A 61,649-nucleotide genomic window follows, 5' to 3' on the forward strand; every position below is an offset into this window, starting at 1 on the left:
TTAAATAAATAAATTTCATTAAAGATAATGGAAATATTTGGTTGATCTTCGGTTGACATTTGATTGATTTACGGTTGATATTAAGTTGATTTGCGGTTGACATTTAGTTGGTTTACGGTTGACATTTAGTTGATTTTAGTTGACATTTAGTTGATCTTTAAAATTTGATAAAATTATAAAATAATGGCTTCAACAAATTTACGCGAACTCTTGAAAACATTATAAATCGTCACTTATCAATATTAAAAATAGTAATAATAGTTTTGAATTGTGTCACAGAAGAAGTTTTGAATTCCAATTCCACCAAAGGAAAATGATATTTTATTTAACTTTTTAAATGTTTTACCACAAATGTCGGGCGACTCCACGGTTGACTTTATACATGTAAAGATAAATTTAGTTTGATTTCAATTTATATGTAATTGATAACATATTTAAATATATAATATCTAAATAAATAAATTTCGTCGAAGATAATATAAATATTTAGTTGACATTCGGTTGATTTATGGTTGATATTTAGTTGATTTTAAGTTGAAATTTAGTTGATTTTAAGTTGACATTTGATTGATCTGTTGTTGACATTTATTTGACATTTAAATTTGATTTATTTTTTTAAAATAAGTGATTCAACTGATTAAAGTAAACCCGCCAAAACATTAGAAGCATAATCTGCATTTGTATATTTAACGCTTAAAAAAAAGATGAAAATTTGTAAATCTTTTAAAATATATATTATAATATAATCTGCATTTGTATATTTAGCGCTTAAAAAAAAGATGAAAATTTGTAAATCTTTTAAAATATATATTATAATATAATCTGCATTTGTATATTTAGCGCTTAAAAAAATAATTTATAATAAGTATTACGGAAAAAAAGTTATTTTAAAATTATATATAATTTTTTTCAGGTTGACAACAAATTTACAATTGGTTTAGATTTAGTTTACATGCACTTTCATAAATTATTGTGGAGTATTTGTATATATAATAAAGAGTAAACAGATGCAACAAATAAAGTTTGCCTTAGTGGTTAGGCTCTTAGGTAAAGGGAGGAAGGTCATGGGTTCAAACCCCACTAAGAGCAAAATGCCATTTTATTTAATTGTTTTAATATTTGACCACAACAGTTGATCGATTGACCATTGTTGACCGCCGACCATTGACCACTGTTGACCGCCGATCGCCGCCGTTGACCGCCGACCACCTCCGACTACCGCCGCCGGTCCGACCACCGTTGACCGCCGGTCTGACCACCATCCCCTGACCGATCAGACCGTCCCCCAACTGGTCAGACCATTTTTGGTCCAACCGCCACCTATTCCCTTATTCATTAACTCTTGATGAGGGGTAAAATTGGCTTATAAATGTTTTTGAGGTATAAATGAAAAGATATAAATGAAATGAGAGATTTCTGCATATAATTTTTTTTGAGTCGCTAACGTATACTTTTATAAATATTGAGACATAGGGTGTAATTTCCTCGTAGCAAAATTCACTTAGGCCCACAACTTAATATTTAATGAATATTGGATAATGATATTAATTTAGTTTGACATATTAAATTGGCCTAATTATTTTAAAAAAACCCACCCTAATTTTTTTTCCGTTTATATCTTAACCTTGTAAAAAAATCAATATTTGTACCCAATTTTGAGTTTTTAGGTTTCATCTCTACCAAAAAAAAATTGATTGTTTGAGTCGGTTCAGTTTTGGTGGTAAAAAATCTCATTTTAATTTTGGTACAAACTGAACTGAAAAACCAATAGAGCCGATTGGATAGGTTTGCACCGAATGCACACCCCTAAATATACTAATTAGATAGCCTCACAGTTTCTCAGCGTGAATTCATGATTGACTGATTATGATTTGCAGGTCGATCCTTTTCTCAGTGTTAGTGTTGCCCATGAAATTGGTGAAAAGGTTCGTAAGGAAATTCACAAGTCCCATCATGAAATTGCTGAAGCTTTTTTTTTGGTCAATTACCAAAGCAACAAATTTTATTGCCAATGATACGAGATACACCAAAAAACAAAGCTGATCCCAAAGGCCAGGCCTACAACAGCACAAACAGACTCCAAAAACCAGACCAGGCAAAGAAGTCTCACAGCAACTACACACTCTAACAACTGCAGCTATGCTTCATCCAAAACTCCTACCACTAGCTTACATCCACCAACTTTTTGATCCTATCATAACCCTGATTAACAGAAATATTTCTGTTATTGAAAATATTATCATTCCTGGCTGCCCAGATATTATATACTGTGGCACAGAAGCTAATTTTCCTCAACTTAGCATTCTTAGACTTTCCTTTAGTTCTTCTAGAGAAGTAGCAAACTTCTCTTCTCCAAGTATATCCACTCCTACTAATTCTCAGCATTTCCAAAACTTTCTTCCAAATTCCTGCAGAAAACTCACACTTAAAGAACAAATGCTCAATAGTTTCTGGGGCCTTCTTGCACTGGCAGCAATTATCCGAGTCAATTACTCCCCACTTATGGAGCTTATCTCTAGTCTGGATCTTCTTATGCATCACCAACCAGGTTATGAATAAAGGATTTGATATTGTGAGAAGATAATATTATTCATTGATATGAATGAGTTTATATACATGTATCAAAGTGACTAATAAGGGAACTAAATCTGTACATAATTATAATACATAATTAAGGTTGACTCAATCAAATCTCTTGATTGATGGCTGTATCAAAGGGATTCTTCATTATCAGTGCTATCATGCCCCCGCAAGATAGAGCGTCCTTCTAGGATGCCTATCTTGGTCCGATGATTATGGAATTTCCGACGAGGTAGAGCCTTTGTTAATGAGTCTGCCAGTTGATCATTGGTATGAATATGAGAGATGCGTAACTGATTTCTTGCCACCTGGTCACGAACAAAGAAGAAATCTATAGCAACATGTTTCATTCGGCTATGAAAGATAGGATTGGCACAGACATATGTGGCACCTATGTTGTCGCAATAAATGACAGGAGTGCTGGGTAGTTTAATATGAAGTTCCGATAAAAGATGGCTGAGCCAGTTGAGTTCGGCAGCAGAGGAGGCAATCGCTCGATATTCTACTTCGGTGGAAGAGCGAGCAACAGTGTTTTGCTTCTTTGAACTCCAACTTATAGGAGTGGCACCCATGAAGACAATATAGGCTGTTGTGGATCGACGATCATCAGAGTCACCTGCCCAATCAGCATCTGAAAACGCATGAAGGTTGAGAGTAGAATTTCGTCGGATAAGCAGGCTATGATCAAGAGTGCCTTTGAGATAACGAAGGACACGTTTAACAGAGTTCCAATGAAGACTGGTTGGACGATGCATGAACTGAGAAAGTTTGTTGACTGCAAATGAGACATCCGGGCGAGTCAATGAGAGGTACTGAAGTGATCCAACTACTTGGCGGTATTGAGTGGCATCTGTAGGAGCACTGCCATCATTGAGTGTCAAGGTTTCAGTTGAGGAGAGTGGCGTGGACACAGCTTTGGCATCTTGCATATGGGTCTTGTGGAGGAGATCAGTGATATACTTTTTCTGCGATAAGAACAGCCCTTGAGTTGTGGTATACGCCTCAACACCAAGAAAGTAGGTCAATGTACCAAGATCTTTGATGGAGAAGCGGCAAGCTAGTGTGTGTATGAAGTCTTGTATTCTTGAAGTGGATGAGCCAGTGATGATGATATCATCGACATATACCAGTAAGTACATGGTGTGATCTGAACAATGTCGAACAAATAGAGATGCATCGCAAGTGGAATTGGTGAACCCAGACTGAAGTAAAAAAGTGCGAAGCTCATGGTACCATGCGCGAGGAGCCTGCCGGAGACCATAAATGGCTTTCTTCAGTTTGCAAACATGTCTCGGAAATTGGGAGTGAATAAATCTCGGTGGTTGTTCCATGTAAACATCCTCTGTAAGAGTCCCCTGCAAGAAGGCATTATTAACATCTAGCTGGCGGATAGACCAGCCGTTAGTTGCAGCAATAGTTAGAATTAAACGAATAGTGACAGATTTAACAACAGGACTGAAGGTCTCGACAAAATCAATTCCTGGCCTTTGGTGAAATCCTTTTGCAACAAGACGGGCTTTATAACGAGCCACAGAGCCATCGGGATTTCGTTTAATTCTGAATATCCACTTGCAGCCTACAATGTTTTGAGAAGGATGTGAAGGAACTAAGGACCAGGTGGAGTTTTGGACAAGAGCATCATATTCGGCACTCATGGCATGACGCCATTCTGCATACTTGCGCGCTTGGGCAATTGTCGTCGGCTCGTTTTGAGGAGGAGATTGGGTGGTGGTGTGGAGGTCAAAAATGGGTTTCGGTTTGAATATATTGTTTTTAGAGCGGGTTTGGATGGTTTGTGGAGGTGAAGAGATATGGGTTTGTGTATTTACCTGTGACGATGATTGCACGGAATCGAGGTCTGGTCCGCGTACAGAATCAGTGGCTCCTCCATGCATGGTAGATTGTTGGGTAGTAGCTGAATTTTCAAGAATGACATCAGGGGAGTGAGGGAGTGAATTTTCCAATGGTGATGGTAGATTTGAGGAAGGAGATGATGTGGAAGGAGCAATTGGTAAATGGGTATTTAAGATTAAGTGAGGAGAAATGGATTCAGGGGTAGGAGGTAGAAAATCGTTAGTAGGTGATGAGACAGATTGAGGTTGTAGCCAATTTAGGATGGTGGTAGAGATATCAGTGATTGAATTTGCAGTATGCTTTGTAAAAGGAAAGATACTTTCAACGAATACGACATGGCGAGATATATAGATGCGATTAGTTTGTGGGTCTAGGCAAAGATAAGCACTGTTTTCTAATGAGTACCCGACAAAGACACATGGTTTTGATCGTGGTTGTAGCTTGTGACTTGTATAGGGGCGAAGCCAAGGATAACACAAGCATCCAAAAATGCGTAATTTTTGGTAGTTGGGTTCTTTGTGAAAGATGCTGAAATAAGGGGTGTTGTTATTGAGAGTTCTAGTGGGCATTCGGTTGATCAAGTATACAGCTGTTTGAAAGGCCAGTGACCAAAATTTAAGGGGCATTGAAGCATGATGGAGAAGAGTTAAGGCTGTTTCAACTATATGGCGGTGTTTTCGTTCTGCAAGACCGACATGTTCAGGTGTATGAGGGGGTGATTTTAAATGTTGAATACCATGAGCAGCTAAAAGATGGCCAAGTGATTGAGCTTCACCACTAGAATCTGAGTAAACAGTTTTGATTTTAGAGTTGAAGAAATTTTCGACCAGTGTTTTGAATCGAGTAAAGATTTGAGTAACGTCTGATTTATTTTTAAGTAAATATAACCATGTGTACTTGGTGAAACAATCTACAAAAATGATATAGTAGCGATAGTGGTTGAAGGACGATAAATGAGCAGGACCCCAAACGTCGGTAAATATAACTTCTAATGGTTTATTGCATTGTAATGTTGAAATACCAAATGGTAATTTGTGACTTTTGTTACATAAGCAGGCATTACAATGAGAATATTTAGAGTTTAATTTGGAAGCAGGGAGATTGTGAGAGGAAAGAATTTGTTGGAGAATTGAAAATGATGGGTGGCCCAAACGATGATGCCAATCCAATGAGGTAGGAGGTGAGGACAAGGTCATGTAAGTTTGAGGAGTTGTATTGCCATATGTAGTTGACGTTGGCCATGCATAGAGGTTCCCGTCATTCCGGCCGCGGACCAAGGATGCCCCCGTAATCAGATCCTTCACAAGAAAGCAATCAGGAAAAAATTCAATTGAAGTATTATTTTGAGTGCAAAATTGAGAGACGGAAATTAAATTCTGTGAAATGTGAGGAGCACATAAAACATTGCTAAGTTTAAACTGATTAGTGGGTGTAGAGAGAGTGGTGGAACCAATATGTGAGATAGGAATTTTATTACCGTCCCCGACCATAATATCTTCAGTACCGCCATATTCAGAGTGGAGTGACAAGTTGTGCAGATCTGATGTCATATGATGAGATGCCCCCGTGTCAAGTATCCAATTGTTGCGAGGTGTAGATTGCTCGGAAGTCATGTGATTGGCTTGAGGCCACTGTTGAGATCTTGGAGGAGGGCGAGATCTACATGCGCGAGCGGTGTGACCAGTTCTGTCACAAAGTTGGCAAACAAGCTGGGAAGTACCATGGAAGAGAGGAGGTCGCCAATGTTGATGGTTAGACAAGTGGTTGTTATTGGGTCGATGGTAGCCACGTTGATTTGATGAGGAACCACGACTACCATTATTAGTAGAGTGTGGACTGAAATTATTGTAGGAACCAGTTTGTTGAGGGTGACCTGTGTTGGTTGGACTGTTGGTAGTGTAGCCTCGCCCTTTTCGGTTGGAACTTTTCTGATTATAATGTGCTGTGATTGGTGTACCTCCCTTTTTCACTTCGTCACGCCGAAGAACTGACTCTTGATCGAGAAGTTTATCATAAAGTTCTTCAAAAGAAATTGGAGTGTCTCGAGCACGGATTGCAGACGCAAGAGACATGTAAGAGGAGCCAAGACCATTGAGGATGTGTATGATAACAGCACCTTCATCCACTGGGTGACCAATGAGTTCAAGATCGTCAAGTATAGTTTTTATTTCCTGCATATATTCGGCAACTGATTTTCCTTCTAAACTGACATTTGTGAGCGAGTCTAGAAGACTAAGCTTACGAGTACTAGATCGGTTTGCGTAGGCAGCTTTGAGCTTCGTCCACGCTTGAGCAGATGTTTTAGAGCGAGAAATAATAGATTGTGCTGTACCCATGCATGAGACTTGAATGGCATGGAGAATTAGCCGATCTTGTCGAAGCCAAGTGAGGTGATCTGGATTTGGGATCAATTGTTTGGTTGCAGCATCTTCAATGTTTTCTGCTGGACAAGGATGAGTGCCATCCAAAAATCCCATTAGCCCATACCCAAAGAGAAGATTCTCAAACTGAGATTGCCAAGCAGCATAATTCCCACCTTTTGAAAGTTTGATGGGAACCTGTGTTGTGTTAATTGCTACAATGGACGTGGTTTGGTTAGGTATAGGTGTCCCTGATAGAGTAACTTGAGTGGAGATGGGGGTAGAGGAGGAAGAGTTTGTGTCAGAGATATTCGAATTCATGGTCGTTGGTTGAGTTTTGAAAGAGAAGGAAGAAAAAGAAGAAAATGGAAAGCCTGCAAGCTTTTCTTTTACAGCTTTGGCTCTGATACCATAAAGGATTTGATATTGTGAGAAGATAATATTATTCATTGATATGAATGAGTTTATATACATGTATCAAAGTGACTAATAAGGGAACTAAATCTGTACATAATTATAATACATAATTAAGGTTGACTCAATCAAATCTCTTGATTGATGGCTGTATCAAAGGGATTCTTCATTATCAGTGCTATCAATGAACGAGTGTCTGGGAATATTGCCTGCAAACCAAACCAGATGGTGCCAAGGCACTTTCCTGCAACCAATCATTAAATTCCTCCACACACTCCCTGTAGAAAATTTCCCATTGCTATTTAAACTCCAAGTAATACTATCATCAATCTCTGGCTTCACTTGATAGTTAGCTTTCAAATGATCTCAAGCCTCCTTTGTATATTCATTCATAGGATCTGGCAATTGCCATCTGTCTCCCCTCCAACAATCTTTGGCAGTTGCAGTCTTAGGGATATCAGCATCCTTGATGTTAACCTCAGGAAAGTTATCATGCATAGACTTGCCATTCATCCAAGGATCATACCAGAAAGAGAAGCTTTCATACATATAGGTATGACATATCATTTTTATCATTTGATATTGATCTAAGATTAAGCTCAGATGGAGTCCGTTAAGAGCTGCCTGACTGAAAATACAATTTGAGTCACTGACCTGAGAAAAAGCTTGTCAAGAAAAGTTTATATGAAAGAACATGGGAAATAGTAACAAATTGTATAGATTTAACGACGTATTTATCTTGAATATTCTATTGTACACAGATTGAAACCTATATCTTTTAGAGTATTGTGCTTGTCCTAGGGTCAGAGATTGTAGCTTATAATTTCTTGGTGCGAGTTTGCTGATTTGATAAGCAGTATCTTTTGCACAAGTAGTTAGAGATTTTCAAGGAACTTGGTGTTGGCCATTACAAAAAGTTAGCTACATTTGAATTTATCTAAAGTGTTTAGCCTGCAATAAGGATTTTCAAACATATATACCCAAGTTCAGACATTATATAATTCTTGAACCTGAGCCTGAAACCTCTTGGTTCACTCTGATTTAATTTTTCAGATATGAGAAGATAGATGTATTTCTGTTTCTTCCATTTATCCTTCATATGAACTCTAATCTTTCCCTATAATTTCCCAACATGGCTGCAGATCCTGCATATTTAAAATTCCAACAGAGTATGCAGGATAATTTAGAATGTTTCTCATATCAAAATAGAAATATCTCCTTGGAAGACAAAGACATTGCAGCAATTGTTCCCAAATTTTTCTTGTCGAAGTTCTAGGTAAACATTTTGATCGCAAAGTTAGGTTCAGTCGTGAAACCAGTTATTGATAGGTGATATTGTTGAGTTCCATTTTACTGTAATTTCTAAACTTCTGGCACACAATTAGAATTAGAGTGCATTTTTTTCAACTCTCTAGTCAGCCTATGCAACATATTTATTTTTAAGTGCTGAGCTAATTTATGTTTGATTTACAGGAAAAGGAGGTTGAGCGCATTACACGGCACTGTTTGCAAGGCAAAACAATACTAGAAATCCAAGTTTCCTTGTCGCCGGACATATATATAAAGTAAGAAGTAATACCAGCTCGACTTTGCTCGTGATGTCCGTCTTCCGTCTTTATTTTAAAGAAATGATAGTCTCTTATCATTAATGAGACTCACGATAGCTATATATATAACAACTATGTGAGTTACAAATGACTAATATGTCCATAACTATAATACCAATTACAATAATAACTATACAGCTATTACCCCCCTTCAATCTGAGCGTGGTGCAATGACGCCCAGATTGTCTCGTAATTGTATAAACCTTGTTGTAGATAAACCCTTTGTAAAAATATCAGCTAGCTGATTTTCACTATTGACATGGAAAACAACTATCTCTCCCCATAAGACTCGTTCGCGAACAAAGTGTAGATCAATCTCCAAGTGTTTAGTGTGGGCATGATTAACCGGATTAGAAGCTGAATATGTTGCTGAGATATTATCACAATAAATTTCCACTGGCAATTTTATTGCAATAGAAAGCTCTGTTAATAAGGAGCGTAACCAACAAACTTCTGCCACGACTGCTGCCAACGCCCTATATTCTGACTCCGCACTGCTACGAGACATTGTATGTTGCTTTTTGGCAGACCAAGAAATTAAATTATTACCCAAGAGAACACAATAACCAGTTGTTGATCTTCTGGTGTCTGGACATCCTGCCCAGTCGGCATCGCTATAAGCCACTAAACTTGACACGGAAGTGCGATAAAGCTGTAAACCACAAGAAATTGTTCCTATAATATACCGCAAAATGCGTTTAACCTGTTGCCAATGAACTTCAAGCGGATCATGCATATGTTGACAAACATAATTCACAGCATATGAAATTTATGGCCGAGTAAAAGTGAGATATTACAGTCCACCAACTACACTTCGATACAAAGTTGGATCATGAAACTTGACATTTGTTAAAGAATACAATTGTTTACTGTGAATAGGTGTAGCAACAGGTCTAGAATCCGGCAATTGTGCCTTGACTAACAAATCAGCAGCATACTTTTGTTGGGAAAGAAACAATCCATCATTATTAGGAACAACTTGAACACCCAAAAAATAATGAAGAACACCCATATCGTTCATGGAAAATTCAGACTTTAACTTGCTAATAAAACGATTCAAAAGAGTGGCGGAAGAAGCAGTAAGTACTATATCATCAACATATAAAAGCATGATTGCCATCCCCTCTGATGATTGAAAAACAAATAAAGAATAATCAGACTTACAGCCTTTGAACCCAATTTGTTGCAGGTAATTAGTAAATCTGTGGAACCATGCTCGCGGTGCTTGACGGAGACCTTACAAAGCTTTATTCAATTTGCAAAAATAATTAGGATGGTCTGGATCAACAAAACCCGGCGTTTGAACCATATAAACTTCTTTATCAAGATGACCGTGCAGAAATGCATTTTTCACATCTAACTGATGTATTTCCCATCCTTGAGAGAGAGCCATGGTAAGAACAATTCGTATGGTTGCTGGTTTCACCACCGGACTGAAAGTCTCATCAAAATCAATACCCTCTTGCTGATTATACCCCTTTGCTACAAGTCTCGCCTTATATCGTTCGATAGTTCCATCAGCTTTTTGTTTCAATTTGTAAACCCACTTACACCCAATAATGTTGCTCGTCATCTGTGGAGAAGGAACTAAAGACCAAGTATTATTAGACAAAAGGGCATTATACTAGGCAAACATAGCATCCCACCAAACTTTATGTTTGCGTGCTTGGGTAAATGAAGTTGGTTCAAAAGAGTCGAGGAATTCAGATTTGGCTCGGGTAAGAAGAGAAAAATGTCGTTTCGGTTTTAAAATACCATCTTTCTTGCGTGTTACCATGGGGTGGATGTTGGAAAATTCTGGTGGGTCCGGTGAGTGAATAGTGGGAGATCAAGTCACAGGAATCGGTGAATTGGAAGTTGGATCATGAGATGACTTGGAGTTGTTACTTGCATGGGTCTGCATGGATGGGACAATGATGTCACGTGGGCCCAAGTTCGATGTGAGCAAATCATGTGAAGCGGTTGAATTTTGATTAGGAGAATTGGCCAGAATAGGATCACTAATGGTTTTTGAGTTTGAATTTGAAACTTCTTTATCATTTGAAGATAACGAATGATCTGGATTTGCATTTGTTAAAAAAGAAGTTGTGGTTGGAAAGGATGAGATTAGACGTGATACAGGTGAAGATAAATTCAAAATTAAATAATCAGATAATACCTTAACCGGATTGAAAAATTCTCCAAGTCGAAGTGCATCCAAACTCTTGGTGTTATTATCCTGAGCAACAAACTTGAAATTTGAAAATGGAAAAATATGCTCTACAAATGTAACATGCCGTGAGTCCCATATTTTAGATGTAGCAATCTCATAACACATGTAACCTCTCTGATTAGAAGCATAGCCCAAAAAAAAACAGATGGTCTAGCTTTTGGATCCAATTTATTAGGAACATGACTAGTAATGTGAGCGTAACAGAGACAGCCAAAAACTTTCAACTGTGATATATCTGCTTTAACACCAAAAAGTAATTCACGAGGCATAGAGAAATTCAATGAACCATGTGGCAATTTATTTACAGTGAACACAGCAGAATTCATAGCCTCAACCCAAAACTGTGGTGGCATGTGAGATTGAAATAACAAATTCCAAATGGCATTAAGAAGTATCATGTGCGTTCTTTCTGCTTGGCCATTTTGTTGAGGTGTTTGTGGACATGAAAATCTCGCCAAAATTCCATCCTTAAGAAACAAATTTTTAAATTTGTTATTTAAATATTCTCCTCCACTGTCACACTGAAATTGTTTGATCTTCTTCAGAAATTGAGTTTCAATCATCATCTTAAAAACAACAAAAATATCATAAACCTCACTTTTGGTTTTCAAAGGATACACCCATAAATAACCAGAGAAATCATCTAGAAACAAGACATAATATCTAAAGCCAGAAAATGAACAAACAGGAGAATGCCAAACATCGGAATGGATTAATTCAAAAGATTCACTTGTTACATTTATTGAATTAGAAAAAGGAAGCTTGGAATTCTTTCCTAACTGACAAGCATGACAAATAGAAGCAAATTTCTTGGAACTAAAGAGATTGGAATGTTGTTTAAAGAATTGGGACATGACTGGAACACCAGGATGAGCAAGTCGCTGATGCCATAATGAAGAAGACACCTTTGACATAACCATTGCAGTAGGAACAGAGTCAGAAACAGTGGTTGGCAGAAAAGGATATAAGGAACCTCGACTACTGCAACGTAGAACTTCCATCTGTGTTGGTGGATCCTTCATAGAAAAACCAAAAGCATCAAAATCCATTGCACATCAATTGTCATTAGTAAAACGACGAAGGGAGACTAAATTGAATTTTAACTGAGGCACAACCAAAACATCACGTAAAACAAACGTAGAGAAAGAAGTATGAAACAATTTATGGCCAATATGAGTGATCCTTAAAGATGAACCATCTCCAACCTGAACATATTCATCACCCGTATAAGAAGTATAATTATCCAAAATACCTGGATCATTTGTCATATGATGGGTGGCTCCTGTATCAGTTTGCCAAGTAGGTTCCTGTAAATGTAAAGCAACAAAAGGTTTAGATAAATCTTGAGGACAATTGCGTTGTGGACAATACTTAGATGTGTGAGAATATTCATCACAAAGTTGACAGCGAAGTGGAGGTGCACCCAAAACTGAAGCGTTTGAGCCAAATGAATTCCATGGAGTTCTGTTATGGGACTGACTGTAGGATCTGTCAGAGGAAAAATTTCTTGAGTTGGGATGAGAAGTAAAGCCACCTCGATAATTGTAATACCCCGTATTTTTTCTAACTTGTCCCGTTAAGCGTAAACGGTACCTTGGGTTCGTTTGAGTGGTTCGACCACTTAGATTCGCGTTTCGAAGGTTCCAAACCTTTTAAAATGTGTTTTAAGATGTATTAGAAGTAATCTCGGAGTTTGAAACGTTTTCGATTTCAATTTCAAAATCTCAAATTTTCATCGGAGGCAGTAGCATTTCGCGGGCGCGATTCATGTGTCGCGGGCGCGATGGAGGTGTAGCGGGCGCGAAGCATACACTGTTCAGTTCGCTGTAGCATTTCTCTGTAGCGTAGCGTAAACTCACCTAATTCGACCTAATCTGATTTTACACTTTCTCTAAAACCCTAAAACGGCTGTAGCATTTCTCTTAGTCATTTTCTATCATTCCTAAGCCTTTTTCCATCGATTGTAAGTATTTCTAATCCTCTCCTTATGGTTTAATCCATTATTTATCATTGCTATCGATTATAAATTCATTAGCAATCGTATGGATTGATTGTAGGCTGATTTTGGATCCATATTTTCTGAGTTTCTCTTGATTATTGTTCTTAATCCATCTCAAGAGGTTAGTGGCTTAAATCCCTTGTTTTGATTTGTAGAGATTGCTATTTACTCAATTATTTCGATACCTTGGTTAATTTGATTATATTTTCTGTTTTGAATTGATCTAAAATCTGTAAATAATCTTGCTATGTCATTTTTAGTTTGTATTTAGTGTTTGTTTCTTGGGTGGATGGGTGTAATCGTTATAATTGAAAGACTAATCAAATTGTGGGATTTGTAATAGAATATTCTGTTTTTATGATTAAACTAAAATCTGGAAATTTCAAAGAAATGGATCATAGGATATTAGATGATAAACAATATATTGGGTGGCTTTGAGAAATCGTTTAAATGGAATAGTGTATAGTTTCGTTAACATTTTTGAATTTAAATTCTGTTTTGAACTTGTTACTAAAAGCTGGAAATTGTTCTTTGATAATTAAAAAGGTTGTTAGATAAAAACTCCTACCTTGGGTGATTTGAGATAAATTGACCAAAGCTAAATCATAGATTAATTAAGGTTCTACAAAGGTTAAATTCGATGTTTTAAATAAGTAACTTTGCTGGAAACTATTTTTAAAATGGTTTAAAACTTGTTAAAGGAATGCCAGTTCATCTTAGGTTGTGGTTTAATGTAAATTGAGTTGTGAACACTCTCCGCCCCATGTCTCCTGACCGGTGGAGCTCCTGCTCTCGCGGTCCGCAGATGATCTGCCTCCGGGTCTGGGTCTGCCATCCCGAAGCCAGCGTTTCCACGCTTTGTCCCCGGTGGCGGATTCTCGTCTTGCACCCCCTCCCTTCGAGGAGGAGGAGGATCATTCCGACCTTCTTCTCTCGGAAAAGGGCGGTCATGCCGACCTTCGTCTCTCGGTATATTAATATCACGTCGATCTTCGCCTCTCAGCGCTTGGTGCTCTGTCTGGGCTCTGGGTCTTGGTCGTGGTGGGTCATTCCGACCTTCTTCTCTCGAAGGATGATCATCACGAAACTCAGGTCGAGGAGGTGGAGGGTCATTCCGCTCTTCTTCTCTCGGAATGCCTCTTTCACGGAACTCGTCTCTAGGTGGTGGAGGATCATCCCGACCTTCGTCTCTCAGGATGCCCCTGGCGGGAGGATCTCTGTGCCGATGAGTTTCGCCAGAAGGAAATACTGGTGGGTTTATGACAGGAGGTGCCCTGAAACCAGGTCCTTGATTCATCTAAGCCATGAACACCTGCTGGATCTCTTGAGCTTGCAACATTTGCTGATTCAAGTATTCCATGTATTCCTGCACTTGTGCCATTCCTGGGTGAACCATTCCTAACCCACTAGCCCCCGCGGTGGTCGTGACAGCCGGAGTTGCCTCAGTTGAGAAACTGAGCTGGGTAGGAGTTAGCATATTTCTCAAGAAACCTTGCTGTATCTGTGGATTCGGGGTCTGAACTCCGGGTGGTTGCATATTCCAACCTCCATGCTGGTTGGCAGGAAAATCTCTCATTCCATACAAAGGAACCATCGGTGGCTTGCTTCCGGATGCACGGGTCACCGCCTTGAGTATGCACCGGTGGGTTTAGATCTGCACCCACTGATGGCTTTCCATCAGAAACAATAGATTGTTCTTCGAACCCAGTTAACTCTGGAGTTAATCTGACCGTGTCTCCTCCGGATGTATTCAGCAGAGCTCCTCCATTAATGATTTGTTTTTCTTTGTCCACCATTTTCACGCAAGATCATAGAGAAAGAAATAGAAAAATAGCAACACCAGACTGTGGGGGTCACAGACGGCGCCAAGTGATAAATCACCAAATGAGATTCGAGCTCTATGAACCTGCACAACAGTAAACAGACAGAGGTCAGAAGGAACTCTGGTGGGGTCACCGGACGTTCGCTCCGACGCTCAAGTAAGATTTGAGGTATATGAAGAAAAAAAAAAGAGAAAAGAGTATTCAGAGTAGAGAAAAAGAAAAGTTACCTAGGGTTTGTCCTTAAACCCCTTATTTATAGTTAGCGTTTAAGGACAAACCTTGCCTTGCTGGCAGGCTGTGACTCGTGTGGTCCTGCAATACGGTTATGCCTAAGTGGAGGGCGTTTCCGTATGGTGCGCAGGTTGTTAGGTGTGTCAGGTGGAGGGAACATTCCTCACGCACCTGTCAGAGGATCTTCTGTGGTCCCAAGATCTGGTACACGTGAATGTGCTCGTGGACCGGAACTCGGAGCTCGGTCAAGGTCTGGAGCTCGGATTGTTCGGATCCCGCTTATCTATTTCTAGTTTCTGAGTTGGGTGTATCTCGAAGCTCGGATCGTCTGTACCGAGCTTTCATGTCTCTAGTCGAGAAGCTCGGACAAGCTCTTCGATCCGACCTTATCTCAGGCACGCATCTCGGATGATGCTTGCGTGTTCATCGATCCGGTGACCTCCAGGTCGCATGGTCTCTTATTTAGGAGATGGTCGGACGCCGATATCAGGTCGGTGAAATGCTTGACTTAGCAATGTTCGTTCTTGGCGAGGTTGCTTCGCCCCTACTAGATGTGCTACGTTATCATTTAACTTTTAAAAGGATTTGTAGGTATTAGTCTGAAAGAGAAAATTTAAAACGTAAAAATAAAACAAATTTGGTATTTTTCTAATGGAAAAAAAAAGACACTTTAAGAAAAAATGTAGAGTTTTTTTTATTTAAATAGAAATAAATTAAAAAGTACCTCTTAGAGTCGCTCAATTACCGGCTATACTAGGTGAATGCAGCCAAAAATATGGCTACTAATCATCCATGACTCTTGATTTTTGGGGGTTCGATCACAAAACCCTGTAATATTTAAAAACGATCACAAAACCCTTTGATTTTTGTGACGGCGCTCACAAAACCTCCTGAGGACAAAATTACCCCTAGCTCCGTTATTTTTGGTCAACTGACATTGTTAAAAAAAAATCAGACGACGCCACGTCAGGAAAATGCCTTAAAAATATCAAACACCCAAAATGCCCCTAATTTAATTTAGAAAAAGACAAAAAAAAAAAAACCAAACCAGCCCAATCTAATCTAAACCATTCGACTAACCTAAAAACCGACACAACCACATCCAACCACCGCCGGAAAATTTTCCGGTCATCTTCTCCAAATGAATGGTGACCGGAAATAACTTTATATTCAGTTTAAAAATATATAATTTAATATTAAACTAAAAAATAATTATTAAAAAGTTGTATTCATGAAATAAAATAACTTCTAATATATTTTTGTACTCAGTATATGAGAAGCGTTTAATTTTAGTAAATAATTAAGTTAAGTATTAGATAACACTTTTATGTCTCACATATAAATTAAATAAATATATTATATTTATATGCAAATATATATATTTCATTAAAAAAATCTCTCTCATAATTAATATTCATATAGAATGTATTTTAAATTTCATTAATTATTAAATAATAAAATTACTAATTATCTGATATGAAAAGAGGTTGGTTTTCTTAATTTTTTTATTAATTATTAGAATTAATAATTTATTAAATATTATCTATTAGATAATTTACTGTAGATAGTTTTATTCAATCAAATTTATTCAATTAAATTTTACTTTTTAACATTATTAAAATAATTGCAAAACCAATATATCAATTACTGTTGTGCTACTAGTTTTTGAAAGCCATATTTTTAAAACTAAACCTATCTACTTCCAAATTTTGGACCAAATTAACACTGATTTATATTAATTAAAGACCACAAAATGTTAAATACGTAAAAAGAATAAAATTTTATAAATCACATATAATATCCATATATAAATATATTTTAATATAGAAATACTTTTTCATAATTCATGAATATTATTTGATAAATTAAAATTTATACATAAAAATTATACAATCTAATATTGACTAGGAATATATTGAATAAAATTATTTAATATTGGGTCACCTAAAAAGAGTGCATGGAAGAGGAAATTAATATAGAAGAAGAAACCAATAAACTTTAGCTCAAATAGTAGAAAACTGCTAGGTCGTGGGTTCGATTCCTCCCACCAGCGCTCCCCCTCCCAAATTATAAAAAAAAATATAGAAGAGGAAAATAAATATTCGACGTTGAAGGTTAAAATTGAAACAAAATTAGATATAAAACCAATAAGGAACTCGAGAACTCGAGTACAAAAGTCCTTATTTACATAGGAGTCTAACACCTAAATATTACTATTAAAGCAGCCCTTCCTTGCACAAAAATACTATTGCTTAAATATCCTCCGGCGGACTATCAGAAGCAAGCATGGAAAGCGGGCAGAAGTTTGAAATTGATCGCTATGCCTTAGATGACGATGATGTTGCAAGGCTCGGCGGCGATTTAATTGTTCATCTTCCATACAGTATGAGCTTTAGCAGAAGATTCTGATGTAGATTTTGATTACATTTGGGTGCCGAGGTGTGTTGATCATTTACAGAATATGAATTTGTTTAAGACGAGGGTCGAAAGAAATTGCGCCGAGGAAACTCTATGTAGAGTTGCTCATGAAAATACGTTGCCGTATGGGCCAAGAATCCTGGATTTGTATTCAATAATCCTGAAGCGCAACAAACAAGTAACTGGCAATGGAGAAACTGTGTGTTTGAAAGGTAAACTAAAAGGTGTAATTGAAATCAAGGACTACCCTGAGTTCCGTTGGGACATAAATGCTGAATTGTCTGGTGAAGGAGATGAAGATAGATGCACGCTTACCCTGAATGGTCCCAATTGCCCTCTCGGCTCTTCTCGTGCGATGGCTTCTCGAGGATTGGCTTTGCTCTCACTCTGGATGATCAACCTTTATTTCAAGGTGAGTACCCTGATGATTACTTTTATGAGGATGAGAAAGTATTTGGTCCTGGTAACAAAGTTAGTAGAGGTTTTTTTGCGACTGAACCTAATTGGCTAGCTGTTCCTTATCTTAATAACCGTCTTATCGAGATCCGAGTTTACACGGGTGAGAAGTGTTATGCTCGTTCCCGCCCGATTGTTTCTCCGGTGCAAATATTTGCACGGTTTGCTGTTATGCAGCCTGGACTAGTGGCCAGCATTAAGATTAAAGTCAGGAATCACCGGCACATCACCACCATCTCTGGTTCTATCTACGCTCGACCTTGCTGTTTCACCCATCGAATCCCCCTTATCAACTCCCTCGAGAATACCGAGGTGGCTGAAGATGGGACCATTGCGCTGAAGAGGTCATTTGTGGCTGTGTCATCACATGCCTCTCTGGTCATTGTAGCCGATGGGCTGCATGATCAACTTGGCAACCGTGTTACTCTCTGTGCCAACACTTTCTTCATTCCGGCCAAGGAGGCACCGTCCGAGGCTAGGATCATGTACGAGCAACCAGGGTCCGAGTCTAACATTTTAAATGGGCGCCTCCAAGCTGAGGTCGAATGGATTCCCCATGAATTTGACCTTCTATAGGATGTTTATTATTTGGTTGCATGTTTGTTCCCAGTTTTAAAAGTAAGTGTGGTTCGGTTTCTTATTTGACTTTCCCTTGTTGTTGCACTTTTTCTGGTTGATGTGAAATAATGAACATGTTCATTTGATTGGCTTGCATACATATATTTATTCTTTAGGATCCAATACTTATGCCTTTATGGATAAAATCTATTTGGCAGAAGCAAATATTCTGGGAACATATATCCAAAATGTTTTTTTGATTGTTTTAGTAGGATTGCTAATGAGATTCTTTGTGGTACATTTTTGTTAAAATGGCTAACAAATTATGGTGGGGATGAGATATCAACTGCTGAATCACTCTCGAGTAAGTTTGAATCTCAACAAACACATGAGATTCTTTGCGGTACATTCTTGAGTTTTGTGTCAAATCCAGGGCTGATCTGTGTCAAATCAAGGGCTAAATTTTGTTCTTTTTTCAGTGTTGTAAATGCATCGTATGTGTTTGTTGAATTGCCTAGATACACTTTTAGCTTGTTTCCGAGTTACATATATATACATGGGAAATAAGTCTGGTGATAGAGGCATATATTTATTTTTGCTGTGTGGAAGTTTTTCTTGTTTAATTTCTTTATTCAACCTAAGTGCTAGTTGTTTGCTTAAATAATTTCTTGGAATGTTTGCATTTAATATTGCTGTATCAGAGTTGAAATGATGCCAATGATGATATTATCCAGCTGGTTTTAGGTCTAGTAAGGGGTGTAATCGAATTGAGTCGAGTTCAAACACTGCCAAGTCTCGAACTCGATCAACTTGATTCAATTATCTATAAAATGTTTTAACTTTTAAAACTAGATTCAAAATTTTGATATTTAAATATAGATAATATTGTAGTTGTAAAAGGTGAAATAGTAGATTAATTAAAGCTCGATTTAACTTACAAGTTTATCGAGTCATGTATTTTGATGTTCGACTCGACTCGGTAATTAATTACTAGCTCAAATTTGACCTCAACCCGATTAATGTCGAGTCAATTTTGAGTATTTTTAGAGTTAATTCTGAATCACTCTCGAGTAAGTTTGAATCGGTTACACCCGTAGGTGTAGTGAAGTTTAGATCCCTAGGTGCAGTGGCATAAGCCACATCACATGACATCGATTGATTTTATTGTTTGCTTCGGTTCACTTTTTAGCATAAACGCCATTCATTGTGTTATGTTTTCTCTATGTCGGTTGAGTTTTAACTATATTCTTGCACCTTTTTGATGGTTCTGAAAAACTCATAAAGTTTTGTGTTGTTATCAGTCTGCAACTATTGCAATGTCTTTTTCTTTGGAACCATTTTTTTTGTTTCGTTCTATCTATGGCCGTCTCTGTTTCATGTTGTGATTGATCCTTAGTTTCAGATTGCAGGCAATGGTGGACTGTGCATCATTCTCATGTAAAATGAAATTCCCTGGAAGATTATTCAGCTGCATTGTCTTTGTCAATATATTAGACATCAATTAATCCTAAAAACTAAGCATAGGTCCAATAAACGAAAACTGTAATTGCTTTAAACTTAAAGCTGTTATGTTCTCTATCAACTAATGTAAATTGGCAATGAGCAATAATAAAATTCAACAGTTTCCTCAATCTTTTATTGTTCAGTCTTGTAATTTATCAACTCTTCATTCTGAACACAAACAGTTACAGAATTATTCTGAATTCAAAAACTTACATAGACATTGGAGAAATACATAAGATTTATTCATATCGTATCAAGACAGCTTGAAAGACAAACCAGATCCGCTTAATTTTTCCTGCATCACATTCTCTAAACGCTGCTTCAACGACGGATCACTCAAATAATCCGCCCAACCCCCTACCTGACCTTTCCTGAAGAAGGCCGTGTGAGGATAAACCTCCAAGTAGCTGCCACTTTTATTCACCTCAAGTTCCTTCAAACTTGTCAAACTACACAGCTTCGCTATTTCCTGAACGACCCCTCGTCTCTCCTCTTCCTCCGAAAAAGGGCATCCAACAAACTCCGCAATTCTCTTCAACTCACCAGCAATGTCATCCTTCAAATCCTCATACTTCAAAAACAACACCTTTTTCTTCTTCTCCAAGCTTTCCTTCCAGTACCCTAGCACATGGTCCCAGAAGGGTCCAAACGGAGCAACTCCTTTAAAATACATCTCAAACGACTCCTCAATGGAATTCTGAGCCTCGCTCGACTTGATTTCAGCAAGATGATGACAAAGAGAGACCGCAGCGTCAAAAGGGTTGCGGCAGATGTAAACAACACGAGCACCAGAGTGTTTTATAGACTCCGGCAAAGCTGAGTAAGGCATGTGAGTGGAAAAAAGCCGAGGAGAAGGAAGTGTAGTGAGATCAGGAACACCATTCTTTTTAGCAAAGACCTCATATTCTAGAATGGGTACGAGATGGTGAGGGTTTGACGAAAGCAAAGGGGTGGTTGAGGAGTCATAACGAGTACGGTTAACAATGGAGAAGGTGAGAGCTTTTAACCAGGTGGTGCCGCATTTTGGAACGGAGGCGACTATAATATCTTGGTCTTGAGCTTGGAAGTGCTTTTGGAATGAAATTATATTGGGAATAAATTTGGTTGAGCACCAAAAGTTTTGATATAAGCATAATTCTGTAAGTGACAACAGCCCAGATGCTTTCGGAAGGGAAGAGATTAATTCTTCTTCTTCTTCATCAGCCATTGTTGAATTAGATGAGTAAAAGTTGAATGAAAGGCTGAGTTCTGGTTAAACTTTAACCAAGTTTTATATTGTATATTCAGTTTGTCCGATCTCAATATGCTTTAATGACTTATCTTTTTTGTCCTCTTTTGAGTAAATGACAATAGCTCCATTATTAAGCTCTCTATGGGACCACTGCCACCGCCAACAAATAATCAAATGAGTAGTACTATATAACCCTTCTTTTTAACCCACCTTTTTTAACCCACCTGACGTGACAACAAACTAGTGGATGCATTAAAAGTTGTTTTTTGAGATATACACTTTTGGAGGGTAATTGGACGAATTAAATGCTGTCACGTAAGGAGGGACAATAAAGGAGGTACAAAATGGTGGGTTAAATAGCATTTTCCTAATCAAATATTATTAATTTTGATTAATGACTTATTCTTATTCATAATAATCTTTTTAGATCCGCATATATTTAAAATTCAAACTTTAATCCTTCTTATTTAAATATCTATTTTATCCTTCCGTATGTTTTTAATATTACTCAATTAATTAGAATATTTAACTAAAAATATTAAATTTTACTTTTTTAAACAATTAAAATAAAAATACATAATTATTTTCAAATAGTAGCAGTTTATTCTTACTATAAATCAGAGTGGAAAAAATAATTATGTATTTTTATTTTAATAGAATTTTATTTATGGTAATCAAAAAAATATTACAATTTATAATTGATTATTTATAAAAAAAATTACATTATTTAAGTTAAATTCATTTAAAAGCCTATTCTAAAACAAGTATTTGAAACCAATTATATTAATAGTTTTATAATAATCAAATAGTTTATTTTCTTATTTTTATAGTTTCATAATAATCAAATAAATTATTAAATATATAAATTAATTTTAATATTTTAATATTATTAAATTGATTAAATATTAAGAAAAATATATTAAAAAATAATTAAATGTAGATATTATAGAGTGGATACAACTCTGATACATTTTTGATACATTTTAAATACATTTCTAATACATCTCAGGTATATTACATAATTATTGATTTATTATTTAAAAAAATATACAGTTAAACGATGCGTAGGTGGGTTAATTTTTCATTTCCAAAATATTGGATCGAGAAAGTAAATTAGATGTATAAAAATTGGAGTTTAATTAACCAAATTAATTAAACTTTTTAATTGCTATCTTTTATTTTTATCGATTTAATTAAATCAATCGACTAATTCGATCGGTTAGTTTTAATATTTATACATCTCTGATACATAATTTATACATAATAGATATATTTTTAATGTACTTTAAAGATATATCGCTGATACATAATTTATACAAAATATATACATTTTGTACTACATAATTTATGTATAATAGATACATTCTTGTTTTTTGAGTTGTATATATGTGTATCAAAAATGTATAGTAGAACATATCTGATACATTTTTCATATATCTCTGATCATAATTTATATATTTTTAATACATATTTGATTCATCTCTTATATATTTTTGATATACTTATTATCAGTTTGTAATTTATGCTATAAATAAATGATATATATTTTTTATATCTACATAATAAATAAATGAAAGGTTCAAACTTTTGTAAAATTTTCATAAAAAGTTTGACCTTTTTTTATTATTTGATTATTTTTTATAAATAGACAGAAAAAAAAATAAGAGTACAGAGAAACAGCAAAAGAGAGTAACATAAGAAGTGAACTGTTAATTTTTTATTTTGAATGCTTATTTAGTATAGTTACAGTAGTTTATCTTATTTTATATTCTAATTGCTTTATAACTTAATACCAATTAAATAATTATTTTAAATGTAGTTAATTAATAAACTACAGGTATTAATTAAGTATTCTAAGGGTAATTTTGTAAATGAGCAATATTAATTGATTAAAAATGTTATTCTCTTTTGTAGTGGATTTATATAGTTATACTGTATAATTGATTAAAAATGCGAAAATTCTAGTCTTTGCATGTTTGGAATTTAGTAACTGACTCTATATACATAATTACATTAATTAGGTTAAGTCTTTTAAAGTATACAATTAATATATAGAGATAGGTGTAAATAAATTTTTTAGGCCAAAAGACTTGTTGCTTACATTAATTAGTTTAAACTTTTCAGAATATGCAATTAATATATAGAGATAGGTGCAAATAAAATTTTAGTTAAACCTCCAAAAAAATATCAAATTTTTGCAATTTTTATCAATTATAACCAAATCTTTCAAAATTTGCAAATATAACCCGTTTTTGTATATTATGTTTCTTTTATAGCCATTTTGGAATTGATTTGGATTTTTATTGTGATTAAATTTTTTATTATGACACAAAACGCAAAGATTTGATATTTAATTATGATTAGATCTTTTTTAATCTTATATAAACGGCTGTCATATTGAACAAAAAATTGGTTTGATTCGAATTTGGTTATGAAAATAACATAATTTGCCAAAACGGGTTATAATTACAAATTTTGAAAGGTTTGGTCATAAATGATAAAAATAACAAAAGTTTGATAACTTTTTAGGATTTGGCCTAAAAATTTTATACTTAAAAACTTGTATTGCTTCAAGTTTATCACTTTGTAGAGCATTTCGAATCAATTGCATGGAACTGATATTAAACATTCAGAAAATTTTCTTAATCAATGATTTTAAGAAATAATTAGCAAACGCGGTGAATTGCATATACGAATTAATATAGTAATTATTTGTTCAAATCAAATTCAATGTTTCCTTATCCTAATAGTATTTAATTAATTATTGTAGTGACCATAAAATCTATTATTAATATAAATTTAAAAAAACTGTCGGATAGATTTGCATGTCCTTCCCCATCCGGACTTTTATATATAATATAGATATACACAGACATACACATGCTTTTGTCAACAAGAATACATCAGTTGTCATATATTCATTGGTCTCAACTTTGATACCGATCTTTTTAAATGCTAATGTCACAATAACCAGACTCGACCGCAGGATCGAAATTGTGTGAATAACTGTTATTCACAGTTCATAAAAGTAATTTCGATTTATAGTTATAGGTGGTTTGAAAATTTATAAAAGCTATAAGTTAAAATTAAACTTTAATAGAGAAATGAGATAATTATGAGTGAAAATAATATAAAACTGAAAACTGTGGGAGGATAATAAAAATTAAACATATTGAAATTTTGAAAAAATGAAATAATAAAAAGATGATAAAAAATATTAGAGAACCGAGACTTGAGAGATAACTAAAAGAATAGTGATTACTGAAAGAAAACTTAAAAAGGCAAAATAAAAATTAAGATAAATAGATAAATATAATAAACAAATAATTATTGATAAATCACACCCGAACAGCTCTTTATTCAAGGAGAAAACATAGGTCAGCATGAGCATCGATAGAGTTCACTGGCTTTCCACTCCGTCGTTCAAGTCAGTTTAGTGAAGTAAAGGACAAAAGAAAGAAGTAATAATTGACTGTGAAAAAAAGAGTACTTTAGAATTTTCATCATGAATTATATACTTGACATGTGCAAACCTTCTTCTCTTCTCTTTTTAGTTTCCATTTTTTGTTTGTCTTAGATGGCCGATTTAGTTATACCTCAAGTGGTGTGTCAGATGCATGCTACGTAGAGAACCTTCTTGTGTGTTAGAAGTTATTTGGTGGTCCCCTCAAGATTGTTATATATGAATGTTGGCCGAGTAAAGGATAATCAACCAGCTTTCTAGTATAATCTTATATGTTTGATATCTCGGTTGAGTGGACAGGAGAATGGGTTTTGCAGATTCCGAATTATTAATGAGTTTATTAGCTCTGAGGTGTTCATGTTTTGATATCTCAACATCACCAGTGAGCTTCTAAGCTCCGGGTTATTTGTATGCATGGAGTATCGAGTTATCCACGTCTTAATTAGATTACATCGTTTGATTTAGTGGCACTTTATTTTGGCGAGGTTGCTTCGCTCCAAATATGTGTTATTACTATGTTGTCAATTTTAATTTAAAAAAGTAGTCACAATTTTAACCTAACAAATTTTTGATGGAACTAACTAACGAGTGGCGTTATTGATCCGTTGGCAAAGTTTATTCAATCTGTTCAAAATTATCTTCCATCATATTTCAAAAAGCGTTGCCTTTATTCCATCCCACATCGGCAATCGATGATACAAACCTCACTAACATAAGCAGCTTCCCAAGTGAAATTAATCGCCGGGCCAAGTAACGAGGGCTTGTCACCTGATGTAGGGGCATTAAAGGTGGACTGGATAAATGTTGGGCCAATCAGTTTGGGCTTAATGAGGCTAGTGGGCCCTTACCTGCTTGCTAGAAGCCCAAAGAGTAACGCATGGCGATCGCATGAGTGTAGTGGCCCAAATTGAGATTATGGGGTAGCGAAGCACGTGCATGACCCATAAAGTTGATGTCTTTGAATGGTTCTAAGACAAGCTGGCTTTTCAGAGCAGCAGCAGATATGCGCTCTCTTCCTGGGACTAGACCCACCAGCAGGTACCTCATTTCGCCCATTCCAATTGGTCTCAACTTCAACGCCAACCTTTTCAAATCTCACTTTTTAAAGTACAAAAAGAACATTAAATAATTTAATTATTTGATAGAGGTATTGACAAAACAAATGCTAATATTTTTGTTTTATAGTAATTTAATTTTATTGTTCAAAACGGCACAAAATAAATTATAATATTTTTTATTTTTGCTAGAAAAAATAAGTCCGATAATTACAGATTTTTATAATTTTAACTCGCTACATTTCCTTTTGATTTTGAATCCTTTCTCATAATTTTAACTAAGAAACGAAACAAAAAATAAAATCCAAAAACAAAATTTTAAAGTCGACACTAGACAGATAGAATTTAAATGTAGAAAATTTCATGACACTTGTTTTTTTCTAGACAAGTCCATCTTTTTCGTGCTCCACTTCAACTATACTTCAAATGCTTCCTTAAAACTAGAAAACTTTGATTAATTTAAGATATTGAATCTGAAGAGCGAACATACTGAACAACTCCGAACGAACCAAATAACTCGAATAATCAAAAATATTAGATGTGAAGAACGAACAAATCAAATAACTCGAATCGCTAAGGATATTAGATATGAAGAACACACGAACATACCAAAGTCTCGACAGATTTAGAAAGCTAATCATACTAACCAAAATACCAATATAACACACCAAAAACAGTTACTAAAGATAAAATCCCAAGACTGAGTAATATTATTCAGAAAATTAAAATAAAAATACTTGGTATGCTCAGATAGAGAGGGATAAGGTGATTTTCCAATCGAAACCAGGAAACCACCTCATCCCCAGTTGAACTATGAAGAATTTGTGATGAAAAATACGAAATTTAGATCTCGGGCGCTTATGGTTAGGAGAGCACCGCTTTATTTTGTATAATTCACCCTTTAATTTTTAATCTTATGTTAGATCATTAATTAAAAAAATAGTTAACTATACAAAAATATTTGGGTGTTATATTTTATCTATTTGATGTTATTGATGAAGCATGAAGCGGCGCCAACATTTCCTAAAGAGAGAAAGTTCGATTTTCTTCGATTATCATCATCTCTTATCTCGTTTCTTTCAACGTTTTGCTGTTTATTTGAATAAATTACTCTGTTCTTTGGAGTTTTGGTGTGTTCTATGTGTTCTGTTCGTGATTTCTGTATGTCCTTAATTTGTTCAAGACTTTCCAGCGTTTGTTTAAACTTCAGCTTCACGTTCTTGAAGATCTAAAGTTTTTTTTCATCGTTCGAAGTATCTTAGCAGTGGAACAAGCAGTTAATAGAAGTTATGAGGTATGATTGGTGTTAGGAAATTCTTCACACTAGAATTCATCTTATTTTTAGCCACCTGTTAAATTTATATCTTTAAATTTCTATTTTTGTTTCGTTTCTTTTTGTAGATAAATATAAGGTTTCAATTGTTTTTTTTTATTTTTTTTATTTTGATCTACGATGTATTTCGACGGTAAGTTGCAATCTCTTAATCTATCAGTATTACTACTTTTTGACAAAAAAAATATTTTATTTATTTATATTGATTATTTATATCATTGCATCATTACCAAATAAAATCAATTCTCTATTAGAATAGTACTTGCAGTTAAAATTATCCACCCACATCGAAAATAGATGGTGCAAACCTCACAAATATAGTTCAATTTTCCAGTGAAAATCAGTGCCGGGCCAAGTAACGCGGGCCTGTGACCTGAAGTAGGGGCATTAAAGATGGTCTGGATAAGTATGAGCCATTGTATTTGAGTCAGCTGAGGCTAGTGGGCCCTTGCCTGCTTGCCAGATTCGAGTGGAGAGACTGCATGGCGATCGCATGACTGTAGTGGGCTCGAGTTTACTATGGGGTGTGGTCCGAGTTAATTGTGGGTTATGGCCCACGATCATGGGTTATGGCTCAGGTTAACTATGGGCTATAGTCCAAGTTTATTATGGGCAAACAAACACGTGCGTGACCCATATGATTGATGTCCTGGGATTCCGAGACGAGCTGGCTTTCCAGAGCAGCAGCAGATATGTGCTCTCCTCCACCGACTGGACCAACAAGCAGGTACCTCAGTTGGCTCATCTCATTGGTCTCAACTTTAACACCAATCTTTTTTAATTGCCAAATTTACAATAACAAACTTTAATAAATTAAAAATATACATTCATATAATTACACTATGATTTAAAAAAAAAAAATACTATCAGTGTTTTAAGTTAAATTTTATTATTTGAAAAATTACTATATTTTAAATAAAATTATTTTTTTATATTGATGTAACTAAAACTACGAGCAAAAAATAATTTTAAGCTAATTTCAACGGTTTAATAATGATTACTCTTTATATTTTATTAAAAAAACAGCACAAGAACATCCAGTCATTTGATAATATTATTTACATTTAAATTTTTTGAAAACATCAAATTTGCATAATTTAAATAATTGTAGCTATTAACGCTTTTTAATTTTTTTATTCATGACTAAATATTTTGAATTTAGTAAATAATTTTCTATTTAAAAAAAAGTTAGGCATCAAACGAAAACAATTAAACAAGTTTGACTTTAAAACAAATGAATAAATGGCTGTAATTAAAATATAAACAATTTATGTGTCATACCATATATGAAACAAAATAATGAGATATTTAATTAGTTTTTATTTTTTATAATTAAACATCTTAATGTTACAAACGTTTTATGAATCCGTTGTATGAATGATATAGCACAAATGTTACATTGAATAATTATTTTAAAAATAAACATGAACAAAAGCAGCCAATTCCCAAAACAAACATGAATTTGTGGCTATTGCAAAATTAAATTATACTATAAAAAAGAAAAAATCAATTGCATCATCATTACCAAAGAATAACAAGCTATCAATTTAGTATAGTGAACAAATTATCTGCGGTTTCTTGGATCTGCAAACCAACAGCAAATCAGTCCAAAAACAACTACAAATTACACTTCATCAGGATCTATCTTCCCCTGATACACACTCAACAATTGAGGCACTTCCTCCTCAAACTTCGTCACAAACCGCTCCAGAAAAAACCCCTCTACTCGAATCAAAACCGTAGCCAAGCTCACATCTTTTACCAATCCCCTATTCATCAAAACCTGAATAACTCTACACCTAGGAATTATTCTCTTCTCCAAGCTGAAAAACAATACCACAGGGCAGTCAGCAATAACCTTAGAACTCAACCCCATTTTATTCACAAAAAAATCCATAGTTCTCATAATCTTCTTCTCGGACAGCATCATACAATGCGGATGCTTATTAAACGCTGCAAATATCTCATCTTTAGACCAACCCCACCGCGAATAAACCTCGAAACATCTCTTCCAAATCGACTTATTACCTTCCCCAGAAATCGCATGAACCGCCAACACAAATGTCGATTTCTTCGGATCAAATCCCATCTCATTCACCTCCTTCACAGTCTTACCGAACTCGCCGTGCCTCTGCATCATAGCCTCAGGGAAATGAGTCAGCAGTAATGAAACACAAGAATGTGGTACACCAACTTCACTTAAAAGCTCAATGTTTGGTCCTAAATTCTTGGAATGATCCTCTAGGAAAATCCAAGTAGTTCGCTTTAAAGCAGACACAATCTTTTCATTAGCAAACAAGATACTCTTAAGATAGTTGTAAGAGGGTATAATTTGATTCTCCAAGCTTCTGGTCAGAACAGTAGGATCTGAAGTTAAAATTCTTGCAAGATCAGAATTTGAAACCCCAATGGAGTAGAAGAATTCAAGTTTGGGCAAGAGGGTATTTTGGGGATGTGCTAAGAGTAGAAAAGGTCGCTTCTTTATAAGTTTGGAGATCTGGGTTTTGGTAAAACCTTTGGTTTTCAAAAGGGTTAGTACTGAATTTGGTTTCTCTGGGGAGTCTAATTGTATTTTGAGGGAAGCTGAGGTTGCTGCTTCTAGAGACAATCCGCATGAGCGTACGAGGTAGTCTACTGTAAAGGAGGAGACTTGGTCTGTTGTTGAGGTTTTATAAACGCTGAGTTTGGGAAATGGATTGGTTTGTAGAGAGAGAAGTGGTGGATTGAGCTGCCGTAAGGATGTGATTGAAATGGTTTTTTTGTTGATGAAGGAGAGAGATGGATAACTTAATGTGAAGCTTCGGGTATTTCTGATTATATCCATTGTTGATTTTGTAAGGACGGAGGGAGGACTGAATTGAAATCCTCAGCACCTCAGGGTTCTGTTGTCTTTTCTGGGTTTAGCTATATTGTATTGCGGGGGATTGGGGAATGGGATCGTCAAAAAACGACATGTCGTTCTTGATATATCATCTTATACGGCAAGTAAACTTTTTGCCGTTTTAGAGCTGGCGATTCTATTCTTGGAGATTTTGAATTGGGTTACACCACAATTAAACCCGGTTATAAAGCTAACTTTCTTCAAAAGCATTTGAAGCAACTGATCAAATGATGCATCTGATATAATTCATTATTCGTTCAAACATTTATACATAACATTTTTTAAGGTAAAAAGGAAAGAACATAAACATCTAATTTTAATTAGTTCATCGAGTACGGTTGCACTATACATAATTCTATAACAACTCTCCCTGTAGTTTTGTATCAATCAAAGCTTTACACAGCTGCACGTTTCTTGGAAAGCAAGGCTTCAAGAGATTTAGGGTCGGTAACTGGAGGACTGCATGTAAAGTTTTGGCAGACGAGAGCTACCACTTTATCTGCAGCAAAATTATTTTTTGCCATGAGGGCAACGTTACTATTATTATCTGCCCAAATTTCCATTTCTTCATTGTTGGTTGGATCTATATGAATCACCTGCAATGAAATTAAATCACAGAAATATATCAAACCACTTTAACAAATGAAAAGGGAAAATTGGGATCTTAAAAGTTATTGATAACTCACTGTTTTGCTGGGATCATATGCTGCGTGAGCAGCAGCCAGCATACTATCGAACTCTGACGAAGGCTTCTGCCCAACTAAGACAACTTGCTTGTGAGATGGCGTTGAGATCATATCTGCTGCACAGCACATCAAAGGCACTGCCATAGCCTTATCTTTCAGTCTTGTCTCAAAAACGGCCTGCATCACCAGAGACTCTGAGTCAGATACGCAAGTTCAAGAACTCATGTAAAGTAGAATGCTTTGATTTCAATTGCAGTAACATTACCAGCAGATGTTCCGCGTTCTGTTTATAGTAGTCCGATTTGCTACCAGTTACCATAGAGGCCAATTTTATGAGATTAATTGCAGAAACCGAGTTTCCTGAAGGCTCTGCCCCGTCATGATCCTCCTTTACTCGGAGAAGAACTGAAGTGTCTTCCCCTGTGGTATTAAAATATCCTCCTCCGTCTCTATCAAGAAATAATTCATCCTGGAGATATATTTTCAAGCATATTTGTGACTGTAAGCCAGATTCTAAATGTTGTTATTGGGGAAAATGAGTTCGTCAGTATTACCTGGGTGTTTTGTAGTTCAGTTGCCCACACTAGCCAGTAAATTTCACCACCAAATTCATACAGATCCAGCAGCCCAGATATTAGAAAAGCATAATCGTCTAAGAACCCAGGTGCTTTTGATGGACCATTTCTAAAGCTGTGCTGAAGCCTGCATGTTTGTTCATTATATAGGTTCCTTCTGATAAATCTTGCTGCCTTCTCTGCAACTTCTAAGTACTCCTTGGGCTGCATTTGCAGAATGGACACAGAATAATCAGTATCCACAAAGACAGTTTTGCATGACATACATGATTATCATCCCAAGATTTTTAAGTTCAATTAAATTTCAACAAACAGAGACAGCAACAGTTGAGCAATCATAACATTCAATGTAATGCAGTGACCAAATAATACAGTATAAATGCATGGTACCGGTACAAACAAAGGCTGCATGGTAGGATTACTTAAACCGTCAAATACACGCAATTCACTTTTGGTTCAAATGAATAAGAATGTTAAACCAAGTTGTTTATAAGCATCTTTCTCATTCTATGTCCAGACATATAAAGGGAACGATTAAACAAAAACCAACACGACAAAATATTGGATATGATCGGGAACATTTTCAAATTATACAAGTATTTATAAAATCATAAGCTTGCCCAAATTACTTCAGAATTCTGAAAAGATGATAACTATTCAAGCGTTTGTAGTTCGCCACTCTCAAAACCGACAAAGATGGAGAATCTTACATCACAGCCAACAACCGGGAAGTTAAATTTTGTGCCCTCGGCTTCTTTCTTGAGTAGTTTTGAGGCTCTTGCGAAAGATGAAATTGCAAGTCCATTCCAGGACACGATCACCTAGAAAACATCTGGTCTGTTAAAGCAGACAAATAAGAAAGAAGAAAAACAATAAACTACTTAAAAACAATTTATACAATACCTTATCATCCAAATGTGGCCTTGGTCGTCTTGATCTTACATCAAAAAGCTTTTTCTTGCACTGGCCCAAAATATCGAGATATTTTTCAATGGGCAGACCATGTTTTGATGCCAGTGCTGAGGTATCATTTAATTCAATAAGCACATTTTTGCCCTTGAATTCATTATGTGGATCACTCATTCTAGAGAGGTCGCAATTTCCCAGAGGCTTTACATAATAATGATCCTTGAAAAGAGTGGCATGCTCTCCAAGGATGTCATCGATCTGAAACAAAGAGAAACCATGTAGGCAAACATGAACTAGCAGAAATATATATAGGCAGTAGAGTGCAACAATGCCTCTAGAAAGATTTTTCTAAAACAGTTCATAAGCAAAAGAAAGTAAACCTCTTTAGTGGTCCAAACATAAAAGGCTCCTTCCTTTTTCTTTTTAGCACCTTCATACTCGGTACTATCAGCATCCTCTGCTGAAAAGATCTCACCTTTTGGTCCTATCATATCTCTCCTTAAATAATCAAGAATATCCCGTGAGGCAACTGAATAGAATGTATCATTTGTAGTGGAGAAGGAGTCCAAGTAAACATTAGCAAGTTGCCCTTGATCATACAACATTTTCTCAAAATGTGGAACTGCAAGAATTGACAACAGCTTCAGTGACCACATCATATTAAGCATCCCAGAGCTTGGGCGAAATCCCTTTTAATAAATTCCCACATTGGCCAATCCCTTCAATTCAGAACTTCACAATAAAATTAGATAAATCAAAATTTTATAGTAATAGTACACTGACCATGCCACCGTTCATCGACACTATATCTATGAAAACCACCTCCAATATGATCATGAATGCCTCCTTTTTCCATGCCTTGCAAGCTAAAGAAGACCATCTTTTGTATTTCCTTTGCCTCACCCGACTTCCCAGTATCCTCCAACTTCTTTGAGTGGTAAAGCATCAGTTGGACCTCAACTGGTCTAGGAAACTTTGGGGCAGATCCAAACCCACCATACTGGGCATCGTAGCTATCAGAAAGCTGCCAAAGAAAGGAAATTAAGACTTCTGGTAATGTAGCAACTAATGAACTAGCACGCTAGCTATAAATTTCAAACAATCTTAATGTTGACTTCTAGATTCCATTAAAAATTATGCAAAACCAACCATTTTCATGGCCTAGAAGAAAGTTCCTAAATAAAATAATCAGAAAAGATTGAAGGCCACAGTGAATTCACAATTAGCAGGAGATGAATTTTGAGTACTGTTATACTAATGAATATATACAGATTCCTAAGTGAGAATCAGCTTACAGTTGCAGCTAAGTCAATCCATGAAAAGATTGTCTAAGCTCTCTACAAATGAATAGACAGGAAGATCACAATTAAAAAGGAAGAAAAATCGAGTAAATTCTTTTATAATTTATCATGTGACTAAGAAGACAGGGTTCATTTGTTATTGATAATGTAAGTAAAAAGTCCATGGATAAGTATCATTTGTTTTGACATGAACAACATTTCTAGCTGCAATAAAAATCATACTTGCTCCGCACACAAACGCAAAGCGTTTTGTGGAATCCCATCCGGCAATTTGTTTGTATCTGCACTTGCTGACAATGCTTCAGACAGCTGCTCAATGGCAAAGGCTCCACTCTTAATCAGCATATCTCTCTTTTTATCCCAAGCATCCTTCACCTTTCTGAAACAATATAAACACTAGATTGACAAAGGAAAGCATTAAGGAAACAAAAATTAAATTAGATAATCCCTTCCTTCCCAATACTTTCTGTTTGTTCGGTCAATACAAAATCAAAATCAGCAGACAAAAGCAAGAAGAGAAAAAAAAATGCTACCACCTTAATAATGTCTTAAATCCGGGTCTTCCATAATTATCTTTCGGAGGAAAGTACGTCCCTCCCATCAAAGGTTTCAAATCAGGCGAAAGGAAAACACTAAGCGGCCATCCTCCACCGCCATACAGCGCTTGCACAAATGTCATATAAACCTATATAAAGATAAACAGGCTCTATTAGCAAACTATCTCTCGCCTTTCATTAACATTATAAACATATCTAACTCAAGTAAATGATAATCATACAAGACCATGATCACAATGAATTTTTCTCTCGATAAGAACCAAGATGGATGCTTACCTTGTCGACATCAGGTCTTTCTTCTCGATCAACCTGTAGCGCAGACAATATTAGTCTAGAAAAAAGATAAATGTAATTCTTAACAAGAAGATTTGTTGCTTTTATTATGACAAAATAGAACAAACCTTAATACTGACAAACCAATCATTTAACAATTTTGCAACGCTTTCATCCTCAAAGGATTCCACCTCCATAACATGACACCTTATTCACATTCAATTGCACCATAATTTAATCAATTTCTAATGCAGAACTTTCAATATCATTCAAGTCCTAAAACTTGTTCTTTGAATGTATATTGAATTATACAATAGATATGAAAAAATCTCACCAATGACAAGTGCTGTATCCAACTTCAAAGTGAAAAGCACCACACGGAACAAAAACTCAACTCATATTAGCCATCTATTAACTCAAACAAAATGAACAAAACAAATAATTAAATTAAATTAATTAGAGAATAGAAGTAAAGTACTGGACAAGAAGATAGGCACGTCTCGTCTACGCGCTTCAGCAAAAGCTTCTTCACCCCACGGATACCAATCAACCTTTCAATTTCATTAAAACACATCAGTAAACTACAACAAAAATCTTAATCACAACATTAAAGAGAAAATAATTACAGGATTATGAGCGTGTTGAAGAAGATAAGGACTATGTTCAGAAGCAAGACGATTAGTATGCTTATGAGAACCGGACGACATATTTTCAGATGGACGTTCAGCCATGGAAACGACACGCTGAGTGTGAAAACGACGAGCAATTAAACTAGCGAAACGCCGGCTACCAAACGCTGATGTTAATTTAGCAGTTGAAAAATTAGTGACGCGGTGGCGGGAAAGAGCATAGGAGGAGTAGAGGAGAAGTGTTTTTTTGAGCATAGAAGAAGAAGAAGAAGGTTGTGGAAATGGAGAAGGAAAATAAAGTTTGATGTTGCGATAAGTATAGGGAGAGTGGCTCGGTGTCGTTTGTTTGAAAGGTGCTGCCATATGTGAGGAGGTTCGAGAATGAGTCATGGCTGACATGTGTACCCATTCCTGATGCTCGGGATTTTAGCTGCTGCTGCCATAAAAGTGAACCGTCGAGAAAATCCATGCAAATTCGTTTTGATCAGTGAATCAAACTGAATTAACCGTAATTAAGTTTTTATACCTTTTACAAGAACCGAGTCAAAATAATTATTAGTTCCATCAGTTATTTTTATTACATATACACACATAATTTGCTCAATTCGAAACGTTCATATAAAAACTCTGAACGAAATTAACCAGCAAATTTAAGATTATTAATCATACTGAATTGAACTAACTGAAAATTTAACCGGAAGTGGAATATCAGTTTAGTTCAATCGGTTAATTTGATTATACCCCGATAATGCGCACTCCTAAACATAATATTAATAATTACTGTGTCTGTAATTTCAAATGAAAAATAGGATTAAATAACTTTGCAATGTGACTGCCCATCTTAAAGTTAGGCGGGATATGGCAAAATTTACAGTGTAACATCACAGTGACAGTAAAAAGATTTTTTCTTTCCCTTCACATTGGACAGCAGCATTTTCTCCCAGGGAATGTTTGCTATTTCAAGAGCTTTGATTTCCAGAATAATTTTGTGACAAATTGGTGCTGATTGATCAGCCGGCTGATGCACCTACAGACTCTGCAAGTTCTTCAAGAAGTTCCTTCTGCTCCGTAGTAACACACGCCTGTATGAAGGCAGGAGAAGTGATTTTAATGTAAATTAATTGCTAGATAAAAGAAAGTTACATCAAAATTAGTGAAAACAATGATTGAAGATATGTACCTGCACAGCATTTTCTATATCACCCTCCAGAAATGATGTGAGCTCAAAGTTCATCTTTAATCGGTGGTCGGTAACTCGATTGTCCTAATTAAGTAGCACGCAACTGTTAAAAACCTTTCACTGAGAGCTCATCCCAGTATAAAAGTAAAAAATGTAGCACGTATCAAAGTTTCAGCCTATTTTATTTCTTTTCTTTTTTCTATATAATGTTCATATAAAGCAGGGGGGGTTCGAGGGTTTGATTCTTGAGAATCATCAGGCAGTTCAATGGTTAAATCTGAAAATAGCTCAAAGAGAGACAGAATAATGACAACAGTTAAAAACCTTGTAATTGTATGTCCGAATCTTTTCAGCACGAGCACCTGTACCGACCTGCATTTTCAGATTACAAAAGGTCATTAGTTCGATGTCTCTTCTGTATGCATCAACCATATGAATTCTATCAATTGGGTCACATCCTACAGCAGAAATCTGAAAAGAACACATGAATATAAAATAACTTTTTCTTCAACTGCAGTTCATTACATTCTGTTACATTCTACAGATGACATATTGAGCAAAAGTTAAGGATAATAGAGATACCGTCAAGAACGTTAGCAAAATCAGCCAATAATTTTGTCCTTAAGAACTGATAATTTAAAAAACTTCTTTTCTGTCATGAACATCTGCTCTACAGCTGATAAATCATTTGATAATATCTATATGGCATAATCTATCAAATACACCCAACCTCAAAATAGCAAATTATTGTTACGTCATTACTGTCATGTTACAATTGGATGAATTATAGAAATAAGAAGTGATAGTAACTTTTCAAGTGCATTCCACTGCATCACCAACCCCCATACTTAAAGCATCATAATGTCCTAGAGCAATGTCAGAAAAAAGATCTCCAACTAACATGTATCTTAGAGTAATGCATTGATCTACAGTGGTGGGAAAAAGTAATAATAAAAGTAATCCAAAAATAAAATTCATTATGTTACGTATTTTATTGTTGTAATCTCTAATGGATCCAATGTGACCCCTTAAAGCCAGATATACCTGTAATTTCCGTTCATTCCTTATTGACTCTTGCTGCTCCCTAACTTTTATCTCATACCTGTCATCCATGAAGGTTTATGAAAAATATACCAGAATAGAAGGAATACTATAAGGAATAAACTCATCTCAATACTATAAGGAATAAACTCATCTCCTAGTCTGCTAATACATATAAAATGAAAAGTATTAGCTGCAAATAAAAAGTAAGTAAATATGATAAAATAAAAAGAAAAAATACATTGATTGGTTGGTTAATTTTAAACATGACTTTGCCCAATCACATGGAAAAGGTTCAAGGAATGAAGCAGGGAAAAAACATAATTGAAAAGCAAGGACAGGTTTACATGAGAAAACTACCAAGATTGGCAGAACAAAATTACATTTTAACTGGTGCTTACAGTTTTGCTCGCAGAAGCTGGAGAGCGCGGGCCTTATTTCGGACCTGCGTCCTCTCTTCGGTACAAAAGATGCGAATCCCCGTTGGTTTGTGGAAAAGATCAACAGCTGTTTCCACCTTGTTGACATTTTGCCCTGTAGAATGTTATGCACAAAACTGATCATACAGATGATTGATGACTTTCTTCCATCATCTTGGGAGAGCATATCCAGGGTGCGCAAGGAAGACGAATGGAGAACCAGACTGATTGCATTAATTGACGAGCTAACACTAGTTATTTCATACCTCCAGCGCCTCCAGACCTTGCCGTTGTAAGTTCAATTTCCGATGGGTCAATTACCACCTCAACTTCATCTGCCTAAATCCATAATAAAGCATAAGTTCAATGTAACAGGACACTGAGATAATAAGCACTACTACAAGATTTATGAAGTTCAGCCACATCAACACTATCTCATCACACTCAACAACAACAAAATTCAGCAAAAAAGAACAGTAGTTCTCGCCTCTATCTGAAAAATTAATGTGATGAGTAAAAGAATTAACGGATCAAGAAATTAGAAAAAAATATCAATATACAAATGCAGTTTAAGTAAAAAATGGCCACCATTCCCATCAAAAGTTTACAAAATTTTACCAGAACTTGGTCTTTTTTAGTATTACTGGAACATGAAAACATAATTAACATTAGCTTTGCTTCACAAAACTCACAACATTTCTGTACAAGAATAATGATATGCGCGTGTGCTCAGAAAACATGGAACGGCATTAAACCCTATATTTTGTGAAGATGTAGGCAAATTACTATAAAATGTGCTTTACCTCGGGCATAATGGCTACCGTTGCCGTAGAAGTATGCACGCGTCCCTGTGTTTCTGTCTGAGGAACCCGTTGAACTCGATGAACACCAGATTCGTATTTTAGTTTGCTGTAGACGCGGGTGCCTTTAACCTCCATCACATAGGTTTTGTATCCTCCCTTTTCAGCCTTTTATAGTAAAAGAAGATGCGAGTCAAAACATCAACATAGCTTTTGCTGATATGTCAGTAAGAACTAACCTCAGAACATGAAATTGAAGAGTATTTCCAAGAGTTCCGCTCACTGTATTTCTCATACATACGAACCTTGGTATTGATAAACATGAAAAATTCGCATCAGAGTATAAGAGCTACAGCACTAGTGCTTGAAACAATGCAGGAAAATTTTGGTAGCATAAGAGAAGCATGTACCTACAAGATCACCAGCCCAAATTCCAGCCTCATCTCCACCAGTACCTGCCCTTACTGCAAATGAAGAAGGTATGTGAATCAGTAAAAATACTGAAATAGAGGAAAAATGCACTGATGCACCTGATACTAAAAGATATGCAACTGTTCCCAAGTGTTTTTCTACCATCTTAACGGAGGACCAGCCATTATATAAAATCACTACGTTAAGCCAGCGAAGTTTATCATCGTATGAAGGAAGTAAGACAAACTTCAATTCTAATAGGCTTAATTTCTTAAAAAACCCCCACCTTGCACTTTTTTTTCGTTTATACCCTGACCTTGTAAAAACACTATTTGTACCCAATTTTGGGTTTTTATATTTCATCCCTACCCAAAAGCATTAAATTGTACTCTTTTCATTCAGAAAAGAGTTAAAACATACTTTTTTCTATTTTTAAAAATATAAATAAATCCTTAAACTTAAAAAATGATCAAATATATCCAAATAATTAATTAATTTTTTTAATTATATAAAATAATAAAAAAATTAAAAAAATTATTATTATTTTTAATTTTTTTGTTAGAAATATTTTTTAAAAAAACTAAAAAAATTAAAAAAATAAACAAAAAATTCGGAATTATTTTTAAAAAAAATTAAAAAAAAAATTATTATTATTTTTAATTTTTTGAAGAAGATGGTATTTTTGTACTATTAATAACTTTAATATCTAATTAGTATATAAGTTAAAAATGAAGGATTGTTTTAAACTCTTTTTCAAATGAAAAGAGTACAATTTAATGCTTTTGGGTAGAGATGAAACATAAAAACTCAAAATTGGGTACAAATGGTGTTTTTACAAGGTCAGGGTATAAACGAAAAAAAAATGCAAGGTGGGGTCTTTTTAAGGAATTAAGCCATTCTAATAAGACAAACTTCAATTCTATAATTGACAGAACTCAGAAAAAAACTTAAGTAGAATAGAGACCATCAAGATATATTAATCCAAAGTCAAACACATACCATCTTCTAATTAGTTTATAGTTTGAAAACATTCGGGTAGTATTCAGCATGAACTAAATAGCTGCAATAAAGTCCTATGCAAGAAATAATTACTAGAAATTGTAGAGGCTCGTCAATGATTTCTACAAAGCATATATGACATGAAACAATGAATTAAACTAATAATGAGTCCTTAACTAAGAAAAAAAAAACACCAACCTTCGAGCATTATATTTCTAGCATCAAGAGGATCACTTGGTAGTAGTAATAGCTGTCAAATGACAAATATGAGATAAACAAAAATGGTACCAACATTGAACATTAAGAATTTATATTCAGAAAAATAAAAGGAGAATGGTAATTCCCTTGTATCTACAATGCCACACATATGAACACTAATAAGCAATATAATAGAAGTTCTCAGTTCAGCACAAAATGACCATACATGTTCTAATAAAGTTAAATATCAAAATTAGAGAAAATTTAGCAATTAATTGGACTTGTGAAGATAATGATGTATAAACATGAGAACTATAACAAGCACAGAAAAAATTCTAACTGAAGACCTTAAGCTTCTCCTCGAGCTCTTTAAGTTCAGACGATAAAGAGTCAATTTCCAATTGTATCATCTCAGCCATATCTTCATCGTTTCCTTCCTCTTTCGCTAAAGCTGATATATGACAATAAAAAGAAGGTACTTAGTTCAAACATTCAGCATGAGGAGTTAAATAATAAAAAGGAAAGAAATTCCGTCAAGGACATGAGGCTACTACCTTTACTTTCTTCTAATTGCTTCTCACAATCCTTAAATTTCCGGTAAATTGACACAACCTATTCATACATATACAACACCACTTTATATAAAACAAATTCGAACAAAAAGTCCTGAAAAGGGAAACTAAAGATAAAAAATGCAGTTAATTCTTACTTCGTTAAGCTCGGCTACAGATTGTGCAAGCTTTTGGTATTCACTTTGATTCGAAACGACATCCGGATCGCCCAGCTTGATCTGCATTTTACCTTCTGTGAGCTAAAATTCAATTCTTATTCCATTGAACCCTATAATTCAGTTTTTAAACACACATTTCATGTTTGCATACGTTATACTCCTAAAGAACGCAACAAGAATAATCTAGGTAGCACGGACACTTCATTCAATCAATGTTTACCGTTTTGGAAAAGTGTCGGACACTTGGCATTTTGAACACGGACACGTCATTCAATCAACGTTTCCCATTTCAGAAACTTTCAGAATCATGTCGGAAACTTGGCGTTTCGGACACGAAACTTAATATTTTAATGTAGGAAACCTTAAAATAACACCGTTTCAACGTATCCGTGTCCAAGTGTCCTGTTTTCCCGTGTCTGTGCTAAGTAGATTAATTATAAAGTCCAGAAATTATGTTTGAGCGTATTTGATTCTCTTCAATTTCTATATAATATAAAAATTATGTTTGTAAAAGCCATATTTATCAGAATTTAATACTTTGAGCTTAAAAAATATCAAATAGAAATTAAGAAGCTGACCGATAATTCTTGCCAGGTCTTCTCAGCGGATTCCAGTTTTGTAATCAAATAAGGCTCCTGCAATGCGAAATTCTTGTTCAGTAATTCGAAAGAATTAAAGATAAATTATTCAATTGGAATTCTTATCACATTTCAAATTTTTACAAGAAAAATAACACGCACCGCCATGCAAACGATTCTGCAATTTCTGCGTCTTGGCGAGGGTTTAAGGAGCAGGGAATGGGTTCTGAATTGAAAGGGAAAATGCTGTCGTGTCGAACACTGATTGGAAGTAGCAAGTGTTCGAGCTGTTAAGCTCATGGTTATGCTGGTCATGGTTGCACCGTAATTATACCAACTTCTGCGTTTTGTTTATATCAGAAAGAAGAAGAAGAAGAAGAAGAAGAAGAAATGAGAGGATTGGATGGTTTGAGACACCACAAGAGAAAAAGGAATGCGGAGTGGATAAGGGTTTATTACTTTGGTTAGATGGGTGTGGGGGTGTACTTATTTGGATAGAACAATTAACTGAATTAAAAGTTTAATTAATTTGGTCTAATCTATACTTAATAATTTTAAAAATTTCAGTTAATTATGTTTCGTTTGATTCAATTGTCTCTGTAAAATTCTCAATTGGATTTTTATTTTTAAAATAGACATATTTGTTTATTTTTCTGTGTTTTAATTAAAAAATTTGCGTTTGAATGTGTTTATCATTAGTTAGATGAAGACTGTTTAGAGATTTTTTTATAGTTGGAGAAAGAGAGCGTTTGTGGAAAAATTTAATTCACGATCTAATAATTTGCTATCTAGCGTTTGTGAAAGGATTTAAATCCGATACTATTTAGAGTTTATTTGTACTTTAAGTCCAAAACTTCTTGATGAATAAAGTTGTTGGTTCAAGTATGTATTTAAAATATAGTAAAAAAAAATGAAATTCTAGGAATGTAAATAATTTTTGAAATTTTTCAATAATTATTATTTTTTCTTCAATTTATCTTTATTATTAATAGTGCAATTCATTTTTTTAAACCAACCGAAACAACAGAATGCAGAAGTTGGGTCGATCTCCGACCTCTAGGATGTAGGACGAGTGGCTTAGCCACTAGACTAAGCCCTCATGTACAAAATTGTCTTTTCTGCTTATAGCTTAAAAAACCAAAAATTATCTTTTCAACAAACTTAACATATTCTTCTTACTAAGTAATTGTTTTTTAATTTATTTAATATATTAAATTGATTTATTCATTTATATAATTTTTTTTATAATATTTATAAGTATTGTTAGTCACTCAGCAGGCATTTCCTCGAGCCTGTCCTAATTCTTCTTCTTTTTATCCCATTTCCTCGAACTTGGCTGTAATACCTCAAATATTTTAGAGTAATTAAATTGTGCCACGTGTCGTGAATTCCGATAAATTAAGTTAAGATGGATTTAATTTAACGATAATGGGAATTTAAAGTAATTTTTATTGAGCGGATTAGCGGGATTAAAGGAAAAAGGGTTAGAAAATTAATATAAAATAAATTGTAAATCCCGAGATAAGAATTAGTTCGTCAAGGTCCGCGAAATATTTTATAGTATTTGTGATAAAAGTTTCGGGTCAATTGGAGACCTTTTAAAATTTGGACGCGGATGCGTTTAGGACTAAATTGTAAATTTTGAAAAGTTTAAGGGCTAAAATGTAAATTAGCCAATTGAGCCTCGAGAATTGAAATTAAAAGATTATTAATGGAAAATAATAATTTTGGAGTCGTATTATTTATTTGGGTATAAATAATACGTACGTAATTGAGTTAAAATAAATAGTTAATCGTTAAGTTAAAATAGAAAGTTTAAAGGAAAATTGGTTTAAGTTAAAGAGATGAAGGATCAAAGTGTATTTTAACCATATATATATGTAAAATGAGAAGGAAGAATGATCCAGAATCTCTCATTCTCAGACTCCTTCCCTTTCCTCATTTTCTTCGTCATTTCATTACGGTTCCGCCGCTCGATCTCCGTTTCTCGTCCGTTTCCGACGTTCTATAGCTCGAATTGATCGTATTCCGACGGCGAATCACGGTAAGCTTGACGTTTTACCGTTTGGATGGATGAATTTAAAGTTATATCGAGTTAAAGTTTTAGGCCACGGAACGATTTATTCGTTTTAAATGATTTTAGGATTAAATTTGGATGTTTTGAATATAGATTAAGCGTTCTGGATGCGTTAAGATCGTTTTTATATCAAGCACGTCGGAAACGGAGCCGGGGTGAAAATCCGCGGCTGTGCGCCGCACGGTTCAACTGTGCGAAAGCACAGTCTTGAGAGACTGTGCGAACGCACAGTCAGGGACTGTGCGAACGCACAGTCCACTTGTGCGAACGCACAGTCCACTTGTGCGAACGCACAGTGAGACGTGCGCTCGCACAGTGTTTGGCTGATCGATATTTTTGAGGAATTTGGACGTTTTCGCGTAAAATTATCGGAATTGATTAGTTTATCGACTAATTGTCGATTAGTTCGAATTATTTAACCTAGCGAGGTTAAAAGAGAATTTAAAAATGAAATTCGATCCGTAAACGAGTTAGAAACCGTTTATCGGAATGCACGTGGGAAGCACGACGATTAATAAAAGTAGTGTGTCGTGTCTCGAGTTTAGAATCAATCCTAGAATAGGATTCTGACGTGGGTCAATTATTTTAAAATAGTTTTAGATCCGGCGAGGCAAGTAGCCGATGGACCAGGAGCTCGGGGAGCTAGACGTTTCTAAGCACCGGAGTATTTTTGGAATAAGCGGTCACTGTGAGTTTATACGATTTGCTTTTAAAGTATTTATTTAAGCAATTATTTTATATTGCTTATGTTTGATTTGCATGATTGCAACGCGAATACTTTTTATGAATTGCATATGCTTGATTTGAAACCAGTATTGATCCGATGGAACGTGCTACCTATTGGGCGACAATAGGACTGCGTGATCACCAGTTTTGATGTGAATCAGCTGGGAGCTGATGATTATGAAATTTACGATTGGGTATATGATTTTGATACGAGTGAGCACTCGGCTACGGTGTAGTCTGGAGTCCCCGTATCTAGTGGTTGGGCCACCAGTGAGTTGAACTCACTATTTGATATTAACGATTGGGTGGCTCGATTGATTATTAGTATGTTTGAGAATTAGGGTTTCAATCGGATCCTATACTTGGCTACATGAGGTTTGAACGTTAATGCATTGTTTTATGATTTATAAGAATACTTATTAGTAAATGTATGAACTCACTCAGTATATTCCCATATACTGACCCCTCACAGTCTTTCTTTCAGGTAAAAACATTTTAAAGAACGGACTTCCTTTCCTTGTCCTGGAAGTCCACATTGGTGAAAGAGTATGTCAGGGACGTTTATGTCAGGGACGTTTTCTTCGTAGAGCTGCAGTAGTCGGTAGATGTCTGTATAAGATATAAGATTTATATTCAAACGGTTTATTTATATGGGCAACTCTGATTTGATATAAAGTATATATATTATTTATTTATAAAGATCATATTTTAACCGTTTGATTTCTTCAACCAATTGCCATAAAGTGGAATTGGTCACGATTATGATTAGAGACAGGGCAGAGCTGGACATGAGGTGTCACTCGGTAAGACCCTAGTCTATAATAATGGGTCGCAATGGTTTTTGAAAAATAATTTAAATATGTTGATACGTATGATGAAAATGTTTAAAAGGATTTTCTGAAAACGTTTTATATGGAATAATATATTTAATTCGCGAAAAATTTACAGTGGTTTTAGGCTTGCTACGGGTTCCGGAGCTACCACTCCCGTTCCCTAGCGCCGGTCGCGGCTCAATAATTTGGGTCGTGACAATTGTGGTATCAGAGCAGTTGGTCCAGTTACCTCTGCTAATATGTGATATCAGAGCAGTTGGTCCAGGATACCACTGTTCTTGTGTGCGAGTCTACCTAGGAACTACTGCAGCACATAGGATTCGAGTCATGTCTTGATCAGTTTTCGTTTGATCCTAAGATTTTAACTCTTCACCTTACGATCTGAGTCTGTTAGTATGATCGATAGGATTGATAGACGATATACGTCTGCGAAAGTATTCTGCTTACGTAAGAATGATCGGTATATTATATGATCATTGCGAATGCTCGCGTACGAGGTGGATAGTCAACATTATATGATTCGACGACGAGGCTAGCGTGCTAAGTATCATATGGTATTGCGATACCATCAAAGTTATGCGATATAAGCGCTAATAGATGATCGATAATGAAACGTGGATTCAGAGGAAGGGAAGAATTTCCCAAGTTACAGAGTTTAAGGTTTAGAGAACTTACAAGGTGAAAGATTTGTGATTTACAAAGATTAACTGTTTTAATGATTTTGAAAGTATAATTGTGCCTAGATTCGATATAGTAATATACTATTGCCATGACATGAATAGAATTGCATCACTACATACACATTAAATGAAAAGAATAGAACTGAATTCATACATTAGTAGGACATGCATCATATGCATTATATGTATATGAAAGGTAAGTTATGGCAACTCTTTGGGGATGAGAGACGTCATCGCCCTAGTGCACAATTATACTAATGCTTAAAGAATTTGAACATGAATTTTATAAAAGAGTTAATTTCTTTTGATTTTAAAGATTTCGAAATGGTTGCAACCATAATTGTTTTGATGTGAGTAGACCTAGACTAGAACTCTGTAACGAAGGGGAAATGTTCAAGATCTACCTGCAAGCAAGTCTCGAAGGTACAGAGAACGTGTACGAGAACACGAACAAGAAGTTATGCTTTGGGAAGATAGTTGTAGGTCTAAGACCTATTGTAAGGTTAGAATATAAGATTTGCTTGAATAATTGGATATAATCAATTGAATGATGAGCTAAGATGTCTTTATCTTTGAATAAAGAGATTAGAACCATGTGATATAAGATGATAGAAGTGTGAAAGATAATGATTGAACTTAGAAAGCTATTAATTGTTGAATATTAAAGATGTGAAGACAATCTCTATGTATGGATAACGTAAGTTTTACGCGATGTCAGAAGATTGTTAAACCAACATATCTTTTGATTGAACCGTCGGATCGGTTTAATATCGGAGTACAATATTCCTAAGAAGATTGATTAGGAATTGATCGTTGTGATCGTCGAACAGAGTACTAAACGACAGCTTCATAGGACTATTCATAGGAGACTTGTACGGCTGGAAATAACCAACCTAGCCAATATATTACGAGAGTATAAGAAGTAAAGACGTAAGATATGTAGCAAATGAGAATGGAGTGACAAATAGGATTAATAAAGTTAAAGGATGGATTGTATATGTGATTGCATGAACTATGTTAAGGAGTAGAAGTCCGTGTAAAGAGCTGTGCCGTTGGGTATTCTAACCAACAAATTGAAAGATAAAAACATGTACACAAAGTATAAGGTCACGGGATAAGGGTAAGAAGGATGAAACGCGAAGAGTATAGTACGATAGCTATGCAAGCTTGATAACGACTTTCAAAGAAAGACATGGACGCTATATATGAAAGAAGGGCACATGTTTCATGACGAAGATTGTACTAAAAATATACAAATCAGGAGTTCCATATCTTAGAACTGGCGAATAAGTCGAAATAAGTCAATATTTAAGATACATAATGTATTACGAGCGAAGATGCTCGTATAAGGATGTTATGAAAAACGAAGAAAGCGAGACAGCGATGTACAAAAGGGAGTTAAGCTATGATAAGAGTAAAAGAGAAAGAAAGCTATATAGTCAATAAAGACAAACAGATCCTGAAGTTTGATACGAGAAATGACGACGAATGAGGAATGTTACGATGGATTAAGTACACGGTTATAGGAATACCTCCCATTGGATATAAACGAACAAATGGATAGAAAGATATATATATATAATGAAAAAGTTAAAAGAAGAAGAACATGAACAGTTAAGATAAGAATGTCGAGAGTGAAGTCGTAATTCAAGGACATTGATTGAAGTTCAAGGTATACTAGTTAAATACAAAAGAGGACATCGTATCCACAGGCGAAATGATGAGTTTGACATCATGTTGTTTCAAGATTAAGCGTTACATTAATTGTATCTATTTATTAAATTTATTTATTTTTGGTGAAGAAACTGATTTCAATTCAGATTATTAAATCTTTTAAATATATATTTTTTAACAATAATAAATTTAATTCATTAAACTGAAATAATAAATATGGTTAGCATAATTATCCTAAGAAATCTTATTATTTTTAAAAGAAAACTTTTATATACATTAAAAAAAGAAAAAAAAATCATAAAATTATTAAAAGAATAACTTAATTTTCAAAGATACACTGAACTCAAAAAAATTCTTTATCTAAAAAAATAAAAAGTAAATGTACACTTTATTTTTTGATTTATATAAATATATCAGAGATACATGTAAAGTAAATTAAAAATACATTGTTGGTACAGAACTTATCAAACAATAACTTTTATGTATAAATTATTTTTTTAATTATTATTATAAATTATTTATTTTTTAATTATTGTTATAAATTTTAACCACTTTTAAGTTATTTTTATAATTTTTTAGAGAACTAAATAAATTAAACAATTTATACATTCCACATATACCACATTTCATTGTTATCATATATGTACAATGTGCTACTACTCTTGGTTAGAGGTGTAAACGGCCTAGCCGAGTCAGAAAGGCCAACTAGAGTTGAAGATCGAGTGTGTTATATAAGTTTGAGCTCGAGTTCGAATGACTTAAATTTTAAAATTTGAGGTTGAGCTCGACCAATATTCGAGCCACTCGAGTTTGAACTAGAACTCAACTCAAATTTAATAAAAAAAAAATATTTAAAAAATTATAATATTTTTGATATATTTTAAATATTTTTGCTATAAAATATAGTATTTAACCAATTAGGCATGTTCAATGCTTATATTAATGAGCTTCACGAGGCTTTTTTATACTCGAATTCGGCTTGAGATAAAAATCAAATAGCTCGAGTTTGAGTTTGGTATAAATTTTTCGAGTCGATTTCAAGTTTTTGAAGTCGAGGCTAATAACTCACGAGTAGCGGAATTTTTTTACATACGGCTACGTAGTGACAGTGCACTGAGTGCTGCACTTGGCAACGCGTGGCTTTTTCCTAGTGGACCATTGTCTATTTTAAAAGCTTCTGCTGCCGGAATCCAGCTTTTATGATTTTGTATTCTTCTGCCAGAAAATCCCATTTTACTAATTACCCTTTCCAAATTTGTGCCTCTTTTCTATAAGAACTTATTCAAATTGATTTTCTTTTTGATCTTATTTAAACTGAGAAACTTGACTATTCAATGTTCCCAACTTTTTTTTTGAAGATACCTAACTATTCGTTGAATTTAAATTTTGTATTTGTTATTGATTGCGATCAGATTTTTTAATTTTAATTATATTCAATCTGAAAAGTTTTCTTGCAATTGTATCCGAAATTTTAAATTTAATTTTTTGAATTCAAGCGTTTGCGTCTTCTATCAATTACCAACAAATTTTAATTTTTTTGTCTAACTTCCAAAAAAAAACTTTAATATGATAAAAACGATGAAAATTTATAAATTTTAAAATAATTTTCATTTTAAAAGGTAAAAAGTTGAAATCTATAATTATTTTTATAAATATAATAAACTTTAGTTACCGCAAGTGTATAGCCGGCAGACGCAGAAATACAATGTATTTTCGGTACCTTATAAAGTGAAATTTGAGGAATAGTAGCTTCATTGTTCATTTTTGTATCTCTTGGTTTGCATAAGCTGAAAGCAGCTACTACCCACTGTCACTTAGACACTTACCACAAAACGAGTTCTCATTGGATCAGATTCTATGTGATAGATGCTTAAATTGTTATCTTTATGTACATACATTTAGATTTTTATTCATAAATTTAAAATTTAATATTTAAAATACGCTCCTATAAATAGTACATATGGGATAAGTCAATTTAAACCAAGCTGGTCATAAATCCCACTTCAGTACGCAGTAACAGGAACAATCAAAAAGTTTCCATGACCATTGGAGTTGATTCTGTGATGGGAGCTGAGCTTTGGGGAGTCTATCATGGTCTAAAATAGGGTTGGGATTTTGGAGTTAGACGGGTTATTATCGAAGTCGACAATAAAAATGTGGTAGACAAAATAAATAATGGTCGGACGCGGATCATTTCTCCAATTTTATTGCTGCGATTCAGAATCTAATTATTAAGGATTGAGATGTTAGTGTGTCATATTTTTCGGAAAGCTAATTTTGCGGCTGATCATCTTGCGTCTATAAGCGATGGGAATTTGATAGGGTTCGTCTCTCATGAGAGTCCGCCGACTAGCTTAGGTTACTGGTTTTTGCATGATTTACATGGTGTGTCGTATGACTGTTGTGTTTAGTTTGTTCTCTGTTTAGGCCTGTCGTCATCCCCTTGTATATAAAAAAAAAACAGCAAAAGATAAAATGTAGTAGTTCAACAAAAATAAAAAGGATAAATTATAGTAATGGTGTCTGATTTTTTGTATTTTTTCGATTTCAGTATTTAGAAAGCTTTTTTTTTTTATCTGTTTTCCATTTTTCTTATAAACGTATCATATGGGTATTTTTATCCATTTTCAATCACCGATCTATTTAGAAGTTTTTAAAAATTCAAATACCATTAATTTAATTTTTCGAATAAAAAATTCACTACTAAAAGAAAAAGAAAACTAAAACAGTAGTCTTTATTTAGGACAAAACCCACTCCCAATGTTCTCTGTAATGAATGCGCAAAAGCCAAAAGACACAAAAATCCATTTCGTCGTCTTCACAATCACCCAAATATCTAGAGCCTCCACAAGGTCACCATAGTAATTACACAAAACACAAGTGTCGGTTACTTGTTTAAGCCCAAACCACGGCTTTAAACAATTTTCCGGGAAAATTACCATTTGTAGGAACATAAATATTTGGCGGGTATGTAAAACAAACACACAATGTTAGACTTTTTTAATAGTAGTACACACCTTTTTTTAAAATTCACAAAATTTCTTAAAACCACTTAACTCAGTGACCGTACAATCTTTAAGTGAGAACAAAAAAAATTTAAATTCTTCCTCGACACTTAATAGTGCTACTGTCTCACTCTGATCGACTTCTTTGCCGATTTTTCTAGAAACTTCTGTTTTTTTCTTTGATTCTTTTTGGATTAGTTTCTTGTTAACTGTACAGAACTTTATCTTAAATGGATTTGTACGGTCGGAGCCGAGCCAGAAACGGGTCGCAGTCGGGTCAGCAGCCGGAATGGAGTGCTGCTGGTGGCGAAACGGGTCTCGAAGGTAATGTTTTTGGTTTAATTTTGGTTATGTGTTGTCTGCATTTGGAATTATTGGAATTGGTGTACAGTGTGCTGTTTTGTTTTTAGTTAGGGTTTGTGGGAAAGTGGTGAAATGGGGAACTGGGGGTTTGTGTTTGATTATGTTTATTTTTGAGTGTAGAATCGATGTGGCGATTGGGGCTTGATAATAGCGGCGGTGGTGGTGGTGAATCTTATCCGGAGCGGTCCGGGGTGCCGGATTGCGTGTACTATATGAGGACTGGGTTTTGTGGATATGGTAGTAGGTGTCGTTATAATCATCCTCGTAATCGTGCTGCTGTAAGTTCATCTTCTTAACGATAGTGTGTTAGCTTCTTATTAGTAATGTTTGTGCTTGACTGCATTGTATATTCATTTATGTCTAAAATCAGTTATCTTAAATTTGTCAGTTTGTGGTTTAGGCTGTTTTGTTTTTTTCATAAACTTGAAATTAAATCATTTTTAAGCTAGTTTAGCACGGTTTTGGCCTTGGCCAAGTTGAGGAATGTCTTATTCATTCTCGAATTGTAAAAAGTTAAAACTGAAGCATTTTTTGCGATTTCTGTTCTTGTTATTTGCTTTAGTAAGCCATTGAATTGAATAACTAACTGGTCTTAATTTTTCTGTTTGGAATGCTACTTAGGTTGAGGCAGCTGTAAGAGCTACTGGGGAGTACCCAGAAAGAATGGGGGAACCCCCTTGTCAGGTATGTAGATTTATGTTTAAATTCGCTGATATAACTGTTCTGCTATGTTCACTGTCAATATTCTGAAAAAAAATTGGCGCTTGAATTATCAATGATGTGATTGTATACTTTGCAGTTTTATTTGAAGACTGGAACCTGTAAATTTGGCGCATCTTGCAAGTTCCACCATCCGAAACATGGAGGTGGATCCTTGAGCCATGTTCCACTAAATACACATGGATACCCTTTACGACCGGTTTGAATTTTCTTATATCTTTTCCTGCTATACTTGCACATAGTCGAATGCACTTAAAGCAGTTTCTAGGAATGGTATTTTATGAATTGTCAAAAAACTAATAAGATGGCTTGTTTTCGTCTTTTTCTTAAACAAACAGGGTGAGAACGAGTGCTCCTACTATTTGAAAACGGGGCAGTGCAAATTTGGTATAACTTGTAAATTCCATCATCCTCAACCAACTGGCTTATCAATGCCAGAATCTGCACCCCAGTTTTATCAGCCGGTGCAGTCACCTTCAATTTCTATATCTGACCAATATGGGGGGGCATCTGCCAGCTTGAGGGTGAGGCCTCCTTTGGTACCTGGTTCATTTATGCAAGGGGCTTATGGTCCTGTGCTGTTTTCTCCTGGAGTGGTTCCTATTCAGGGTTGGAGTCCTTACTCGGTAAGTTTAGTATTTTACGTCCCACGTCATTTCAGTTGTTACAGAGCTACATACTTTTCTTGTAATACGGCTTGTTTGGTGTAGGCACCTGTGAGTCCTGTTCTCTCTCCTAGTGCACAGGCTGCAGTTGGAGCAACTTCTATATATGGTGTAACACAACTATCTTCTTCAACGGCTGCACTTGCAGGACCATACCCCTCACTCTCTTCTGCTCTTATCCCTTTAAGTGGTACTCAGAAGGAACAAACTTTCCCAGAGAGACCCGGCGAACCTGAATGTCAGTATTACTTAAGGACCAGGGACTGTAAATTTGGATCTTCTTGTAGATATCATCATCCTCAGGACCGGGTTGTGCCAAGAACAAATTGTGTCCTCAGCCCACTTGGTCTTCCTTTACGTCCAGTACGTTAATTTATGCATTTCTTCTTTCTATAAATATATATCACGAACTACCAGCCCACAGAACGAACCCATTTTCAAAAGACTCAAAAAGTAAAGACACTTCACACTGCATGAAACCTCAAACCCTTCTTCCCTGCAGGCTTGCAGTGGCCCCCACATCCTTGCTATACAAAAGGTGCTCTGAAGTTTTTCCTTCTAAAAAAAAATCTATGATAGATAGAGGCTAATGGTTCAAATGATACCTGTAAAACTTGAAGTTACTGTCTGAGCATGTTGGAGTTCTAACTTTGAGTTGCCTCTCTGTTTTTTCTTGCTTTTGAAATTATTGACTCAATCCAAATCAGTTCCCTTTGTCTCTCTTTTAGCTGGAAGTTATCTTTTCAAATTTGAACTTTTTATCATATATCTAATGTATTTAAAGGAAAAAAAGAACTGTTTCTTTGCTATCATTTGCTAAATCATACAGTTGATGACTTTGTTCCTATATTTTTATGTAGATATGACCAGTCAACATCTGGTTTTACTTGGTTTGAGCTTCTACCACATTGCTCTCTGCATCTGCCTTTTAGAGATAGGTTTTGAAACCTGTCTAATTATGCAGTTTCAAATTTTTAAATTAATAATTCACCTTTAAATGTGCTGGCATATTGTGTATGTGTGCTTAGTTTTGAATAAGGCTTCTAATTTCATATTCAGCATGACCTTTATCTGGCAAGTGAGACGGCATATCGAGTTGGCCATGACTTCTGTATGCGTTTCTGGTCAAAACTGTCTTTTGTGCATCATTAGTGGGTGCAAGTAATATGTCATGACCATCTTGTCAATTCTTTTTGTTGCTCTGATCGACTTTTTTTTATTAATGATTAATAATGTTAATTTGAGGCATCCATTCTTGTACTTCTGTTTTTTATTTGACTGTTATTGATATATGATGCATGTGCTCTAAACAGGGAGTGCAACATTGTGCCTTTTACTTGCGAAATGGGCACTGCAAGTTTGGGTCCACATGCAAATTTGATCATCCAGTAGGGACAATGAGATATAGTCCTTCGGCGTCATCTCTTATTGATATGCCTGTTGCTCCATATCCAGTAGGGTCCTTGCTGGGGACTTTGGCCCCTTCATCATCTTCCTCTGAATTGATTGGAACCAACAATATGGATCCGTATTTGAGCAGAATTTCATCATCTGGAAACACATCAAGCAGTTCAGTTGGATTGATTTTCTCCCAAACCGGGTCAGTTCCACTTTCCGAGTTGCAAATTTCAGGTCAGAGTTCTGTTCCTTTAGCCAGTAGTAGGAGCACAAGACAGGGTGGTGAGGTTCGTCGTTCAATTTGATGAACCTGGAAGTCATCATCACTATCTAGTGCACGTGATCATCAAAATTCATACGGCTTTCGGTATATAGAGCTTAGTAAATTATAGTCTGTCTAGAAGTTTCTTCACTCGTAGTAATGTTTATTATCGAGTCTGGTTTTAGGTCATACTAGGAGGATTTAAGATTACTTTCATATCATATCTCTAAAGTTATCAATAAGCTTCAATAGCATCACCATAAGTACTACTCCGCAAAATTTCTAAATAATTTCAGCTTATCAGGCTAGCCTACTAGTAAGTAGCACGGGTACTTCATTCAATCAATGTTTCCCGTTTCGGAAACATGTCTGAAACTTGACGTTTTGGACATGGAACTTCATTTGTAACATAGGAAACCTTAAATATTCCCCATATCCGTGTCCAAGTGTTTTTTCCCCATATCTGTGTCCGTGCTACATAGCCTACAGGCTACAACCTTCTCTTCATTTAATTCTGATCATTTTTGGGATGAAAAAATTGTGAATTCTCGTAGCTTTCCTTCTCTAAAGTTATTGATTTTGCCCCGGTTTTTGAGGGTGTTGATGGAGAATGTTTAAAGTACCGCAAGTAGGTTATGTCAGTGAAGGCCGTATTGCAACTTCAAGGGTGTCATCATCAATGAAGCTCTTCATGTTTAATAGAAAGGAAAAGATGTTCTTTCAGTGTAAAATCTGTAATTTTTGTGTTCTTGCATTTCTTATGTACGTGACAGTGGAACGTGCCCATTGTTAATCTTAATTGTGGCAGAAGATTGTTTGAGTTTCAGGTTTTATTCGTATCACTGACCCATCAATCTGATTGTAATAATGGGTTGAAATCGAAAGGAAACTCTCCGCTGAGTAATAATTGACAGTTAAAAAAAACATGAAACTGTATAAATGGAATTGAACTATTACTGACAGACTTGCAAATTAAGGTTTTGGGAGTTCTCTAGTTTGGCTTACAAATGAAAGTCTTGAGACTTCTCTAGGTTATCATCAGTTTTAAACTACTCCACAACTACGAGGATTATTCGACTTTTCCTCATATGTGGAGTAGCTTTTCTTCATATGTGTACTATGCGATAAATCACTGATTTGGATTTGTCTTCTGTACTGGGTCTATTTCCATAAGAATGAACACACGTCAAATGACCATAAGAATATAAATTCTGGTCGTTCATTGTAACGTTCAAGTCAGTATATCTGATGAGAGAAAAGAAATTAGAGAGAGAGAGAATAAGAATAGAAAAAGTCGGATTTTTCATAAAGGATTATATGTAGGAGGTTTTGTGATTTGTATGATTCTTTTCACTAATTTATATATTGATATTGAATTGTACTATTCTCTTATAGTTAGAAAATTTGTCTCAGATGTGTATAACGCTGCTGGCTAAGAACACTAGTTCTTTCATATAATTCTCGTTCAGGTAGAGAGTTTGAGATTAAAGATTGAGATTTCTTATTTTTTAGTCTTGTTCTTACAATGTTCTGATCTACTGATCTAGTCCTTGTTTGGATTTTGATCTCAACTAGTCCTTATACATGTTTGAATCTTATCTTGTCCCGAATTAGCACTTACTCCGTCTTCTAAATTCCATGTTTGGATCTAAAGTTGCTTGGTTATATTGATAGAGTTTAACTTGTTGAATTTGATGGCTTTAAAAAATATTAGCGTTGTTACTGGTGTATATATATTATTTTTTAAATTTTCTGAATTTCTTATTTATGTAATTGTTTCGGAGTTGGTTTATTGATACCGTGATTATTCTAAAAAAAAGAGAAATTATTTTGATTTTTTTGCGCTTCTACAATTGAAATAAATAAATAAATTGAACTGTACTTTGCAGCTTTGTATAAAACTTAACACTATCACCTCTAATAAATCTTAGGGAAAACCCTGAAAATAACCTAAAATGGGTTACATTTTTAAGAATATCGTTTTCTTAAAAAAGTTTAAACTGAACATGTAAAATATTTTCACTCATCATAATTTTGTAAAACTTATTTGATTTTGATGCCATATGTAAACCTTCATATAAGTTTTAGCAGATTCTATAATACATTGGCACTAAACCTTCATATAAATTTTAGCAGATTCTATAATACATTGGCACTTTTGTCGGTGTATGAAAGCATACATCCAATACAATATGGTATCTCTTCACTCGTTACCGGTGTTTTAAAAATCGAACCGGTGAGGCCACCGGTTTAACCGGTTCAACCAGTTTAATGACCGGTTCAATTGGTTTAATAAATATAAAAAATTAAAAAAATATAGTTCACCGGTATTTTACCGGTCCAATCCGGTTTTTTACCGGTCCAATCCGGTCCAATTAAAAAATTCGATTTTTTGCCTTTTCAGACCGAACTATTGACCAATTTGAAGTTCAACCGGTCCGATTGGCCGGTCCGGTTTTTAAAACACTACTCGTTACAATACAACATTGTATAAGATACCAATTTTAGACTTATCATGTACTTAAATTTTTATTTATTGATTTTTCTTTATAGGTTATTAGTACTTGATAGGTTTTCATTTAATGAATTTTTTAAGGACATAAATTGTGACTATCGCTTTAAATAATAAATTATTTTCCACATCCTACTTTACGCAATTAATAATTTTATAGTGAGTGCTATGAACACTCATTCTTCGTCCATAAAAGAATAAAAATTCAAAATATATTAGATAAAATGATCAGATAAAGAAAATAAAATAAAAAAAATTTTAAAATCGGTTTGATTCAAATATTTATTATCACTTTCTTTCAAAACCGTAAATGAAAAAAATACTTAGATGGAAGCAAATAAAATATTTCCTCCGTTTCACAAAGATATGCAAAGTTATTATTTTGGGTGTCCTATAATAAAAACAAAGTTATTATTTTAATTTGAATTGTCAACTTGAATTATCACTATTGTCCTTCATTAATTTTAATTATTTTATATTCTCTTAATCATCATTAATTATTATTTTTTATTCAATATAAAATTAATCATAAACTTAGCTTTCCAAAATTATATTACAATTCCAATTATAATTATTGTTTCCAAAATATACAAGTAATAAAATTTAAATATCTAGAGTATTAAATTAAGGGTATAAAACTTCTGTTTTTAATTCTTGTGCAAAGTTGGTTTGACATATTTTTGTGGACGGAAAAAGTAATTGCTATGGTGATAGATTAGAAATGAAAAGGAAAGACTTAATTAATCAATTATTAGGTTCTTAAACTATATTATTTTGATTAACTAGTTTTTAAACTAAATTTTGTCTCATTGTAATCCATAAACTCAAAAAGAAACGTGTCTTCAAGTCTCTTGTTGGATCTTCGTTATAAATTCCGTTAATTATGTGGCATTTTTAACAAGTAATTCGCCTTTAGAATGTGAATTGCACACTCTTAATATAAGGACCCAAAGACACTTTTTCTATAAGTTTAATGATCATGTTGTGGAAAGAATTAAATCAAAACTAGCTCTGTGGAAGGGGTCTTTACTCTCCCCTGCAAGCAGGTTAGTTTTCATTAACTCTGTCCTTTTTAGCGTGCAAGTATATTTTATGTACGTTTTTAGCATGTCGAGTGGAGTTCAGGCAAAACTTGACTCTTATATGAAGCGGTTTCTCTGAAAAAGTGATGTTTCCTCTAGAGCTCTATGCAAAGTGTCTTGGAAGGTTATTTGTCAAGATTATAAAATGGATGGCTTGGGCATTACAAATCTCAAAAATTAAAAATCAAAGTCTATTGTTTAAGTGGGTTTGGAAGTTGCGCTTTATAAATAGAAACTCGCTTTGATTTGGTGTTATTTCTAATGGCTCACAATTATTGATTGGGATTCTTTGATTAATGGTGATTCAAAGAAATTTTCAACTATTTAAAAAGGGATTAGAAAGAGATGTTGTAATGACGATTTTATGTGGAGTGTTTTTATGGCGAATGTTTATTACAAGGTGAGGGATTGTGCTCGTGTTTCAGTGTGGATGATAAGTGGTTAAGAAATGGTACGGATAGAAAGTTATTTCCGAGACTTTTTAATCTATCAAATCAAAAGCATTATATTATTGCGGATATTAAGAGAGAAATGGAAATGGCGACGATGATTAAGAGGTTCTGAACTTTTATTGCTTCAGGATTTGCAAAGCTTATTTAATCTATTATGTTTGGTTGAAGGTGGGACTGACATAATTTCTCGGAACACAACTTCTGTGATTTATTCTTCTGCGTCGTTTTGCAAGTTTGTGTCACTTACAGCTACTGAGATGTCTTCTTCTATTCATTATGTTGCTCATTGTGCTACTGGTTCTGCTGATCAACATGCTGTTGTCATGCCTGTTCTTCATGTTAATTTTAATGCAGCAGCTCATATAACAACAACTCACCTGTCTGCAGATCATCGTGCTGTTGTCAATGTTCTTCACGCAAATTTTCATGCAGTAGTGCGTCGTCCTTCAGCAGCAGTTCACACAGCAGCTACTCGGCCTTCAACAGCAGCTCATACATCAGCAACTTGGCTGTCTGCAGCAGCTCAATTCTTGGTAAATGAACTACAGTCTTCATTTACAGCTGTTGTACATGTCCAGGAAACAGGAAACGCAGCGGCGACATGCAGAATATTTGAGGCTTCGAGGGTATCTTCATATAACAGAATGAATGTTGTCTCTACAAGAAGATTGGAGACTTGTTCTACTTCCACTGGAGTTTGGAAGTCGCAGGCTCCTCCCCGAGTGAAATTTTTCATTTGGGTGGCTTTACATAATAGAGTTCCCACTTTGGATTTCTTAGTAAAACGTTATATAGTTCCTCCAGTAATATTTTGTGTTCGTTGTGTGATATAATACATAATAGAGTTCCCACTTTGGATTTCTTAGTAAAACGTTATATAGTTCCTCCAGTAATATTTTGTGTTCGTTGTGTGATATGATGAAAACGCATGAACATTTATTTATGCATTGTGCCTTTGCTAGGAGTATCTGGTGAGGTGGTGTGCAGAGATTGAATTTAGTTTGGATTGCTCCTTATTCTTTTGCAGATTTCATGATTCAGTGGCAGGACATGGTTCCAAGAGGTCGCAATCGAAAAGTATGGGAGCTTTTGTGGTATTTGGTTTTGTGGGAAATATGGAAATGTAGGAACGACATAATTTTTCGGAGTGATGTCTCAAATAAGGAAGCTGTGATCTTTAATTGCTTCTTTAAAGCAGTCTTTATTTTAAAAAGTTGTAATAGGAGTTTTAACTATTCGAATTTGAATTTCTTTTTGAATCCATTCACTATTTTATTTTTGAACAATTGATTTGTTTTGTCTACTTTTTTTTTGCCTAAATTTTTAGTGTGCCACTTAAATTGTGCCGCTTTTTGTGCGAAAGTTTAAAGTAGTAATTTTCGCCGCTTCTCACGGCTTTTATATAATTTTATTCATAAAAAAAAATTAAAAAAATGCTTAATTTAAAGATTTAATAATAGGTTATCCAAAAGAAAAACCTAGCAAGTGAGCGTTGGACCAGTTGGCAACGCTCACATTGCATGTTTTTTAGGGCGTGGGTTCGACCTACCCCTAGGATAGCCAGTGGACTGATTAAAAGATAAATATTAATACTAACACTTAACATCTAACTTAGTGACCAATTAGCTATATTTTAAATGTTATAAGCGCTAAGCAGCAAACTGTTAGGTCGTGGGTTCGATTCCTCCCACAAGCACTCTCCTCTCTCCAATTATAAAAAAAAAGGTCAAATGTCCTAAAAAGGCCAAACCTTTCATAAAAGATTCACAAAAGTCCTGACTTTTTAATTTTGTCGATTTTGGCCAAAAACAAATTATTTGGTTTCAGTTGTGGCCAACTCTCAATTTGATTTCAATTTGCCTATGTGACGTCTATGTGACGACTATGTGGCATGCCAAATATTGAAAGGTCAGAACTTTTGTGAAACCAAATAATCCATTTTTGGCCAAAATTGACAAAATTGAAAGGTCAGGACTTTTGTGAAACCAAATAATCAATTTTTGACCAAAATCGACAAAATTAAAAGATCAGGACTTTTGTGAAATTTTTATGAAAGATTTGACCTATTTATAACATTTGGCAAAAAAAAAACATCTAACTTAGTGTTATTTTATTTTCGAAAAACAAAACCTAAGGTATTTTTACATATTGATAGGTCATAATTATCTTAAGTTGTACCTACGATATTAATCCATAATCCATAAGCAGCTGAGGAAAGGGGGTAGATTTTACATGCAATTTTAAAAAGAGCAGAAGAGGGAAATTCTATAGTGTAATGTCTGCTTTAAAATGGTGGGCTCCCATGACACGACACCATAATTCTAGGCTACAACCTTTACTTCATACCCCTGCTCTAATGATTCAATTTATATCTTATACTATATGGAATTAACTTTTAGTTACAAATAAATAAAATAAATTTAATTATGCAAACTAATCAATTTTTACGGTTCAACCAGTTTGATGATTCACTGATTCATATGGTTTACTCGATTCAAAGTAGTTGAAATAAAATTATGACTGATCTTTAAATCAGTTGGCCGAATTCGGATCCAAGTTTCATTTCTCAACTATTCTTTATATTTAATCTGCTTTAATATTATTTAGTAAATTTAATTTTAATTTTTTTATAAATTAATGATATTCATATTAAATAAAAGTGTAAATGCTTTACAAAATTACAAACTTTAATGTGTTTTGTAATTTTAACACTAATTTTCAATTTTGGCGATTTAATATATGAACTATTATTTTGTCTACAGTTTAAAACACTGAATAATTTTACATTAAACAAATGATGATGTGGACACCAGAATGAGCACTGTTCCGGCGTCCACATAATATTTTTTTGACGGAGAATCGCTCGGTTTTTTGAATTTTAAAAATTTAAAACTCAGTATCTAACATTGCTAAAATTGAAAATTCGTGTTAAAGTTGCGAAACATGCTAAAATTTTGTGATTTTTAAAGCAATTATTAAAAAAATTTCAAATAAATTTACAGTAATTTAGAATTAAAAACCTTGAAAGCTTTAGACATTCATTATGCTAGTCAATTATGTTTTAACAAAATCCAATTTTTTTTTCCACAGGCGTTCCTCCCTCTCTGATTATAAAAAAACTGAATTTATGGAATTATTTTATTAATTGAATCAAAAAAAGTTATATATCTAATTAAACTGAATTTATCAAATACTTCAAAATTTAAATCTATTGCTTGATTTATTTAGTTACAAATAAAAAAAGTTATGAAAACTAAAATAGAAAAAAGTAGTAAATTATTAGAAAAATTACAAAAATAATCCCAAATATTTATGTGCTATTACAATCGAACCTTATCCAATTTTTTGTAAGAAAATAAACTCTAACGTTTGCAACGTTTTAAAGAATCACACTCGGTAAGCCCTTGTTCTAGATAAGGCCAGAAAAAAAATTAAATTTGCTCTCCAAAAATATAATAAAGTTCTAATTACTTTAAAAATAAATTACTTTAACAGTTTAGCTTATAATTTTAATAAAATTTAAAAAATCAAAATTATTATCAAAATTGTATATTATTAAATAGAAAAAATAGTTTAACAAAACAAAAATATTATTTAGTATTAGTTATAATGCTTAGTAAAATAAAATAAAACTAATTGTAAAATTATATAAAATATAAAATTATTATATTTGTTACTCAATGAAATATCATGACAATTTTTTATATTAAACTCTTTCTCTCTCTAAATTTTTACTCCTCCTCCTTTCTAAAAAGTTTATTTTCTTCTTATTTTTTTGGAGGGCGGGAGAGAATGATTTTCGATCTTGATCGAAAAATCACCTTATCCTCGGCCAAACTGATCTTTATTTTTTAGGTTTTTTGTTAAATAATCTCTCCGGATGGAGGTTTATCTTGTGTCTGAATAAATTTTTGTGAGAACAATTTCGGTTTGTAC

At 34.6% G+C, this 61,649-nt stretch overlaps 6 protein-coding genes across 7 annotated transcripts; 2 read left to right on the forward strand and 4 right to left on the reverse strand.

Annotated features, from left to right (window-relative positions):
• Positions 1-17,328: 17,328 nt before the first annotated feature.
• On the forward strand, positions 17,329-20,143 carry LOC126687187 (uncharacterized). 2 transcript variants are annotated; one of them, XM_050381624.2, is made up of 2 exons: positions 17,329-18,572; positions 19,909-20,143. In XM_050381624.2, exon 1 carries the CDS (start codon positions 17,802-17,804, stop codon positions 18,528-18,530), a length of 729 nt encoding a protein of 242 aa, XP_050237581.2. In that variant the 5' UTR covers positions 17,329-17,801; the 3' UTR covers positions 18,531-18,572; positions 19,909-20,143. The 2 variants fall into 2 exon arrangements, with proteins under 2 accessions (XP_050237581.2, XP_050237580.2); XM_050381623.2 differs by having other exon boundaries at positions 19,915-20,143.
• LOC126687189 (cytosolic sulfotransferase 15-like) lies at positions 20,122-21,294 on the reverse strand. Its single transcript, XM_050381626.2, has one exon. The coding sequence runs from the start codon at positions 21,220-21,222 to the stop codon at positions 20,269-20,271; it is 954 nt and encodes a 317-aa protein (XP_050237583.1). The 5' UTR covers positions 21,223-21,294; the 3' UTR covers positions 20,122-20,268.
• Positions 21,295-28,589: 7,295 nt separating this feature from the next.
• LOC126653905 (transcription termination factor MTERF8, chloroplastic) lies at positions 28,590-29,990 on the reverse strand. The gene has a single exon (XM_050347903.2). The coding sequence runs from the start codon at positions 29,919-29,921 to the stop codon at positions 28,722-28,724; it is 1,200 nt and encodes a 399-aa protein (XP_050203860.1). The 5' UTR covers positions 29,922-29,990; the 3' UTR covers positions 28,590-28,721.
• A 208-nt stretch (positions 29,991-30,198) lies between these two features.
• LOC126653903 (uncharacterized) lies at positions 30,199-35,392 on the reverse strand. The gene is made up of 15 exons (XM_050347901.2): positions 34,906-35,392; positions 34,758-34,830; positions 34,614-34,635; positions 34,408-34,486; positions 34,283-34,315; positions 33,986-34,134; positions 33,672-33,828; positions 32,932-33,172; positions 32,529-32,770; positions 32,143-32,406; positions 31,950-32,060; positions 31,219-31,443; positions 30,930-31,133; positions 30,665-30,841; positions 30,199-30,574 (listed from the first exon to the last, which is right to left on the reverse strand). The coding sequence occupies exons 1-15, from the start codon at positions 35,305-35,307 to the stop codon at positions 30,374-30,376; spliced, it is 2,580 nt and encodes an 859-aa protein (XP_050203858.1). The 5' UTR covers positions 35,308-35,392; the 3' UTR covers positions 30,199-30,373.
• Positions 35,393-35,695: 303 nt separating this feature from the next.
• On the reverse strand, positions 35,696-41,722 carry LOC126653904 (peptide chain release factor APG3, chloroplastic). The gene is made up of 15 exons (XM_050347902.2): positions 41,427-41,722; positions 41,265-41,321; positions 40,666-40,746; positions 40,511-40,568; positions 40,304-40,407; positions 39,957-40,008; positions 38,763-38,812; positions 38,588-38,653; positions 38,352-38,516; positions 37,815-37,887; positions 37,531-37,663; positions 37,133-37,190; positions 36,413-36,460; positions 36,089-36,172; positions 35,696-35,990 (listed from the first exon to the last, which is right to left on the reverse strand). The coding sequence occupies exons 1-15, from the start codon at positions 41,577-41,579 to the stop codon at positions 35,919-35,921; spliced, it is 1,254 nt and encodes a 417-aa protein (XP_050203859.1). The 5' UTR covers positions 41,580-41,722; the 3' UTR covers positions 35,696-35,918.
• Positions 41,723-50,198: 8,476 nt separating this feature from the next.
• Positions 50,199-54,487, forward strand: LOC126687244 (zinc finger CCCH domain-containing protein 32). The gene is made up of 7 exons (XM_050381724.2): positions 50,199-50,583; positions 50,743-50,900; positions 51,244-51,306; positions 51,422-51,541; positions 51,681-51,968; positions 52,053-52,370; positions 53,321-54,487. Exons 1-7 carry the CDS (start codon positions 50,490-50,492, stop codon positions 53,708-53,710), a joined length of 1,431 nt encoding a protein of 476 aa, XP_050237681.1. The 5' UTR covers positions 50,199-50,489; the 3' UTR covers positions 53,711-54,487.
• The last annotated feature ends 7,162 nt before the right edge of the window (positions 54,488-61,649 follow it).

This window comes from Mercurialis annua, linkage group LG6 (genome assembly GCF_937616625.2).
Source record: "Mercurialis annua linkage group LG6, ddMerAnnu1.2, whole genome shotgun sequence".
Lineage (NCBI taxonomy): Eukaryota > Viridiplantae > Streptophyta > Magnoliopsida > Malpighiales > Euphorbiaceae > Mercurialis > Mercurialis annua.

What these genes read in the sequence shown, in the direction of transcription:
- LOC126653904 (XM_050347902.2), bottom strand. Translation starts at nt 41,579, where the DNA reads ATGACCAGCATAACCATGAGCTTAACAGCTCGAACACTTGCTACTTCC. An exon ending in GCAATTAGAAGAAAGTAAAG is followed by an intron (nt 40,408 to 40,510) that starts GTAGTAGCCTCA and finishes GTCATATATCAG; the next exon opens with CTTTAGCGAAAGAGGAAGGA. An exon ending in AGCTCGAGGAGAAGCTTAAG is followed by an intron (nt 40,009 to 40,303) that starts GTCTTCAGTTAG and finishes GTCATTTGACAG; the next exon opens with CTATTACTACTACCAAGTGA.
- LOC126653905 (XM_050347903.2), bottom strand. Translation starts at nt 29,921, where the DNA reads ATGGATATAATCAGAAATACCCGAAGCTTCACATTAAGTTATCCATCT.
- LOC126687189 (XM_050381626.2), bottom strand. Translation starts at nt 21,222, where the DNA reads ATGGCTGATGAAGAAGAAGAAGAATTAATCTCTTCCCTTCCGAAAGCA.
- LOC126687244 (XM_050381724.2), top strand. Translation starts at nt 50,490, where the DNA reads ATGGATTTGTACGGTCGGAGCCGAGCCAGAAACGGGTCGCAGTCGGGT. An exon ending in TGGCGAAACGGGTCTCGAAG is followed by an intron (nt 50,584 to 50,742) that starts GTAATGTTTTTG and finishes TTTTGAGTGTAG; the next exon opens with AATCGATGTGGCGATTGGGG. An exon ending in ATGGATACCCTTTACGACCG is followed by an intron (nt 51,542 to 51,680) that starts GTTTGAATTTTC and finishes TTAAACAAACAG; the next exon opens with GGTGAGAACGAGTGCTCCTA.
- LOC126653903 (XM_050347901.2), bottom strand. Translation starts at nt 35,307, where the DNA reads ATGTCAGCCATGACTCATTCTCGAACCTCCTCACATATGGCAGCACCT. An exon ending in CGTGCCTATCTTCTTGTCCA is followed by an intron (nt 34,636 to 34,757) that starts GTACTTTACTTC and finishes TTCACTTTGAAG; the next exon opens with TTGGATACAGCACTTGTCAT. An exon ending in TCCCGGTTGTTGGCTGTGAT is followed by an intron (nt 31,444 to 31,949) that starts GTAAGATTCTCC and finishes CTGCAAATGCAG; the next exon opens with CCCAAGGAGTACTTAGAAGT.
- LOC126687187 (XM_050381624.2), top strand. Translation starts at nt 17,802, where the DNA reads ATGCACGCTTACCCTGAATGGTCCCAATTGCCCTCTCGGCTCTTCTCG.